Source organism: Salmo trutta, chromosome 21 (assembly GCF_901001165.1).
Source record: "Salmo trutta chromosome 21, fSalTru1.1, whole genome shotgun sequence".
In the NCBI taxonomy this organism is placed as follows: domain Eukaryota; kingdom Metazoa; phylum Chordata; class Actinopteri; order Salmoniformes; family Salmonidae; genus Salmo; species Salmo trutta.
Window position 1 is genome coordinate 31644871 of NC_042977.1, and position 72089 is coordinate 31716959.

At 42.7% G+C, this 72089-nt stretch overlaps 4 protein-coding genes across 7 annotated transcripts; 3 read left to right on the plus strand and 1 right to left on the minus strand.

Moving 5' to 3' along the window:
• Nucleotides 1-13766: 13766 nt before the first annotated feature.
• Nucleotides 13767-15311, minus strand: LOC115157169 (CCAAT/enhancer-binding protein delta-like). Its single transcript, XM_029705185.1, has one exon. It carries the CDS (start codon nucleotides 15044-15046, stop codon nucleotides 14123-14125), a length of 924 nt encoding a protein of 307 aa, XP_029561045.1. The 5' UTR covers nucleotides 15047-15311; the 3' UTR covers nucleotides 13767-14122.
• A 791-nt stretch (nucleotides 15312-16102) lies between these two features.
• On the plus strand, nucleotides 16103-28593 carry LOC115157171 (DNA replication licensing factor mcm4). Of its 2 annotated transcripts, none has more exons than XM_029705186.1 (17): nucleotides 16103-16758; nucleotides 17327-17433; nucleotides 17521-17676; nucleotides 18044-18207; nucleotides 18330-18431; nucleotides 18571-18666; nucleotides 18816-18911; nucleotides 19172-19310; nucleotides 21078-21298; nucleotides 23939-24059; nucleotides 25101-25360; nucleotides 25741-26106; nucleotides 26352-26479; nucleotides 26872-27079; nucleotides 27418-27646; nucleotides 27955-28088; nucleotides 28235-28593. In XM_029705186.1, exons 2-17 carry the CDS (start codon nucleotides 17370-17372, stop codon nucleotides 28325-28327), a joined length of 2577 nt encoding a protein of 858 aa, XP_029561046.1. In that variant the 5' UTR covers nucleotides 16103-16758; nucleotides 17327-17369; the 3' UTR covers nucleotides 28328-28593. The 2 variants fall into 2 exon arrangements, with proteins under 2 accessions (XP_029561046.1, XP_029561048.1); XM_029705188.1 differs by having other exon boundaries at nucleotides 17352-17433.
• Nucleotides 28594-28877: 284 nt separating this feature from the next.
• On the plus strand, nucleotides 28878-32170 carry LOC115157172 (ubiquitin-conjugating enzyme E2 variant 2-like). Of its 3 annotated transcripts, none has more exons than XM_029705189.1 (4): nucleotides 28878-29137; nucleotides 30539-30708; nucleotides 31029-31154; nucleotides 31307-32170. In XM_029705189.1, the coding sequence occupies exons 1-4, from the start codon at nucleotides 29083-29085 to the stop codon at nucleotides 31451-31453; spliced, it is 498 nt and encodes a 165-aa protein (XP_029561049.1). In that variant the 5' UTR covers nucleotides 28878-29082; the 3' UTR covers nucleotides 31454-32170. The 3 variants fall into 3 exon arrangements, with proteins under 3 accessions (XP_029561049.1, XP_029561050.1, XP_029561051.1); XM_029705190.1 differs by having other exon boundaries at nucleotides 28883-29137; nucleotides 30539-30687; XM_029705191.1 differs by having other exon boundaries at nucleotides 29111-29164.
• Nucleotides 32171-68243: 36073 nt separating this feature from the next.
• Nucleotides 68244-69116, plus strand: LOC115156432 (early nodulin-75-like). The gene has a single exon (XM_029703863.1). The coding sequence runs from the start codon at nucleotides 68244-68246 to the stop codon at nucleotides 69114-69116; it is 873 nt and encodes a 290-aa protein (XP_029559723.1).
• The last annotated feature ends 2973 nt before the right edge of the window (nucleotides 69117-72089 follow it).

Consider the following 72089-nt stretch of genomic DNA (forward strand, 5'->3'; position numbering starts at 1 on the left):
CAATTGTTTACAGACAGATTATTTCACTTATAATTCACTGTATCACTATTCCAGTGGGTCAGAAGTTTACATACACTAAGATGACTGTGCCTTTAAACAGCTTGGAAAATTCCAGAAAATTATGTCATGGCTTTAGAAGCTTCTGATAGGCTAATTTACATCATTTGAGTCAATTGGAGGTGTACCTGTGGATGTATTACAAGGCCTACCTTCAAACTCAGTGCCTCTGTGCTTGACATCATGGGAAAATCAAAAGAAATCAGCCAAGACCTCAGAATTTTTTTTTAGACCTCCACAAGTCTGGTTCATCCTTGGGAGCAATTTCCAAACACCTGAAGGTACCACGTTCATCTGTACAAACAATAGTACCCAAGTATAAACACCATGGGACCACGCAGCTGTCATACCACTCAGGAGGGAGACGCGTTCTGTCTCCTAGAGATGAATGTACTTTGGTGCGAAAAGTGCAAATCAATCCCAGAACAACAGCAAAGGACGTTGTGAAGATGCTGAAGGAAACAGGTACAAAAGTATCTATATCCACAGCAAAACGAGTCCTATATCAACATAACCTGAAAGACCGCTCAGCAAGAAAGAAGTCACTGCTCCAAAACCGCTATAAAAGAGCCAGACTACGGTTTGCAACTGCACATGGGGACAAAGATCGTACTTTTTGGAGAAATGTTCTCTGGTCTGATGAAACAAAAATAGAACTGTTTGGCCATAATGACCATCAATATGTTTGGAGGAAAAAGGGGGAGGCTTGCAAGCCGAAGAACACCATCCCAACCGTGAAGCACGGGGGTAGCAGCATCATGTGGTGGGGGTGCTTTGCTGCAGGAGGGCCTGGTGCACTTCACAAAATAGATGGCACCATGAGGTAGGAACATTATGTGGACATATTGAAGCAACATCTCAAGACATCAGTCAGGAAGTCAAGGCTTGGTCGCAAATGGGTCTTCCAAATGGACAATGACCCCAAGCATACTTCCAAAGTTGTAGCAAAATGGCTTAAGGACAGCAAAGTCAAGGTACTGGAGTGGCCATCACAAAGCCCTGACCTCAATCCTATAGAACATTTGTGGGCAGAACTGAAAAAGTGTGTGCGAGCAAGGAGGCCTACAAACCTGACTCAGTTACACCAACTCTGTCAGGAGGAATGGGCCAACATTCACTCAACTTATTGTGGGAAGCTTGTGGAAGGCTACCCGAAACGTTTGGCCCAATTAAACAATTTAAAGGCAATGCTACCAAATACTAATTGAGTGTATGTAAACTTCTGACCCACTGGGAATATGATGAAAGAAATAAAAGCTGAAATAAATCACTCTCTACTATTATTCTGACATTTCACATTCTTAAAATAAAGTGGTGATCCTAACTGACCTAAGACAGGGAATTTTTACTTGGATTAAATGTCAGGAATTGTTAAAAACTGAGTTTAAATGTATTTGGCTAAGGAGTATGTAAACTTCCGACTTCAACTGTAGCATGGGTGACCAAGGAAAAACAAATTGATACAATGTTAGGCCAAGTGGCAAACAATAATGCAGGCACTACGGATGGGAGTGTGAGCATGTGGGTCTGGGCAGATAAGATGTAGTCATTGTTTGTGTGTGTCTTTAAATGGTTGTTCGTATGTGTAAGTTTGCATATGCAGTGGATTTTTATTTAATTTTTTTAAATTAAAAAATATTATTAAAATAAAATTGTCACATAACTATTCTCTGATAGGTATATACTCTTATCAATAATGACAGTATACGCATGGATGATGATTACCTTATTTGCCTTATTGAGTAATTGAAACTTTGCCAAAGAGTGTAGTAGACTGATATATCTTCTTTGTTTATTGGACTCATCCATTGTCTCCTATACTTGAGTAGGATTTAGATTGGTAATTGTCAACTACCAAATAAGTTAAGACAACACCTTAATTAAACACTATACCGTTCCCTAGGAAAGTAATGTGATGTGAAGAATGTAGTGAGATATTTTCAGGTCCCTTGAAATGAACACAGACAGACCAATGTTTACCAACACCGTTTATATATCCAATCAGGTGATTAGAATGGAAACCAACACACTCAAAACGTTCCTAGTGTCTGGAAAACAAAAATTGAACATTTGTCTGTTACGAGCCTATCCCTTCTCCTCCTCCTCCTCCCCCTGTTTTTCCTCCCTCTCTCCTAATGGAGGGCATAGAGCACTAAGAGAAGCAGTCCCCTCCCTGTTGTCTTTAACCTGTCTTTCACCTCCCTCTTAGGACTGGTAAGTACAGGGGCTGTGTCTGGACTTGAAGGGCTGACTCCTATCTCCTTCTGCCATCTCATTCTGCAAAACTTACTGCTAACTCCTCATATTAACTCCTCCTACTAACTCCTCCTGCTAATTCCCTCTGATATCCCTCTGTGAGTCCTAGTAACTCATCCTGCTGACGCCCTCTGATATCCCTCTGTGAGTCCTAGTAACTCATCCTGCTGACTCCCTCTGATTTCCCTCTGTGAGTCCTAGTAACTCATCCTGCTGACTCCCTCTGATATCCCTCTGTGAGTCCTAGTAACTCATCCTGCTGACTCCCTCTGATATCCCTCTGTGAGTCCTAGTAACTTCTCCTGCTAACTCCCTCTGTGAGTCCTAGTAACTCATCCTGCTGACTCCCTCTGATATCCCTCTGTGAGTCCTAGTAACTCATCCTGCTGACTCCCTCTGATATCCCTCTGTGAGTCCTAGTAACTCATCCTGCTGACTCCCTCTGATATCCCTCTGTGAGTCCTAGTAACTTATCCTGCTAACTCCCTCTGTGAGTCCTAGTAACTCATCCTGCTGACTCCCTCTGATATCCCTCTGTGAGTCCTAGTAACTCATCCTGCTGACTCCCTCTGATATCCCTCTGTGAGTCCTAGTAACTCCTCCTGCTGACTCCCTCTGATATCCCTCTGTGAGTCCTAGTAACTTCTCCTGCTAACTCCCTCTGTGAGTCCTAGTAACTCATCCTGCTGACTCCCTCTGATATCCCTCTGTGAGTCCTAGTAACTCATCCTGCTTACTCCCTCTGATTTCCCTCTGTGAGTCCTAGTAACTCATCCTGCTGACTCCCTCTGATATCCCTCTGTGAGTCCTAGTAACTCCTCCTGCTGACTCCCTCTAATATCCCTCTGTGAGTCCTAGTAACTTCTCCTGCTAACTCCCTCTGTGAGTCCTAGTAACTGATCCTGCTGACTCCCTCTGATATCCCTCTGTGAGTCCTAGTAACTCATCCTGCTGACTCCCTCTGATATCCCTCTGTGAGTCCTAGTAACTCATCCTGCTGACTCCCTCTGATATCCCTCTGTGAGTCCTAGTAACTCATCCTGCTGACTCTCTGATATCCCTCTGTGAGTCCTAGTAACTCATCCTGCTGACTCCCTCTGATATCCCTCTGTGAGTCCTAGTAACTCCTCCTGCTAACTCTCTTTGATATCCATCTGTTAGTCCTAGTATCTCCTCCTGCTATGTCCTTCTACTCCTTGGTCACTGGGAGCAGCAGTATGCAGTAGCAGAGCAGCACATCTTGTTTACTAGGCCAAAGGTCCTCTCTCTCAGCAGCCAGCCTGACAAACCAGCCACCAACCTCACACAATTCAACATAAACCCTATTCACAAAGCAGAGGGTTTGGGTTTGGTTCAAAGCAGTGGTTTTGGGTTTGGTTCAAAGCAATGGGTTTGGTTAAGAATGTTTGTTCAATTAATATTATATTATTACGCCATCACCAACATAAATTATTATATGAATACAGATTATAGATGATAGTCAATGGACTGGCAAACGACAACCTTTTCTTGCAACCCTCAATTTATTTCACTCCATTCTCCCTGTTCCTATGTGGATTGGTCCCAGGCTGTGTGCGCTGGTCCAGGACGGCTAGGGGATGTTCAGTGTCCAGCTCCACACCCTGCCAGGACCTCCTTCACCTCTACACCAGGAGGTCGAAGAGAGTCGCACACACACCTACGGACACAGATTCTCACACACACACACAGACACACACATACACACCATCTAATGTAGGCCGTTTCACCTGAACTTCAACTTAGGGCTACAGACTATTGTTAGCCCAAGGTTTGTATTTTCCTGTACACATGTATTTATTAAGATTTTGGTGATTATTTGCGAGTCTCCCTAGCAGGGCCAACACAGCTCTGGACTAAGGCCTGTGATATCTGAAATCCGAGCCTGAAGCTAAAGCTACAAAAACAGGTGTGAACTGTGAATGATCAATAGCTGCCAAATGTGTCGCCAATATGAAAGCCATGGACAGTTTCCACTGCACTCATTTAACCTATGTACCTCTCATAAGAACTTTCCATCCTGAGTTCAAGATGGCCGCCCACTGATCATCCTGCCATGTCACTGTCCCATGTTTACATGTAAAGTGATACATCATCGGTGCACACACTGGACCTATGAGTTACTTTCCACAGTCAGGAGCTCAGATTAGTAACAGCTTAGGAACTGGTGTTGGGACATTTAGAGGAGGGGTTAGAGTGCATCCCATAATGCCGCAGGGTGTTGTCTACAGTCAGCCATGATGGATATATCACCTTCAGGAGCAAAAACAAAGGCCCAATCCCAAATCGACCCCTAAGCCCTGTGCACATGTGGAGATCTGAGAGGATTGGACAGGTGAAAGCAATACGGTGAAACTTCCAACTAGCCTATCAGAGGTCAAGGTGGTGTGATAACCATATTGCATACACCTGTTAAATCCTCTCAGATCTCCAGAAGTGCGTAGGGTTTGGTGGTCAATTTGGGATTGCGCCAAACACATGTAGCCACCATCTTATACTCTGTGCCAAAGAAAACATCCATGTCATATACAATAGCTGGTGTTCAATCTTTTAAAAAGCCTGTCTATCAAGGCTTAAACAAGTGTTATTAATAATTTGTTGGCACTTAAAAACCTCCACATTTTAACCATCACTGAATCAACAATTACATAACGCTGATATGATGTTCAGTCAGTTTATGATAAATGTTAGTGTTGTCCTTGACTCCCCCTTTTCAGTACTCACATACTCCCACATGTAGAAAGCTACAATAACGCTACAATCAGATCTCAGTAACAAAATAATGTGTGAGGTGAGCTCAGTCTTTACCCTGACCTGTTGGACCAGCCTGGGCTGCAGAGCCAGTTATGTACACAGATACCCTGTGATTAGGACCTGGGGAACTGGTTCCTAACAACAGACTGAGTGACAGCATGAGGAGGACTAGCAACACCAACTCCACCTTTCCCACACTGACTAACTGGTGGTCCTGAACTCAACAAGAACAAGTTTCATTTATTTTGGTTTTGGGGTGGGGATGCTATCGCTTTTTTTCCAGGTTTTGCAACATCCAGACCCTCAGCCATCAAAACTGTCCATTGAAACCAATAGAAGCCATACTTGTTTTTGTGTGTGATTTACATAGGGTGTTTGTTCTATGTTCCACTTTTCAGTGTGTGTGAGATTGATAGTGATAAAGGAAGGTGTGTGTGTATCGCACCAGTCTCAGCATGCTTTCTGTTGATTCTGTGAAACTATAAAGTACCCTGCCTTAACAGATCTGTGATTCCATAGAAGTGAAACGAACTGTGATGTTGTTACACCTCCCTCTCTGTATAGCTTGTACCTCACGGTCTTCTTCGTCTTCTTTCTCACAGGTATAACAGACTCTTTAACCTGATAGACAGTCTCTGGTCACCTGTGACACCCCTGTAATTTATATTGAGAACCCATGGTATTATGGTTCATTTATGTGAGCATAAGAAGCTGCCTATGCAAACTCTCTGTACTGACTGAATTAAAGCTCAGACACACCGGTAGGATTGTCAAACGTTTGCCTGCCGACAGTACTTAGCACCTCTGAACAGAGTGTCAGAAGTCAATCTCTTTTATGTTCACACAGCAAAGACCTTGGAAGTCGACAGCTTTTATCCCCTCTATACCTGCCTCCTACACAACAAACCCTGAGACATACTGCAGGTAACTAGTGACACACACACACACACACACACAAACACACACACACACAAAACTGAAGTCTAACCCAACTCAACAGTTTGAGATGCTTTCATCTCTCCTCCTTGTTTTTACCTCCCCAACTATTCCTCCAAACATGTATTGTTTTGTTAACACCAGATTACACATTTTTCCTTTACTCTGACTCTTTGTTGAACCTGTAGAAATCAAATATGAATTGTAGTAAGTAACTACCTGTTTAATGTTTCAGTGTGAGCTCAGCAGCCATCGCTGTAGCTGTCATCCACAAAGAATGCAGGTACTTTCAAATGCATCTTGGAATTCAATAAGAATGTATAGACATCACTGAGAAACTGTCATCTGTGATATGTATCTTATTAGAGACGTTAGATGTAAATCAACTGAAGAGTTGACAGGAACATGATCACGTCCTGTTGTGGTGGACAGACGCTGGTGATTTCAACTGACTGTTGATAAGACAAGAGGCAACAACTGACGTAGAGAGCAGCCTTCACTATCTGTATGCATACTAATATATCTACCAGGCATTCTTTTCCATTGATCTGTGAAACCTTTGACCTCTGGGAGGGAGAAACAGTAATAGCCCAGAACAAAGTGAGTGGCAAAGTCCAATGCTTTCTGTCTATACCACTCTTTTTCATGTCAGTCATCAAATAAATGAATCAGAGCAACCACACTGATCCAGCAGAGCCTTGTGCTTTTTATTTGATGCACAAACAGTTAGACAGAAATGTGTTTATTCACTAAGACACTTGATAAGTGTCTTACACTGCCTAAGGGACTGGAGTCAGCAGTATGTGTGTGTGTGTGTGTGTGTGTGTGTGTGTGTGTCTATTGAGGCAGCACATAAGGAATTGTACTTGAGACAGCACACTTAGAATTGTACTTTCCAAGTAAGCTCATAGTCTCTCACACCCATTTCTTTCTCTCCCTCTCTGTCTCTGTCTCTCTCTCCCTCCCTGTCTCTCTCTGTCTCTCTGTGTCTCTCTCTCTCTCTCTCTCTCTCTCTCTCTCTCTCTCTCTCTCTATTAATCTGCAGTAATGACTGATCCCCTCTCCCTTTCTCTCTTGTTCTCTTTATTATGATATTGGCTAATATGTGAATGATACCTCCTATCCCCGTCCCCCACTATATCTCTCCCTCTCCACCCATCCCTCTCCCCTCCAGTCTCAAAGTAGTGATGTGGGTCAGAGCCCAGGGGAGGTTTAGCTGGTGGTAACTGAGCCCAGTCTGACGCAGCAGCCCGGGGGGGTGCTTTCATCTTAAGACAGGTAGGTGAGACAAGCACATTTCACAGTCGTAGTCAGTACACTATCTCAATAACGAAAATATCAGCACAGTCAGTGCTAGTAGGAAAAGACAAGTGCCAGGTTGTTGTCTTTTATCACCTCCAATGTCAGGTTCAAACTACTTTTTTATGATGCTATGGCATTATTTCTCTCTATGTTCAGGTGTGTGTGTGGATCCTGTGCGTGGAGCAGTCATTTGTGCAGCCTTTGGTATCTGTGTGATGCCCAGATACTGAGAGCACAGTGGGCCAATGGTCACTAGCATTGTCCCAGGCCCAGTACTTACCTCAGCCTCTACCTCAGGCCCAGCCCCAGGCTTTACCATAGCATGTGAGGCTGGATCCCCTGAGCCCAGAAACACCACCTAACTCTCTTTGCATGTTCTCGGGTCAGTATATATACTGTACACGTCATTCACCTTTGTGGCTTGAAAGTCACGTTGTCCTCCTTAATCAATTATTTTGGCCCAGATGTTGTTTTGTTACAGAAAGACAAACAGTTGTTATTTTGAGTGTTTTGTGGCTGTAGCCTATCTGTATGTCTAGCTTTGTGAGAAACAAAGAGGTGTTCTTGTGGTTAGTCGAATGCATTGTGTTCTTCCGCTGTTATTCACATTTTCCCTCAAGCAGTTGAGCCACAGATTCTGACAACCTTTTAAGGCCCACCAATGTAGCTAGCTGTGGACTGAAGAACGAATCATTCAAGGAATGTACTTTATAGCACTCACACCTTGTTGGTATACATGCAAAGTCATTTGTGAGTAAAATTTACTTGGTTTGTGTTCTTTTTTTGGGGTTAATCCAATATGTTTTGGTATGTGTTTATTGAATGACTTATCAATCAGGACAAGCTGCTCTTTCTCTATTTACTAATGGTAATTAAGAGATAATAGACAACCTTCCAAGATATGTAACTTTCAAAACACAGAAATCTGGCCATCATGCATTTTACGGGCCAGATTTCTGTTTTTTGAAAGTTACATATCTTGAAAACTTGATTGCTGACATGCAAAACATTTTGGGACTATATCAACAATGTACTATTGAAACAAATGCCAAAAGATATAGTTTTTGGGTGGAGTTGTCCTTTAAGTGATCAAGTCAAACTTAAGAGTAATGTAAAGCCCTTAAGGTAGTGGAAACAAATCCATTCACTGTCTGTCTACACTACAGCCTATTTTATGTGCAAATGTAGGGAAAGTTGAGTAAATCACGATAAGCTGCATCTGTTAACATCCTGTGTCACAGCAGAGATCAAAGGTGAAACTGTTAACCCTTTGGATTAGTTCAGGTCTCCTTCCCTTGTCTTCCATGTTGGATCAAACTGTTAACCCTCTGGATTAGTTCAGGTCTCCCTCCCTGGTCTTCCATGTTGGATCAAACTGTTAACCCTTTGGATTAGTTCAGGTCTCCTTCCCTTGTCTTCCATGTTGGATCAAACTGTTAACCCTCTGGATTAGTTCAGGTCTCCCTCCCTGGTCTTCCATGTTGAATCAAACTGTCAACCCTTTGGATTAGTTCAGGTCCCCTTCCCTTGTCTTCCATGTTGGATCAAACTGTTAACCCTCTGGATTAGTTCAGGTCTCCCTCCCTGGTCTTCCATGTTGGATCAAACTGTTAACCCTCTGGATTAGTTCAGGTCTCCCTCCCTGGTCTTCCATGTTGGATCAAACTGTTAACCCTCTGGATTAGTTCAGGACTCTCTCACTGGTCTTCCATGTTTGATCAGCTGGCAGAATAATACAACAAACACCAATGCCTGAATCGCAATATTTACACGAACCTGAACCATGCTGTCCTGGCTCAGATAGTTTTTTTCTTCAAATTGTCCTTTCCAGCAGGGTTCCAGCAACTATGGTAACCAGGCCAGCTTGGCTCTGTAGTATAGAAAAGGGTATAATATGTCTTTATCTACACTCATAAGTACCTTCTAACTTCTGGCAGCTTGCCTGGCTCTGTGTGAAGGCTCAGAGTTTTTTTTATCAAGTTGGAAATGATCTACGGTGCCTTCAGAAAGTATTCATATCCCTTGACTTATTCCACATTTTGTTGTGTTGAATTCTGAATTCAAAATGTATTAAATGTATTTGTTTTTCACCCATCTACACACAATACCCATAATGACAAAATGAAAACATGTTTTTAGAAATGTTAGCACATTTATTGAAAATGAAAAACAGGAATATCTCATTTACATAAATATTTACACCCACAAGTCAATACATGTTAGAATCCCCTTTGGCAGCTATTACTGCTCTGAGTGTTTCTGGGTAAGCTGGTCTTGTCCTTTCCAGCACGTAACCAGGTCAGCACGGTACAGCTCTGCTTGGCTCTGTAGTATAGAAAAGGGTTTAATATATCTTTATCTACACTCATACACTCGGGCGGCAGGTACCCTAGTGGTTCGAGCATTGGGCCTGTAACCTGAAAGGTTGCTGGATCAAATCCCCGGGCTGACAAGGTAAAAATCTGTTGGTCTGCCCATGAACAAGGCAGTTAACTCTCTGTTCCCTGGTTGGCCGTCGTAAATAAGAATTTGTTCTTAACTGACTTGCCTAGTTAAATAAAATACAAATTTTAAAGCGGTGTACAATATTAGCACATAATTCTTCAAGATCTGTCAAGTTGCTTGTTGATCATTGCTGGACAGCCAAGTCTTGCCATAGATTTTCAAGCAGATTTAAGTCAAAACAGTAACTAGGCCACTCATGTCGTCTTGGTAACCAACACCAGTGTATATTATGTTTTATTCTGTACAGGCTTCCTTCTTTTCACTCTGTCATTTAGATTAGTATTGTGGAGTAAATACAATGTTGATCCATCCTCAGTTTTCTCCTATCACAGCCATTAAACTCTAACTGTTTTAAAGTCACCATTGGCCTCATGGTGAAATCCCTGAGCGGTTTCCTTCTTCTCCGGTAACTGAGTTAGGAAGGACGCCTGTATCTTTGTAATGACTGGGTGTATTGATACACTATCCAAAGTGTAATTAATAACTTCACCATGCTTAAAGGGATATTCAATGTCTGCTTTTTTTTTACCCATCTACCAATAGGTGCCCTTCTTTGTGAAGCATTGGAAAACATCCCTGGTTTTTGTGGTTGAATCTGTTTGAAATTCACTGCTCGACTGGTGACCTTACAGATAATTGTATGTGTGGGGTACAGAGATGAGGTAGTCATTCAAAAAAATTATGTTAAACACTATTATTGCACACAGAGTGAGTCCATGAAACTTATTATGTGACTTGTAAAGCACACTTTTACTCCTGAACATATTTAGGCTTGCTATAACAAAGTGGTTGAATACTTATTGACTCAAAACATTTCAGCTTCTACTTTTTAATTAATTTGTAAAATGTTCTAAAAACATAAGTTTCTAAAAACACACTGACATTATGGGGTATTGTGTGTAGGCCAGTGATACAAAATCTCAGTTTCTTACATTTTTAATTGAGGCTCTAAGAACAAAAATTGGGGGGAAAAAGTCAAGGGGTGTGAATACTTTCTGAAGGCACTTTATCTTACATAAGTTGGTGTGCACGTGTGTGTGGGGCTGCATCTCAGGTCATTAACTGAAAATGTGTCAGTTTGGTTAAGGGAGTAAAGGCTTGCTGTCCTTATCATCTCACAGATAAGAATTACATTTTTATTTTCTTACAGAGCTAGTTATATCTTTCGTTTTTAAGCCAAACCACAGTGGAATATTGATAAGATGGTTAAACCGCTAAGTCCCAGTTTCCGCCCTTGTTGCTTGCCTATGTGAGCCAGGTTGGTCAGTGTTTTGTCCTGTAGTGGTTTGTTTCTCTGGCTGGTGCTGATGGTTGTGTTGGTGTTTGCAGGGTGTGATAGTTGGTGTGGATGAGGACATGGCCTACTCCTGGCCAGTCTGCAGCTTATGTGGGAGTAACTGCTTGGAGATGGCACCCCAAAAGCTGTAAGTCTTCAATGCACTTGCTGATAAGCTATACTGGATAAGCCTAATAAACTGATTGAATTATTGGTTTACCAATACAATAGAATATAATAACTGAATTTTTCCCAGAGGGGTCTTCGGTATTATGGTTGAAATGTGAAGTCATCATCTGCATTATAACACCTTATGTCTGTGTTGTCTCTAGTCAATCATTCGATTGTGTGGCTTGTGATTCCCTGGCGAGAGTCTGTGATTTTGAGTTCTAGTTATGTGAATGTGTATTGGCAAATGGCTGTATTTTCAATGTGTGATAGCAGTGTATACGCATATATTAGCAGAAATTGAAGTATGATCAAATCTAATCTTAATCAAGGTGTGAGCTCAAAACATCTTATCACTTTAAGGGTATCCTCATACTTCTGTATTTTCTTACAGTGTCGCTGTCAAATAAAGTCTTTGATTGTATCATTATGGGAACGTGAAACAGTCGAAAAATGCTCTGAAATAAAGTCCATGCTTATAATATCTTATAACATTCTTATAATGCATGTGCTGCAATATATGAAGAACTGTAGTTTGATGGACCAGTACAGACCATTCAAACACCTAGTATGGTGACTATTCTCTCTCTCTGCTGTTTTCTAGCTCCAGCAGAGCACCACCATGTCTGTGTTGTACTCTGCAGCCTCTGGCCATGAGGTGAGTTCTCTCTCGCTCACCTGTTATGTAATATACGGTACATTACCTTCCTTTATTTATGTAGACAGTGCTTATCTCTCAGTTAAGTGTGGTTAAGTGCACCTGTACAGCATCTGGATCCTCCCATGTGTCAGAACAAACTCAGTATATTTGCTGACACAGTGACATCATTGTCATCTGTCCAATGTCCCATAGTTAGACTGTGATAAGAGATCTGTGTCACGTTGGTAACAATGATTTGGGAGACAGGCGCAGGAATGTGTAACAGTTTTTTAAATTATAACCCAAATTACGACGTGCCGTGTAAAGGCACGGGGACGAACGCCAAACAAACACGTACACAAAACACAGGGTTGAAACCCAAGAAAAAGAGCGAGGAGTACCTCGAATAAATACACACACGCACAATGATTAACACACGGGACGAGACCCGTAATCATCTGCGCAATCCACAATGGCACGAAAGCCCAAAACACACAGCACAGGTACTCACACGCACCAACGGACATTGTAACAATAATCCACAGCACCATGGTGAACAAAGGCCACATATATACAAATACAATCAGTGGGAATAGGGGCCAGGTGTGTGCAATGAAAGTTCCGGAGGGATCCGTGACAATCTGTTTAGAACAATGGCCTCACACACTCACACAGATCAATAGTGTAAGAGAAGCCACACGATACTAGTGTCGCTGAAGTTGGATCTATATTGCCTTCTAAGATACAACCACTAGTTTCACCACATACCACCATCAGAGCCATATATCTAAATGTATGCCTCTGACCATCATATACCATCGAGCATTCTTGGTATATTCTTGGCTTACATCCATTATTGAGAATCCGGGCAACCCAGGTTAACTGAAGTGGATCAGCATCACATACCGTACCCAGTACATATATTGTCTATTGAATTTTTGCATTAGGTGTTTTCCCCCCGCCAATCTAATAATAACAATATTGTGTTTTGTCGTCAGAAACTATATGATAAGAGTAACATTGACATTTGATGGTTAGCTTAGCTCCAACTTTTGTTCTCATTGAGCATGTCTAACTTGTATGTAAGACCATAGCCTAGGACTATTGATCCATGGTTAGGTTTTGATTGCCCATGTGCTGGAGTTTCCAGGTTACACGGCGGAGAATGTGTTGGGGAGGGAGGTGGGCCCCATCAGCGCTTACGTCCGTGTGGTCACCAGGAAACCTGCCCTGTGCATCGGCCTGGAAGACATCTGCCTCTGAGGCTGTCAAAGTGGGGAGTGGGACCCCATGAAATAAATCTGAAAGACTGAGGCCTCCTCAGCCCAGTCCCACAAGCTCTCTCTGTACAGAATGTGAATAATTGGTGAAAAAATAGAACTGTTTGTGTGTTACTGAGGACGCGTTAGGACCCAGGAGCTGACAGCCCAAGGTTAGAACTGACAGACCAGAGAGGAGTAACATATGTCAAACTTGGCCCACGTGGGTCCAACTGGTGACTGTAAAATATGCCTGTTTGCTGTAACTAGCCACACGTTTCTCTGTGTTTCCTTGAATATATACCTCCTAATATATCTCTGAAGATGAATGGTGCTTATACTCAGTCAATAAACCTTGTATTATGCTAGTGTATGTATAGTTGGTTTTTTTATTTTTTATTATTTGACCTTTTTCTGGTCTTTATTTAAATAGCTGTGAAAATGTCATTCTACAGAGGTGGCCCAATTCCAACAGAGGTAGATTCTTGGCACCACCAGATCCAAATAAAACCCACTTTAACCATTCCAAGTCATTTATAATCACTGATGTGTACTAATAATCTATGCATCCCAAACACACACATAGACCAGATGATTTGTATGACTTTTCAGCACTTTTATTAGAGATTCCATATAGACAAATATTTCAAGTTTTTTATACAAACTATATAAAAATGTGAGCATGCTCTTGCTCGTATACAAAGTCTGGAATGATAAAACATGTATCATATCTGGTATAACAATATGGAAATGAAGTGGTAAAATAATTTAATATACAAAAACATTTTTCCCTAAAACGATTATGGCAGCAATATGGGAGTAGGCCTCCGGTTTCCAGTACATTTCCAGTGCCATAAATGTACGCTTGTTTGTAATGCATCTGTTACACAGATGGTAATAAAAGTCTGTTGAGGTATGTTTTTCAAAAGTTCATTAGAAAGTGACAATTTATCACCGGATGTCCCCACCCGTGGCCCCCACAAACGAGGAATTGTGATTGGGAAGCTGCTTGAAAAAATCCCTCAGCCCAGTGAGCTCACGGTTTAGCTGATCGATGGTTTTGTGTAATCTGTCATTCTCTGAACCCAGTTCAAGCATATTTTGCTGCATTTCCACGTTGCGTTGCTTTGCCTTGTCCCTGCTTTTCCTCACCGCAACGTTATTCCTCTCGCGTCTCTGGCGGTACTCATGACTGTACCTGTCAACATTCTTTTTCACTCTGTCCTTGCCGACCTTCCGAGGAGAGGACTGGGTTGAGCTGACACCGGAGTGGCTTGAGATGGGCTCTGGGGTTGTTGGCGGAGTTGGTTGTCCCATGAGACGGCTCACGGAGGTCTTTTCGCAGGTTTCTATCTGGGAAGGTAACGACGAGGACATGTCACTGTCGCTCCAGTCCGATTCCTGCTTGATCGGTGCGCTGAAGGCCCCCTTGTCAAATCCCCCCTTCAGCTTCCTCTCGGACTCTTTTTGGCTTCCAAATGCGTATGCGTTGGTTGAACAACTTGACATATGTTGCATGTTGCTGGACGATGTAGTCGAGGCTGACATGCAGAAGTCGGTCTTTTCTTGCTTCACAGTGTTGAATAAGTCAAGGAAAAGTTCATCGTTGCAGAGTTCCAGGTGTGGCACTGCTGTCATCGACTCGATGTAGGAGCTGAAGTCGATGGCGCTCTCGTCGTCGTACATTGCAGGGGCTGTACTTAGCTCGGCCATGGTGCTTTCCTCGCCCGTGCCATGATCACCTCTACCGGGTTTACAGACCCCCTGGAGACCGCTGCTCAGTTTATTGTCGTAGAAGTTGATAGGCTCCACCGCCCAACTCATGTTGCATTGTGAAGACACGCACTGAGGATCCAGGCTGTATATGTCGCACATGAACTCTGCTTTCTGCCCTCGTGGGATCGGACGTCAATATATTTCGTTAGTAGTCAAGTAGTTGGAACAAGCTTGATACAATGCAACAATGTATCACGCTCACTCTGTATTAATATAGCTTCTTTTTATTTTCCACACCGTTGCTTCTTTCAAGTGGTGTTTAGGTTTATCCTAAAATAGTGGCTGTATAGACACTGTAGGTTATGACCTGTTTCTAACTTCTCTGAAGCGTCTGTATTTCGCGGAGTGTATTTTGTACTTTCCCCTGCTTACGTCAAAGGTTTAACTCCCCCTTTGACAAGCCAGTAGAGTTGAGTTTGAATCACGTGGTCGCCTCTTTACTACGCCACCCTCTTTACTACGAGTGTATTGATTTACAAGTGCATAATTTCATGCTGCGTATACCAAGCCAGAGTTTATAGACCCCTTTGTATTTGCAAACATTGCCGCAAGAGGGCGATGCGGGTATCTATTTACATGTTGTTTATGAGTGCATTTCACACTACTTTTGGATTATAATTGGATGTTAAGGCTCGTATGAATGTCCTGCTTAATATAATGTGTGTGTCATAATCGCAAATCAACTGCATTAATGCTTAAAAAACACTTAAACTTCAACCAGTAAAATGGCGCTTTGGCTAACTTTTGCTTCAGTTTATGCCAATGAGCATAAGCATTCTAGATAATAACTGCTGCATCCAAAATAATTATTTTACAAAAAAAGATTGGAGATTGCTTTCCTACTGCAGCCAAGAGTCGCGCGTGACGTCAGTGTGTAGCGTACTGAAAGGGTCTACTGGCTTCAATCACCTGTAAACAGGCAAATGAGGTCTGAGGTCACGCTGAGGACGACTTCTGTCTGTAATATAGGGAAAAAAATGGGTCGACCTTGTTTCCAAGTGGGTGGACCTATGCTCTCCCAAACCCACCCATGGCTGCACCCCTGCCCAGTCATTTGAAATCCATAGATTATGGCCTAATTATTTTATTTCAATTGATTGATTTCCTTATATGAACTGTAACTCAGCAAAATCATTGGAATTGTTGCATGTTACGTTTATATTTTTGTTCAGTATATTTGTAATCACACATTTTGGTGTTAAACAATTGCTGTTCAAAATACGCAGTTATCTACGTGAATGAAATTCAATGTCCATGATGACCCTGGAAATTCTTATTGTTATTTATTTTATATGTTACTATATTGCAGGGAATGCAGTCATTAGTTATAAGAGCAATTCTGCATGTTTGATGTGTTCCCACGGATATGCATTCGGTATTTTTCCATTGATGATATTCAGAACACATAGACATTTCTCGTGGCACATATGCAACTTTCTGGCAAACATTGACACTATGGCCCCTGAGTGGAATATATGTAGGGCTAAACGAAATCAGAAGGGGTGGTTACCCAGCCATTTTAGGTACACACACAGTTATTGCAGTGAAAATAATGGGTCTAGTACTGAAAATAAGAATGAAAGGCTAGAACAAATACAATTATTAATGTACTTCGTGAAAAATGTTAACAACCGTATTTACTGATCTAAGACATTGACACCGGAACCCCCTCGATGTGCAAGTGCTAATGGTTAGAGCTCAAGTCGTTTTGCTTTGCTATTGGTGCAAAGTTTCCCGGGAATATTACGTGACAACCACAATTTCGCGCCAAATTCATTGCAGCCGCACGACATAACTACATCCTACAGAAGGTAAGATATTTCTATAGTATCAGAAGATAAATTAACGATATGGGTCATTTCGTATTGAATCTTTTATGTTATTAAAGCGAATTCAGATGACCTATATGTGTTTGGGAGTTAAAGTAATGTCACTCATTAATGTACTGGGTTTCCTCGGCTAAGTTAGTGTCTTGCACGCTATAACGTTAGCTAGCTACTGTTTACACTTGTCTTGAACATGCCAGCCATTATGTTATTTAATTCAACATGATTAGGATGATGATGCTTAATTTAGAGGAAGTAGCTAGTTTAGGATTTATAAAAAATATTTTCTTTCTAGTTTACAAGTTTTTCGGACGTATCTAGTCAACTACCCAGATAGCTAGCTAGCTAATGTTGTTAGTTAGCTGGCTAGTATGCATTGTTTCACTTTCATTGCACGTGTCAAAAGGATGCAAGTAGCAACAACTAGCCTGGCGTTGTTATTATTATCTAACTGTAGCTCAACTCAGCTATTTTACATGCTGGTTGCATAATGTTTTTGTAAAAGTCAATTACGCATGCATGTATTTAACTTTTTTGTTTTTGACTGTTTTAGCTAATCAACCAGATTGTATTTCCAGGACCTGTGATCATTCAGGATGTCTTCACCAACATCAACTCCCGGTGGAAGCAAGCGCAGTAGGGATGACATTCCAGTCACTCGTAAGTTGTACAGAAACAGGTTTTCTGAGTCATATTTACAGAGTTATGTTGATTGTTGACTTGTATATGTATTTTTTCTGTCTGTAGCCAGCAGTGATGGCCTGGTCTCTCCTCCTTCCCAGCGGCGACGAGGTCAGGACTCATCCAATGGGGATCTGCCAGCCATGCCCACATCTCCAGCCACAGATATTGCCAGCCCTGCAGTCCATGACACCTCTCTGTTCTCCAGCCCACGCCGTTCAGGTAACTGCCTTACCATCATTGACACACAGAATGCTGCTTGATGCTATTTGAGAGTCCTTTTTGCAGTTATAAAAATGTTTAATTCTGCAGTATTGCCATTTCTGGTACGGAAACACTTCTCCAGGCTTTGTGACATCAGGGCCCTTATCCACAAAGCATCTCAGAATAGGAGTGCTGATCTAGGATCAGTTTTATATGGACAGATCCTAGATCAGCACACCTACTCTGATATGCTTTGTGGATACGGGCCCAGATCATTTGTGCAACAACTGCAAAAAATAAACTGGAACTGTACTTGAAAGAACTGAGATGCTGACCCTATGATATCACTCAATGTCATGTCAATGTCCTATCCTCTTCTCCCCAGTTCTCCCCAGTGAGGTGGACATGAGCTCCCCTCTGATGTACGGGACTCCTAGCTCCAGGGTGGAGGGGACCCCCCGCAGTGGCGTGCGCGGCACCCCAGTCAGACAGCGCCCTGACCTGGGCTCTGTCAGGAAGGCCCCCCAGGTGGACCTCCACACCGAGCCGGTCAGTAGGGAAACTCCTATATGGAGAATGATAGTCAGGAATTTTATAACTGCTAATGCTACATAGATATAGAATGATACCATTAAATCTCTAACAGTTTAGGACATTTTCTACTCCACCAGCCAAGTGCAGATGGTGCAGTAGCCAGTGAGCAGGCAGCGGGACAGAAGCTGGTTATCTGGGGCACTGATGTCAACGTGGGAACGTGCAAGGAGAAGTTTCAGGTATGGAAGTTAAGTGTGCCTTCATTGGTGTAGAAAAATAAATAATGAAAATGTAATTGATAAAGAAAAGTTTAGTTAAATCTATTTAGATCGATAGAAGCTAGTTATCTGAATGCTTTTATTGTTAATTTTCCTACAGAGATTCCTGCAGAGGTTCATTGACCCCACATCTAAGGAGGATGAGAATGCTGGTTTGGACCTGAATGAGCCTCTCTACATGCAGAAGCTGGAGGAGGTAGGGTCTCCCATCTGTGTGACACCAAAACAGTGATCAACCATTTACCTCTAGTTCATCTTGGATTTGGTTTTCTTGAGAAAAGTAATGCGACATTTTGCTTGTCATTTTGCAGTGATGTTAATTTTCTTTTTCTGTTGTCCCTCTAGATCAGTGTGATTGGTGAGCCTGTGCTGAATGTCAACTGCAGCCATGTGCAGTCCTTTGATGCAGACCTGTACAGGCAGCTCATCTCCTATCCCCAGGTAAATACACATGTATACATGTGCCAGATGGTCTTGCACATTAATATTAATGGAGGATAGTGAGCTATGAATGCAAAGTAAAAACGAAAATCCCTTATGACCGTATTAAATCCAATTGTGACAGCAAGCACAGGCGGTTTTCTTTCTTTATCTGCCATTTATTACCATGGGCCTGCCCATAGAGATACAATATGTTTAATGATGTGGGCATACCAATATAAATGGTGATTCATAACGTTTCTCCTAAATCTATATCACAGGAAGTCATCCCTACATTTGACATGGCCGTCAACGAGCTGTTCTTCGAGCGTTTCCCAGACTCCATCTTGGAACACCAGATCCAGGTGCGGCCATACAACGCCCTGAAGACCAGGAACATGAGGAGCCTAAACCCTGAAGGTAATAGTCTAGACTAGGGTTCGCCAACCTTTTTTTAGCATGAGAGCTACAATAACAAAAAATAAACGTTGCGAGCTATGAGACTCGATATTGAGCTCAGGTGCATCCTGTTTCCATTGATCATCCTTGATGTTTCTACAACTTGATTGGACATGATTTGGAAAGGCACACACACCTGTCTATGTAAGGTCCCACAGTTGACAGTGCATGTCAGAGCAAAAACCAAGCCATGAGGTCAGAGGAATTGTCTGTTGAGCTCCGAGACATGATTGTGTCGAGGCACATATCTGGGGAAGGGTACCAAAAAATGTCTGCAGCATTGAAGACCCCAAGAACACAGTGGCCTCCATCATTCTTAAATGGAAGAAGTTTAGGACCACCAAGACTGTTTTTAGAGCTGGCCGCCCAGCCAAACTGAGCAATCGGGGAAGAAGGGCCTTGGTCAGGGAGGTGACCAAGAACCCGATGGTCACTCTGACAGAGTTCCTCTGTGGAAATGGGAGAACCTTTCAGAAGGACAACCATCTCTGCAGCACTCCACCAATTAGGCCTTTATGGTAGAGTGGTCAGATGGAAGCCACTCCTAAGTAAAAGGCACATGACAGCCCGCTTGAGTTTGCCAAAAGGCACCTAAAGAACTCTCAGACCATGAGAAACAAGGTTTTCTGGTTTGATGAAACCAAGATTGAACTCTTTGTTCTGAATGCCAAGCGTCTGGAGGAAAAGTGGCACCATTCCTATGGGGAAGCGTGGTGGCAGCAGCATGCTGTGGGGATCTTTTTCAGGGACTGGGAGACTAGTCAGGATCGAGGGAAAGATGAACGGTGCAAAGTACCGAGAGATTCTTGATGAAAACTTGCGCCAGAGCGCTCAGACTGGGGCAAAGGTTCACCTTCCAACAGGACAACGACCCTTAGCACACAGCCAAGACAACGCAGGAGTGGCTTCGGGACAAGTCTCTGAATGTTCTTGAGTGACCCAGCCAGAGCCTGAACTTGAACCTGATCGAACACCTCTGGAGATATCTGAAAGTAGCTGTGCATCGACGCTCCCCATCCAACCTGGCCGAGCTTGAGATTATCTGTAGGGAAGAATGGGAGAAACTCCCCAAATACAGGTGTGCCAAGCTTGTAGCGTCATACCCAAGAAGACCCGAGGCTGTAACCTCTGCCAAAGGTGCTTCAACAAAGTACTGAGTTAAGGGTCTGAAATACTTATGTAAATGTGATTATTTCAGTTATATATTTTTATAAATTTGCCAAAATGTATAAATACCTGGTTTTGCTTTGTCATTATAGGGTATTGTGTATAGATTGATGAGGGAAAAAAAACGATTTATTAATTTTTAGATTAAGGCTGTAACGTAACAATGTGGGAAAAATATCTAGCTGGTCTGGGCCATGTCATATTATGGATGTCTAGCTTCCCTGAACAACCCATGCAGATCTGTTGGAGACCCCTGGTCTGGGCCATGTCATATTATGGATGTCTAGCTTCCCTGAACAACCCATGCAGATCTGTTGGAGACCCCTGGTCTGGGCCATGTCATATTATGGATGTCTAGCTTCCCTGAACAACCCTTGCAGATCTGTTGCACAATCATATGAAGAGTTAATCATGTTTTCTTTCAATTTCAAGCATTTGATCATGCGGCCTAGAGTGCCAAATGGTTTGCACTTTTGGGACTAAAGATCTATTTGAACCCAGGTCTGGTGCTTAATGATTTGTTTTTAATACAATCTTGCCTCGCTGTCCCTCTCCTCCCAGACATTGATCAGATGATCACCATCGGTGGCATGGTGATCAGGACCTCCCAGCTGATCCCAGAAATGCAGGAGGCCTTCTTCCAGTGCCAGGTGTGTGCCTTCTCTACCCGTGTGGAGGTGGACCGTGGCCGCATCGCAGAACCTGCAGTGTGCCGCAACTGCAACACCACCCACAGCCTGGCCCTCATCCATAACCGCTCTGCCTTCTCCGACAAACAGATGGTGAGCTATGGGGAGAGGAAGAAGGCACCAGTAGTTGTTTTTTTATAGTAGGACAAGACACCAATACATGAACTACTGAACCATCTGCAACTAGAGGCGTTCCGTATAGACCTGGTCGATCCAGGGGCCGCGCTGTGTGTGTTGGCTACTGTGAGTGTGAGCAAGTGACACGTGGGAGAGACGACAACCAACCAAGCCGACTCGTGCTACAGTAGACTAATATCTGCCCATAGCTAGGTTATATATCATCCAATATGATTACTCAGTACCTGTCTTGACTGCATCAAACCAGGAGAAACTAGTTAAGCTAGCTTAGCCAATCAAGACATGCGTTTTCTCGTCCTACACAATAACAAACAACTCCATTGAAAATATTAAGTAGCAGCCTGCCTGTTAGCCTGTACTTCCTTTTCACTTTGAATTCTGTCATTTTAATTCCATCTTCCATTTATTAGATATCTCATAACTTTTGCCACACACGGAGGTAAAATGTACCCCCGCACATTGACTCAGTACCAGCACCCCCTGTATATAGCCTTGTTATTTTATTTTTTACTTTAGTTTATTTAGTAAATATTTTCTTAACTCTATTTCTTGAACTGCATTGTTGGTTAACCTCTCTAGTACATGTGGGACGAACTCGTCCCACCTACGTAACAGCCACTGAAATCCAGTGGCGCGATTTTTGAATCGTTAGAAATGCTATAACTTCAATTTCTCAAACATATGACTATTTCACAGCTATTTAAAGACAAGAATCTCGTTAATCTAACCCCACTGTCCGATTTCAAAAAGGCTTTACAACAAAAGCAAAACATTAGATTATGTCAGCAGAGTACCCAGCCAGAAATAATCACACAGCCATTTTTCAAGCTAGCATATCATGTCACATAAACCCAAACCACAGCTAAATGCAGCACTAACCTTTTATAATCTTCATCAGATGACACACCTAGGACATTGTGTTATACAATACATGCATGTCTGTTCAATCAAGTTCATATTTATATCAAAAACCAGCTTTTTACATTAGCATGTGACGTTCAGAAAAAGCATAACCACCGCAAACTTCCGGTGAATTTACTAACAGTTTGCTAAATTACTCACGATAAACGTTCACAAAAAGCATAACAATTATTTTAAGAATTATAGATACATTACCCCTCTATGCACTCGATATGTCCGATTTTAAAATAGCTTTTCGGATGAAGCACATTTTGCAATAATCTAAGTACATAGCCCGGCATTACAGGGCTAGCTATTTAGACACCCACCCAGGTCAGCCTCCACCAAAATCACATTTCCTATAAGAAAGATGTTCTTACCTTGCTTGTTCTTCATCAGAATACACTGCCAGGACTTCTACTTCAATAACAAATGTTGGTTTGGTCCCAAATAATCCATCGTTATGTTCCAACAGCGACGTTTTGTTCGTGAGTTCTAGAATGCTTTTTCGCGGTGTCGCGCATGGCGCATTGGCGTGTCAAAAATGTCTAAATATTCCATTACCGTACTTCGAAGCATGTCAACCGCTGTTTAAAACCAATTTTTATGCCATTTATGTCATAGAGAAGTGTTAATATTCCGACCGGGAGTATGCATTGAGCCTAAACAGCCGAATAAAATTTCTCCTCAGAAGCGACTCATGCACGCGCATCATTGAAAGGTCCTCCGAGCATCCACTTACAAAAGGCGATAATATATTTCAACCTGAGGTTCCCTCGTAAACCTTCAGTTATTTCGCGGGCTCTGAGAGCCTATTGGAGCCCTGGGAATTGTCACGTTACAGCTAAGATCCTTACTTTTCAATAAAAAGAGGTAAGACGCACGACTCCTTGTCAGACAGGGTACTTCCTGCTTGAAACCTTGTCAGGTTTTTGCCTGCCATAGGAGTTCTGTTATACTCACAGACACCATTCAAACAGTTTTAGAAAATTCAGAGTGTTTTCTATCCAAACCTGAACAATAATATGCATATTCTAGCTTCTGAGTTGGTGTAGGAGGCCGTTAAAAATGGGAACATATTTTTTCCAAAATTCTCAATACTGCCCCCTATACCAAACAGGTTAAGGGCTTGTAAGTAAGCATTTCACAGTAAGATCTACACCTGTTGTATTTGGCACGTCACATGATTTGTAGCCTATTGCCGCTTTGACTTACGATTGTCCAACAACAAGGTACACGCGCCACTATTGTGAAAAGAGCAGCAGCATAAATGCATACAATTTCTCTCTACTGCAGCAGTCTTGTTCAGCTGTGTACGGGTCCTTCCAGACAAGTCAGTTAAAGTTACACATACCCGTGACAATCAGATCCAACCCAGAACTTTGACATTATTTAGAATTCTGGATCCGGACCCGCTCGGGTCTCAGGTATTCGGGTACAGGTGGATCCTTGAATACCTCTACCAAGGAGAGGGGATGTCTTTATACTGTACGACAGTCTGCTTACCTTCAATGGAAGATATACTTTTCTTTGATGGTGTTGGAACAGAGCTGATGGGATAATGGTTTAGTTACCCATTAGAGCTTATCTTCCTGGGTTAGTTCACAAATACAATACTAGTGTATTCCCAGCCACAACTAAAGAAGCAGAGTTCCTTTTTTCTCACTGATGAATTTTCTCCTCTCTGTTTTTCAGATCAAAGTGCAGGAGTCTCCTGATGACATGCCTGCTGGGCAGACCCCTCACACCACCATAGTGTACGCTCACAACGACCTGGTCGACAAAGTACAGCCAGGAGACCGCATCAACATCACTGGTGAGCTGTTTGACCCGCAAAAGAAATAGCTGTGAACCGATGGCTGTATAGCTTTGCTGTTGGTGATATGGTCACACAGGCTATGAAGGGCTAAGAGTTTTAACTTTCCATGTGATCTGACCAAGAAAGACTCTGCTCTAGTTAAAGAGGCAATCCGCAGTTGCTACACCAATTTTTTTACTTATATATGAATTAGATATACTCATTGACTTTTGAGGAATATAATTTAAACTAAGCTCACGAGGCACTTAACTGCCAGAAACCAAAATATAAGCTTGTTTTACTTCAATCTTTGTATACACTGTAAAACCTCAAAATATGCTTAAAGCTATCATTTCGATGTCTTTGATGGTCAGTCCTTGCGACAATAATTGTCTATGAATGGTGGTTACATTTCTCTAGGCCCATCCCTCTGCTTTTTTTACCAAAACAAAGGCGGGGTGCCCACTTTATTGATTCAACTGCGGATTGACCCTTTAAAGCCTATAACCATGGGCCTAGTTTTCCTGGTCCAGTCACATCAGGTAAAGCTATTGGCCCTAGTCATGCATACTGCTGCTGTGCCTTACTGCAGTTTGGTCCTATAGACCCATTTTCTGTCCACGTCATGAAAAGTTGCCCGCGCAGTTCATCAGAAAAATCTTTGTTTACAAAGCAGTGGATATGATCACATGCAACATAAAATGCAGCTTGTGCAAGTTAAACAAACACGTAATCAAATGGTTATCATCCACAATATCGCAGATGTCATCAGAGGATTGATTACCTAGCAAGCCAGCGAGGCAGGGTAATATATGCCAAATAGAGCTAGATAAAGCCAGAAGAATAATGTACTTGTTGAACATGGCTATAGCCATCAGCCTTGTGTGTTTTTATGGTGATCACTCACTCAGTTTGTGAAGGTTATGAGACTCCCAACAACAGTGTTAGCTATCCTTCTGCAGAGCTTTTTGATGTCAGGATGCACGTACATTACTAACGTGACATTTGATGGTAAACAGAAAATGACTATCGTCATTACTAAACTCATCTCCACAACAGGTATCTACAGAGCGGTTCCTATGCGTGAGAACCCTCGCCAGAGCACCGTGAAATCGGTGTACAAGACCCACATCGACGTCATCCACTTCCGTAAGACGGACGAGAAGCGCCTTCACGGGCTGGATGAGGATTCAGACCAGAAGCTTTTCACTGAGGAGCGCGTCCAGACACTGAAGGAGCTGGCCGCCAAACCGGACGTGTACGAGCGTCTTTCCTCCGCCCTGGCCCCCAGCATCTACGAACAAGAGGATATCAAGAAGGTCAGTGGGGATGGTTATCAACTATCAGTCAAGGATGAGTTTCCCAGAAGCAACATTGCAGCTCTAAGATCATATTTTCTACATTGCTTGCTGTGGTTATAAGATGTTTGTACGACAATGCTTTTGGGAAACTCGCCACAGGACAATTGTCCCATCGATCCCTTCAGATGACCATAGTGTGGCGTCCTCTGCTGCCAGGGATGTGTAACTGCAGTCTTTCATATTAGTGGATTTTGCTTTTATTCAACATCCATGAACAGTACTATAAAGTTTGTCATTCTTTTCCCAGGGCATTTTACTGCAGCAATTGTTTGATTTTGCCTACATTTAGATTTTATTTTAATTTAAGTCATGACCAGGACGAACTTTCTCTTCCACAGGGTATTCTTCTCCAGCTGTTCGGGGGCACCCGTAAAGACTTCAGCCAGACAGGCCGCGGTAACTTCCGTGCCGAGGTTAACATCCTGCTCTGTGGAGACCCCGGTACCTCCAAGTCCCAGCTGCTGCAGTACGTGTTCAACCTGGTGCCCCGCGGTCAGTACACGTCTGGGAAGGGCTCCAGCGCCGTGGGCCTCACAGCCTACGTGATGAAGGACCCAGAGACCAAGCAGCTTGTACTGCAGACCGGAGCCCTGGTGCTCAGTGATAACGGGATATGCTGTATTGATGAGTTTGACAAGATGAGCGACAGCACGCGCTCTGTGCTGCATGAGGTCATGGAGCAGCAGACTCTCTCCATTGCCAAGGTGGGTTTAGAAAAGGACAAAACAAGTTGAGACTGAAGTTTCAGCGCAATGCTCAGGACTAGTCCTAATGACCAGTGCACTTCTGGAAAAACGTTACATTTTTACGTGTTGAATTTGGTGTTGCTAACAGAATGATGAAATAGTTTTACTACTGTAGAAGCATTCTGATTTGTTTATGTTTTGATAGATGGTTAGTAATGGTGAACGACAGGGTAGTTTCTCACAAAGCACTTCTCTTTGTGCAGGCTGGAATTATTTGCCAGCTCAATGCTCGCACCTCCGTCCTGGCAGCAGCCAATCCCGTGGAGTCTCAGTGGAACCCCAAGAAGACAACCATCGAGAACATCCAGCTCCCTCACACACTGCTGTCAAGGTAAATATTACCTGATAGCTTAACAGCCCTGAACACTGTTGGTATATGGTGTTGATTGTCAATAATATCCTATTTGGGTCGCTTCACTGACGGCCACTGAACCGCAAACAACTGAGACTTGTTGGCATAGATAAATGTTGCACTCACAACATGCATATAATTGACATTTTAGTAATTTAGCAGATGCTCTTATCCACAGCGACTTACAGGAGCAATTAGGGTTAAGTGCCTTGCTCAAGGGCCCATCAACATACTTTTCACTTAGTCGGCTCAGGGATTCAAACTGGCGACCTTTCGGTTACTGGCTCAACGCTCTTATGAGCTGTTGTAAATCAATAAGGTTTATGTATGTTAGGTATTATATAATCAAAATGCCATTTTGTTCCCTACAGATTTGATCTGATCTTCCTGATGCTGGATCCTCAAGACGAGGCATACGACCGTCGCCTGGCTCACCACCTGGTGGCGCTCTACTACCAGAGCGAGGAGCAGATCGAGGAAGAGTTCCTGGACATGGCAGTGCTGAAGGACTACATTGCATACGCTCGCACTTACATCAACCCCAGACTGAACGAAGAAGCCAGCCAGGCACTCATTGAAGTACGATATCATTTAAATAAAATGCTCCAAGTTAAAAGTGGTTGTGATGTAGATGTAACTTCAGGGCCTGACATTAGCACTATGCCACCAGATAAATACTGGGGGGAAAAAAGTATTGAGTGACTGGCTAGTAAACAAATGTCATCCATCCACTGGCTTCTGGAGGAAAATATTTGATTCTGGCCCCGAGTTGTGTGAAAGTGCTAGTTCCAGGTTTAGGCCAGACAAAGACCTTCTGGTCAAAACATTGCACTTAAATATAATGCGAGAGCATTCAAAAGTGTAAAAGGGCTTTATAAAGAAATTGGATTGACTGTATGGGTATCTTTCTCTCCCAGGCCTATGTGGACATGAGGAAGATCGGCAGCGGGCGGGGGATGGTGTCTGCCTACCCCAGGCAGCTGGAGTCTCTGATCCGACTGGCCGAGGCCCATGCCAAGGTGCGCTTCTCTGACAAGGTGGAGACAGTCGACGTGGAGGAGGCCAAGAGACTGCACCGTGAGGCCCTCAAGCAGTCTGCTACAGACCCCAGGACTGGCTTCGTAGACATCTCCATTCTCACAACTGGTATGGAAGCCTTTGTCTAAAACAACACTTTTTCCACTAGCACTGACTGCTGATAAATACTTAAAGGGAAAATTGACTTGATACGATTTGTGATGTCTCACCTAGCTATCTTAAGATGAAAGCACTAATTGTTATGTCGCTCTGCTAAATTACTAAAATGTCTGTGTAGTTCCTGGTCACATACTATGACAGCTCTTCAAATTCCTGTCTGCCATGCCATGTTTAATGTTTAGAATTGGTTGACTATGCAAACCCAACCTTAGTCAGTATCTTAAAGTATTAACCTGTCTTGTTTTTACTCAATCCAGGAATGAGTGCCACAGCCCGTAAGCGTAAGGAGGAAGTGGCCCAGGCTCTGAAAAAAATGATCCAGTCCAGGGGAAAGACCCCTGCCATGAAATACCAGCAGCTGTTTGATGACCTCAGAGGACAGTCTGAAGCCGTAAGTAGTACCTATCAGCTCTGCTTTTCCTATTGAAGAGAACTAACTATATAGGACATGTATTTTAATTGGATGGCAGGCATATCTTCTGAATATGGTGTATATCTGACCCTTGTGTTTTCCCCCCAATTATTTCTTTTTTTCAGGCAATAACGAAGGACATGTTTGAAGAGGCTCTGCGTGCCCTGGCAGACGAAGACTATCTGACCGTCACTGGAAAGACTGTTCGCCTGCTGTAAAACACACGCATCTCCCTTCTTTCCTTGTACAGTCATTGAATTCACATGTATTTCCCTGTAGCAACAGCTTTCTCGCTGTACTGAATACTGGTGTGTAAAGAATGTTTGACCATGTTGGCTAGCATTGTATGCTTTGTGATTCCTGGTAGTGCTTGGTGTCTCAGATGTTATTATGGGGCGCAATAAATAAATGCTTTTGTATGTCATTTGTAATGTTGAGGGTTGCTTTTATTATCTTTTTTTTAAATAAATTGATTTGTCTATAATATTTAAATGAACATTGGACTAACAGAGAAGGGTGACTCAGTTTAACTCATGCTAATCATGGACGAATGCTGATGACAAACATGCCAGTGCTACAATGCACAACTATAACAAGGTGTGCCATGGTGACCGGTAGTTTGCACTTTGGAATACTGTATATAGTATATAATTTTATTGTATAAAGACCTTTCTCAGCAGTCGGGTGTTAGTTACCCGGAATAGACCAAAAAGAGGAAGCACAAACTCCCTAAATGTAGTCTATGGGTGGTCCATCCTCTTCTGGCTGTACCAGCTGAGGTCCTGTATATATTCAAAGCAGTATTCTTAAGCATATTTCGTAGCTGTGTAATGCGCACCTCCTGCGATTGACCACCTTGTCAGCCACATGCATCTCCAAATATTGTCCAGAATCTAGTGTATAGTCGAATACGAGGAAGGAACCGGTGGGAGCGTTTTCTGCAGATATACCTAACCTGACACACCCCTCGTTTATGGCACTTTTTGTGTGCTTCTGGATTTGGCTGAAGAAGATGGCGACCTCCTCAGGTTTGTCTGCTTCACGATGGGAAATATGTAAAGATTTAAGTATTTATATAATTGGAGTCATAGAATATAATAATACTATGTGCTGTTTACGTGAGAACAATGTTTAGAAGATAAACCAGGGGTCTGAAATGCTTGCAGCATGCTAGCCAGCAATCGAGTGGTGGCTAACGTTAGCTAGCTAGGCTAGTTAGCAAAATTCAGTGGTGTATTCACTACTCTGTAACTTAGCCAAAACCAGAATGTTATATGGGATATGTATATTTTCATTATCTATACAAAGTTGGTCACAAACTGGCATAATAATTTACTGGGATTAGGATAATTTAGCTAGCCTACCACCCAGTAGCATATATTTGATACGTTTCGCTAGTACAGTAGTTAGGTAACGTTAGCTAGGTAGCTAGCTTGGGTGCTTTGCTAACTTTGGTTATAAAGTTGCAGATTTTTACAATTAGTTCGCTAGTTAGTAGCAAACAGACCTTGCGTAATTTTACAAGAGACCACTGGTTTTCATAATAGTTCGCTAGCTACTCACATGCAGCAAGGAGAGGAAGCTAGTTTAGCGCTCTAGCAACTGTTGTACTAGCTAGCTAACTAGATTTGTATATACTAGCCGTGGGGACGTGAAGTTGCTGCAGTTTATTATGCATGCCAGACCAAAGTTTCGTATTAATTGAAGGAAACGTCATATCACACATTTACTATGCAACCCTTTTTATTAACACATGACCTTTCTCAGTTCGTTGTTTGTATTGCGCCTGTAGGAATAAAGGAAGTTGGCCCATGTCAGGTCTGATATTGCACTGGTTCATTTTGAGGAATCATGACGGTTGCATCCCATAAGTTTCATAGCCAAGCACGGGGGTTCCATATCTCTGGTTCCACCCTGGCATACAGAATGATCCAGAACACAACACCCACTCAAAATCGCACATAGGCATCTTTGTATCTCATCATTCCCTCTCTGGATTCATGTAGGATGAGGTTAGCCCAGGCCATCATCACTAATTATCCAGTGTTCAATAGGCTACATATAGATAAGGTTCATGACTGTTAGGATGATCTCTTAATTATGAACTTTCATGGGGTCAGATTGGGAAGATCATGCCAGGTCAGACTGATGTTTTACCATCAGTGTACAGTTGAAATGGTACCCTGCATTGACATCACCCATTAGAAGGAAGTATTCATTCCAGTGACATACAGCACAAGGGATAGTGACAGTTGGTTGCCTGTTTTCAGCCGCAAGCAAACAGCAAGTTCTAAGAATTTGTTGCATTTAACTTGAGTGAGCAGTTTGATATTGTATTGTGTGGCCTGAACAGTTGAGGGTAGCATGGACAAACCCTCCCCAGGATCGCCTCTTCTAGTTTTTAAACTCTTGTCTTGTTTTTATTTCAGGAGTTAAAGTTCCACGTAATTTTTGCTTGTTGGAGGAGCTTGAAGAGGGTCAGAAAGGTGTTGGAGATGGAACAGTCAGCTGGGGCCTTGAAGATGATGAAGATATGACGCTAACACGGTGGACAGGCATGATCATCGGACCGGCACGAGTAAGTGTGACCGCAGCAGGAGTAAGTAAGAGACATCTGCACGCCACATGACTGTGTTAGCCAGCTGAGCTAAAGTCACAAAAGTCTCAGGCAAGGTTACACCGCACTCAAGGTTTGATTACCAAACTACCTCTGTAACATAAGCACCTCACTGTGCCATTTCCTCCAGGAAGTGGAAATGTAATAGTTGTGTGTTCTAAGACCACGCTTTGGCAAAATGTTGTTGTTGAAAATGGTTTTAAAAAATAAAAACCAGTAAGTCAAGACAGGCACAGTAATGAGCATAGCTCATCACCATAACCCAGACCAAGCAATGTTTGTTTCTGTGTTTTGTTTTCCAGACTAATTATGAGAACAGGATATACAGTCTGAAAGTGGAATGTGGTCCTAAATATCCTGAATCACCTCCAATTGTTAGATTTGTAACAAAAATTAGCATGAATGGCATAAATAATTCCAATGGGATGGTAAGTAACATCACATTTACATTTTTTGCCCTTACAAATGATACAGGTCTAAATATGTTGTTGAATTATTAATGTACATATGTTTTTGGTAAACCCAGTGCCTAGTGCTCATCAAAGGATGATCACTAATTTGCCTCTCCTCTCTCTCTCAGGTGGATACACGTAGCATACCAATTCTATCTAAATGGCAAACCTCTTATAGCATTAAAGTTGTTCTTCAAGAGTTAAGGCGTCTAATGATGTCCAAAGAGAATATGAAGCTTCCACAACCACCAGAAGGACAAACCTACAGTAATTAATTGTTCATGGATTGTTTACTTTTGACCCCTATTGTCTTAAATCTTATTCTCCTAGAAATGATTGTGTTGGCCATCACAATCATGTGATGATTCTCACTCCACTATTTTAAGAATTTAGACTGAGCAAGATTGGACATTCCTTTTAGTTAGCCTATGGTCATTCCAGAACGTCCCCACTGCGAGTAAAATTATGTTTTTGCAGACCACAAGTGCACACAGTTATTCCTCTTCTATTGAAGTTAGTGTGACCATTCACTTTATGATCGTGAGATGTATCAAGTTGGCTTTACAAGTGAAGCATGGCACCAAGTGTATACCCAAGTCAAACAATTTATGTTTCGAATGACAGGTCACTAAAATAAAGAATTGAAATGTGTGTATGATGGCATGCTTTAACTAATAAATAGTTGACCAAAAGCCACATTTAAGTTGGAATTTAGTCAAATGTAGGAGGTATGTTGACATATCATGCAGATGAAGATTAAAATATGGCTTTAGGCCAGAAGTAGTGTTACAAGGTTTGAAGGATTTAAAAAAGTATATCTGTATTTGACACGATTCCAATAATGTTTCTGTTCTGCAGCTCTTTGACTTGTAACGTATGTTCAAGCCTGTTCTGTTCTGAAAGAATACACCTTGTATTTAACTTCTAGAGAAAATGACAAGTTTATGACATTGTGATTTCTCTGACATTAAAATCACTGTCTTGAGAAATACTGTATGTTGCAAACTGGATTAATTTTTACTCGATCTATAATGAAATATCTGTGGAAGATGAAGATTATACGGCAGCAGTTATATTGAATACATTCTGAATAATGCCTTGGACTATCAACGATTCTCATAGATCAGCAATATATTTTCTAGCTTTTTTATCTCCATCTGTGATGCTGTATAGAATGCTTTATAGAATGGTTTGGCACTTGTTAGCCTTAAGACATTTGCTTTCATGCTTTAAATGGGGTTTGGGGATTAACCACTAAGAATTGGCACCTAAACAATTACAAGGGGGATGTCAGGCCATTTGGACAGTGTATAATAGCCATTTGCCAAGCCATAGTCAAGTTATTGTATTAGCAGATAGTTTTATAATTATCTGTTAGCTTGAGTTTTTATGAGACCCTTCTTCTTCATACAGTTATGAGCTGTATGTGTTAAAGGCAATACATTCTGATTAACAATACTGATTAATTCATGATTTTGGACAGTTATTTTACACCTTTTTCCTATACTGTCTGTCAGAACTCTGGTTTGCAGGAGAGGGTCAGTATCAGTACAGTACAGCTTTCATGTTACAGAGGATTGTGTGACGTTAGACCCGGGGGTGACCGTAATGGTTAGTGACTGCAAGTCCACCGTGCCAGTCCTCCACATGACCTGACCACATAAATCTCCCCCAATGCAGTGGCCTGACTGAGAGCAGCTTGACTGTCTTGTGGCTGAGCATCACATTCACTGCAGGGTAGACCGCCCATATCGTTGTGGACTGGACATCACACACACATAGTGTACACACACACACACACACACACACACACCACATAACCTCAGTATGGGAGAGCTCAATGTCAGCATAACCACAAACATTTCCTTTGTTAAATGTATTCATGCATTCTCTCTGCTCTATTTGTTTATAGATCTCAACTCAAGCTGATAGGTTTACATAAACAATGGATATATATTCTCAGCAGAAAAAAAGGATAAATGGTATCCCAAAAGACGAGGAAGAAAACAAAGAAATATCCCATTTCTGAATATTTCCTTTACTGTAAATAACACTGGTGTTGAACTATACACCAGCATGGTCATCTCAGTAACAGCATAATAACTCATTAAAGCAACCTAAATATACAAAGGAAATATCTACTGGAGTAAGTACACAGGAAAAATGTCAGCAATGTCTTGAGTCCATATTTTGGTATGATTTACACATCATGAAGTCACTACTGTGTAACTTATCATTTGTCTGTTCATTTGTACTGATGCTGGGAAGAAACCAGCTTTGAAAAGGTGCTATGGGAAGACCTGGTGGAGGATCTCTTTTCCCTGATGGACTGCATCTCAATGATCTTTCCTTGATTCCTTGCGTCCTCTCCATCCGGGACCTTCCCCTCTGGTGTGATTTGAGAAGGAGCTAAAGTGGGAATCAAGAAAAAATATTGAAATTCTTGACGAATCAAGGAAATACGATTAAAGATTCACCCCGTCTTGTTACATACTGTAGCTTCAGCCCTTCTATAATAAATCAGCTGTGACATCATCATCCCCTAGAGGGCGCTATATACCTGTGAGATAATACTACTTACTGGATGATCCAGCTGTGGTTTCTGTTCTAGGGGCCATGACGTTCTAAAAGGCAGGGGCAGCAGTGTGATGCTGCTTAGGTTTGTCTCCAGGGTCTTCATTGCTGAATATTTATATTACTCTCAAGAAAGAGATGCTTTAGACTGAGCTGCTTCCCAAAGGGAAGTATGATTGCACTAGCTACTCGTGCTGTGCATCCGGCCTGTTAGCCAGCAGTAGCAGTCACCATGTGTCCTCATTGTGTCTTTGAATTGGTGTCCAAAGCACAAGCTATAAATTATTAATTGATGTGATTAAGTCATCATTCTGGACACCCGCAAGTGATTATTTGGTAACACTTTATTTGGATAGTCCATCTGTAGATGCTCTACAGACTGTCAGTAACATTTCAACTAACTATTTACTAGATCTAACCTTAACCCTTACCCTGACCTTTATTCTAAACCTAACTGTAACCTTAGCAAGTAGTTGCTTATCCACAGATAGTTTGATGAAAGTATGGCCATCTAGAGCATCTAAAGATGGCAAAATACGGACTATCCAAATAAAGTGTGACTGATTATTTCTCTCAAAAGATGTCCTCGGTGGAGACTGAAATGCAACCAGATAGAGAACACAATAACACAATAATTGTGGCTTTGAATGTACAGTACCAGTCAAAAGTTTGGACACACCTACTCATTCAAGGGTTTTTGTTTATTTTTACTATTTTCTACATTGTAGAATAATAGTGAAGACATCAAAACTATGAAATAACACATGGAATCATGTAGTATCCAAAAAACTGTTAAGAAATCTAAATATATTATTGACATTCTCTCAACCAGCTTCATGAGGTGGTCACTTGGAATGCATTTCAATTAACAGGTGTCCCTTGTTAAAAGTTAATTTGTGGAATTTCTTTCCTTAATGCGTTTGAGCCAATCAGTTGTGTTGTGACAAGGTAGGGGTGGTAAACAGAAGATAGCACTGTTTGGTAAAATACCAAGTCCATGTTATGGCAAGAACACCCCAAATAACCAAAGCGAAAAGACAATCCATCATTCTTTTTTGACATGAAGGTCAGTCAATCTGGAAAATCTCAAGAACTTTGAAAGTGTCTTCAAGTGCAGTCCCAAAATCCAACAAGCACTATGATGAAACTGGCTCTCATGAGGACAGTCACAGGAAAGGAAGACCCAGAGTTACCTCTGCTGCAGATAAGTTCATTAGAGTTACCAGCCTCAGTAATTGCAGCCCAAATAAATGCTTCAGAGTTCAACTAATAGACACAGCTCAACATCAACTGTTCAGAAGAGACTTTGTGAATCAGGCCTTCATGGTCGAATTGCTGCAAAGAAAACACTACTAAAGGACACCAATAATAAGAAGAGACTTGCTTGGGCCAAGATGGAACATTTATGGAAATCTGTCCTTTTGTCTGATGAGTCCAAATTTGAGATTTTTGGTTCAAACCGCTGTGTCTTTGTGAGGGATAATCTTCGCATGTGTGGTTCCCAGCATGAAGCATAGAGGAAGAGGTGTGATAGTGCGGGGGTGCTTTGCTGATGACACTGTCTGATTTATTTAGAATTCAAGGTATACTTAACCAGCATGGCTACCACAACATTCTGCAGCGATACGCCATCCCATCTGGTTTGCGCATAGTGGGACTATCATTTGTTTTTCAACAGGACAATGACCCAAAACATACCTCCAGGCTGTGTAAAGGCTATTTAACCAAGGAGAGTGATGGAGTGCTTCATCAGATGACCTGACCTCCACAATCACCCGACCTCAACCGAATTGATATGGTTTGGGATGTGTTGGACCGCAGAGGGAAGGAAAAGCAGCCAACAAGTGCTCAGCATATGTGGGAACTCCTTCAAGACTTTTGGAAAAGCATTCCTCATGAAGCTGATTGACAGAATGCCAAGAGTCTGCAAAGCTGTCATCAAGGCAAAGGGTGGCTACTTTGAAGAATCCAAAATATGTCCGGTATATTTACCAGGTTTTGTGTCCATAGAGGGTGTGATGGTTGCATGGGGAAACGAGGGAAGTATGGTACAATAGTATTAAAGGGATGGTAACCTACTGAAAGTATTGCTAGTATAATGTCTGACCTGATGTGACCTGCTGGTTGTGGAGTGGTTGACAGTACTCTAAGGGAAGTCCCAGGCCAGTAGCACTATGGGTAATTTGAAACACAACCAAAACACACTGCAAATGCATCCAACTAGTTTGCCGCTTCATGTAGTCATTGAATGCAAGAAATATGGGATCAAATATGAAATGTTTGACTACTCTAATACACTAAAGGTGAATTTTTCCAAATACTTATGACTTCTTCAAATGGGGGGGACTAGACACAAAGTGCTTTAATTTCTAAACGATAAAACAGATATGTATGAAAGTACACTAAAATTAAAGGTGACATTCTGTACTGTCACACCTCATATGAAACATTTGATCTCAACTCCAAAATGCTATAGATTATAGAGCCACATTTTAAAATGTTTGCTTCACTGTCCAAATACATATGGAGGCGAGTGTATATGCTGTTGGTTGGTATATGGATTAGCAATCACTGGAACAGAGTAAGGTCAACATGTATTTTTACTAGTTTTCCATTACAATACAATGCTATTTATACTTTATTCAAACATGCAATAAATCATTTTCTGTCTGGACAAGTACAGTATGTGCTGCTGAGGCTGGATGACTAGACGCTTCTTTTTCAAATAAACTAGTGGGAGGTAGGGACAACCAGCATACTGTTATTATAAATCATTAATCTTAAATCTTTTTACTGTAACTCTGATTTACTCAACTCAAATCTGAAGAGCTCTCCACCAGTTCCCAGTAACACACACAGGAATATATTTATGCATACTATTCACCATACAAATCATGTTTTATTTTCACATACACAGGATAGGTGCAGTGAAATGTGTTGATTTACAGAGGTGTTATTCAAAGTCGAGTTCGCCAATATACAATAAAAAAAATATACACTTTTTTTGGAACAAAAAAATGAAGAGTACAGATTATTGTATGGGACAATATACAATTGTTTTTGAGAAAGATTATTTGAAAAATACAATTTTATTGGTGTAAATGCATTTATTGGTTTCATTTTGATAAGAGATGAAATGCAATGAATTGAAGGTTATTTGTTGATGCAGAAATCGGTGAATTTAGATTTTAAGGTTGTGCCCTTAGATTTGGGCTGGGGTGGTGTCGAGAGAAACTTTTGGGGTAAAAATGGGGTCCCCAGAAATTCTGGGGTAAAAAATGGCGTCCCGCTGAGATAGCTGTGGCACAGGCAGCAGTTTGAAGATAATCAGCACTGTATTTACCATTTAACCTGTCGTACAACGAGCTTTCCATATAATAAAGTATTTAACCTAAGAGAGATTCATCTTAATAATAGGAGCCGCAAATCCACACTTGACTCTTTAACCATTCTAATCTGAATTTCAGCTCTGAACAGCTGAACAAAGACATCAATTTTCTTATTTTCTCAAGGCTCTTTCTCTCTGCAGGAATCTGAAATGGAGGCTTATACTGAGATTATTTCACTTTTTACACCCACAGTGTCTCTGTCCTCTCAGTCTCAGCTCTCCAGCCATGCAGTCAGGCAACCAGTATCTCACCGTTCAAAAGCGTATGAAATTAGTAAATGTTGGTTTGGGTTTGAGTGACTGAATTGAATCCAGCCTGAGAGTGTTTCAGTGATCTAAGTTGGGAAGGAATGTGGTGAGGAGGACATGAGGCTAGTCTACAGACTGGCTGCTGGAGCCAGCCCTCCTTAGTGGGTTCCCAGAGATCTCACCTTCTGCCCCCCGGGGCCAAAAGGTCACGTCTTCCGTCTGTCAGTACTGTAAAAACCTTTGGCTCTTTTACAGCCCACAGGACAGGAGGAATGAATGGAAATGGAGAATGTCTGTCTATCAGAAGCACATTTTTGTATACATTTCACAGGATTTAACCATGATTGTCTGAGGCTGAGTTTGTGCAAATTGAGTCTGAACATATAATAGGCCTAGTTGAAGTGAATAAACAAACAAAAAGATAAATTGAAAAAAAAATAACGATATTTTACTTGTTCTGAGCTTGAAGCAATTTGAGGCCCATTTTCAAAGAATGGATGCACAGACTGTATTTGTTACAACAATGGCAACGTGGAACAACAGAGAACATGATATTTCCCAGTATTAGGGTAATTGTTTATCTATTTTTTTAGATGTGAAAAAATGCTGTTGATGATAACAAAAAATGGCATTGTTTACTCCCAATGGGGGAATTGCTCACATATAAAATGTGTGGTGCTGTGAAAACAAGGAAGGTCTGTTGTGTGTTTTAAGTGCTGTATTTACAGTGAGCTAGTACATGAATTGCCTCTTCTCACTGTGAGAAAAGGGACAGATTGGAACCACATGTCTGCTTGCACTCTTGGCTCCCTGGGCAATTGACATGCACTTCACAGACAGAGTGCAATAATCATGCAGATAGCTAGGCTTCAGTCAGCTTGTGTATACTCTGACCCATTGTGCTTACCGCTCACGGCTATTGGAATCCATAGAACGACATATCAGCTAGTCAAAGGGAAGTTCTCTATCTCATGGCCAATGTTGTATTATGATAATAAACATACTGTCTGAAACATCAATTGAAATTGGTCACCTATTATGTGGCAATAAATAGGCAATGTGATATTAAAGTGGGCCTCACATCAACTGACAGAATTTTGAAAAAGGGGTAAGATAAAAATACATATTAGCAAATGAGCTGTGTTCTTATTGCATTCCAAGCTATTTATACAGACGAAAGAAAAGTCACTAGACTTCATGTCTCTACTCTGCGGGAACTATTAAATTACAGCTGGATGTTTCTAATTACCTCACTATAAATGTTGGAACACAACACTTCTCTAGTGTTAGAGGGCCCTTATATTGTCTCCTCACATGTTTAGGGAAACACTGGCTCATGGTGCTCCCTGTATGTGTGTTTCTGGCATTGGAATTGTGGCTTAGTGAGAGAAAAGTGAGCATTCCTGCTGCTGGCGCAAGGGGAAAGGAAATGGGTAATAAAACCCAGAAAAAGAAAAACTCCCTCGCTCCGCTGCACGCTGGAGCCAGTGATTCTGACTGGTATCCACTTAATTGCTTTTAAATGAAAAATATGTTTGACTTCCCATTTTGCTGTGTTTAAGAAAGTCAAGTCAAATCCCATATGTATAGCAGCCAAAGCAGGGAGCGCCGCGGCCGGCGACTCTCATCCAGCAGTATAAAGACTAATCCTGCTCTCTCAGCGCGGTGCCATCAGTAATATTATTATTAATATTGAGAGGAGGACTGTGTGCAACGGTAACCAAAGTCTGGAGGAGTCAGACTGACTGTCCAGCCTGCTTTTCTCTTAGCCCTACCGCCACATGGAATGTGCAACATGTTGAGATGGTTCAGTCCATCATGTCATTTTCCTCAGTGTTTTATATAATGTAGCTTATGTTTAAAATGTTTGTTATTCTATATCCGCATGGATCTGTGCCATAATTATTTTAAAGGACATAAGGGGAGCACAGTTTGTTAATATTCAGCACCAAAATATGTAATAGTATGTGGCCACTTTTACATACTGCGTGATTAACAGTTTGTCTTCATAGTACTGTAGACCTGTCAGCCTGAGTCCATCATGACTATAATGTCATGTTGGACTTTCATGTCGTGTCAGGCGTTTTGCTTTGTAGTGTAGTTAATTGTTGAGGAAAAGAAGTGTGTCACATCCCCAACAGTCATTGGTTACATCCCGTCAAGCTGAGCTGACTGCTGCTGCCTGTCCCCGTGGTCACCCCTCCATGCCCAGGGCCTACTGGTTGGTTGGTTGGTGCTATTGTGGCATGCAGGGCCCGCAGGGCCACAGAGAGGGAACCTGGCCCTACAGGATGTCAGACAATGCTGGGAAGGAAGAGGAGGGAATCCTGGGCTTTGTGTTGGATGGAGGCTGGTGGTCATCATCAGTCCTGTTTGTCTTGAAGAGAAGAGCCTCCCCCCCTATGACTCCTTACTCACTGTCCCCCTGGGCTTGTCTTGAAGAGAAGAGTGAAGAAAGGATACGAGGAGAAGAGCTTTCCACCATGAATGACTCCTCACTGTCCCTCGGGGCTTGGCTTGAGTTAGCTTGGTCATCATTCTGCCTGTCTCGTTGCGTGCTCTGTGAATGATAATAAAGGCTTCTCTGTCTCTGGTACCTCCCAATGTCTTTGATTTAATGTTTCATGATTTGTTGTTCCTTTATTCTTTTCAAGAGACTTTTCCAAAGCATTGACACAGAGCTGACATCACAACATTAAGCTGTCGTTGTTCTCTTCAATGAAATTCACCTGTCATTTAGTAACAGGCCCATATCTGTCATATCAAATAACATTTTATTTGTCACATACACCTGTTTATCAGATGTTATTGCGGGTGTAGCAAAATGCTTGTGTTTCTAGCTCCAACAGTGCAGTAATATCTAACAATCTCACAACAATACACACAATCTAAAGTAAAGGAATTTAATTAAGAATATTTTAATATTTGGACAGGCAATGTCAGACTAAGATACAGTAGAATAGGATAGAATACAGTATATCCATATTTTTTTTATTTCACATTTATTTAACCAAGTAGGCCAGTTGAGAACAAGTTGTCATTTACAACTGCGACCTGGCCAAGATAAAGCAAAGCAGTGTGACAAAAACAACAACACAGAGTTACACATGGAATAAACAAACATACAGTCAATAATACAATAGAAAAATCTGTATACAGTGTGTGCAAATGAAGTAAGGAGGTAAGGCAATAAATAGGCCAATAGTGGCGAAGTAATTACAATTTAGCAATTTACACTGGAGTGATACATGTACAGATGAGGATGTGCAAGTAGAAATATGGGTGTGCAAAAGAGCAGAAAAACAAAAACAAATATGGGGATGAGGTAGGTAGTTGGTGTGATGGGCTATTTACAGATGGGCTGTGTACAGCTGCAGCGATCGGTAAGCTGCTCTGACAGCTGACGCTTAAAGTGTGTGAGGGAGCTATAAGTCTCCAACTTCAGTGATTTTTGCAATTCGTTCCAGTCATTGGCAGCAGAGAACTGGAAGGAAAGGCAGCCAAAGAGATGTTGTCTTTGGGGGTGACCAGTGAAATATACTTGCTGGAGCGCGTGCTACGGGTGGGTGTTGCTATGGTGACCAGTGAGCTGAGATAAGGCGGAGCTATTTCTAGCAAAGACTTATAAATGACCTGGAACCAGTGGGTTTGGCGACGAATATGTAGCGAGGACCAGCCAACGAGAGCATACAGGTCGCAGTGGTGGGTAGTATATGGGGCTTTGGTGACATAACGGATGGCACTGTGATAGACTGCATCCAATTTGCTGAGTAAAGTATTGGAGGCTAATTTGTAAATGACATCGTCGAAGTCAAGGATCGGTAGGATAGTCAGTTTTACGAGGGTAAGTTTGGCAGCATGAGTGAAGGAGGCCTTGTTGCGAAGTAGGAAGCTGATTCTAGATTTAATTTTGGATTGGAGATGCTTAATGTGAGTCTGGAAGGAGAGTTTACAGTCTAGCCAGACACTTAGGTATTTATAGTTGTCCACATATTCTAAGTCAGAACCGTCCAGAGTAGTGATGCTACTCTGGCGGCCTGTGCGGGCAGTGATCGGTTGAAGAGCATGCATTTAGTTTTACTAGCATTTAAGAGCAGTTGGAGGCCACTGAAGGAGTGTTGCATGGCGTTGAAGCTCGTTTGGAGGTTTGTTAACACAGTGTCCAAATAAGGGCCAGATGTATACAGAATGGTGTCGTCTGAGTAGAGGTGGATCAAAGAATCACCCGCAGCAAGAGCGACATCATTGATATATACAGAGAAAAGAGTCGTCCCGAGAATTGAACCCTGTGGCACCCCCATAGAGACTGCAAGAGGTCCAGACAACAGGCCATCCGATTTGACACACTGAACTTTATCTGAGAAGTAGTTAGTGAACCAGGCGAGGCAGTCATTAGAGAAACCAAGGCTGTTGAGTCTGCCGATAAGACTGTGGTGATTGACAGAGTCGAAAGCCTTGGTCAGGTCGATGAAGACGGCTGCACAGTACTGTCTTTTATCGATGGTGGTTATGATATTGTTTAGGACCTTGAGCATGGCTGAGGTGCACCGGTGACCAGCTCGGAAACCAGATTGCATAGCGGAGTAGGTACGGTGGGATTCGAAATGGTCGGTGATTTGTTTGTTCACTTGGCTTTCGAAGACTTTAGAAAGGCAGGGCAGGATGGATACAAGTCTGTATCAGTTGGCCACTTTAAGAGTGAGATGAGATGAGTAATGCAAATATGTAAAGTGCTAGTGTTCCATTATTAAAGTGGCCAGTGATTTAAAGTCTATGTATATAGGGTAGCAGCCTCTAATGTGCTAGTGATGGCTATTTTACAGTCTGATTGCCTTGAGATAGAAGCTGTCTCTCGGTCCCAGCTTTGATGCACCTGTACTGACCTCGACTTCTGGATGATAGTGGAGTGAACTGGCAGTGGCTTGGGTGGTTGTTGTCCTCGATGATCTTTTTGGCCTTCTTGTAACATCGGGTGCTGTAGGTGTCCTGTAGGACAGGTAGCTTTCCCCCGGTGATGCGTTGGGCAGACAGCACCACCCTCTGGAGAGCCCTGCGGTTGCGGGCGGTGCTGTTGCCGTACCAGGCGGTGATACAACCCAACAGGATGCTCTCAATTGTGCATCTGTAAAAGTTTGTGAGGGTTATAGGTGCCAAGACAAATTTCTTCAGCTTCCTGAGGTTTAAGAGGTGCTGTTGCGCCTTCTTCACCACACTGTCTGTGTGGGTGGATAATTTCAGTTTGTCAGTAATGTGTGCTCTGAGGAACTTTAAACTTTCTACCTTCTCCACTGCGGTCCTGTCGATGTGGATACGGTGATGCTCCCTCTGCTTTTTCCTGAAGTCCACGATCAGCTCCTTAGTTTTGTTGACGTTGGGTGAGAGGCTATTTTCCTGGCAACACACTCCCAGGGCCCTCATCTCCTCCCTGTAGGCTGTCTCGTCATTGTTGGTAATCAGACCTACTACTTTTGTGTCATCTGCAAACTTGATGATTGAGTTGGAGGCGTGCATGGCCACGCAGTCATGGGTGAACAGGGAGTACAGGAGGGGGCTGAGCACGCATCCTTGTGGGGCCTCAGTGTTGAGGATCAGCAAAGTGGAGGTTGTTTCCTACCTTCACCACCTGGGGGTGGCCCGTCAGGAAGTCCAGGACCCAGTTGCACAGGGCGGGGTTCAGACCCAGGGCCTTGAGCTTATTAATGATGAACTTGGATGGTACTATGGTGTTGAATGATGAGCTATTGTCAATGTACAGTATTCTTACATAGGTATTCCACTTGTCCAGATGGGATAGGGCAGTGTGCAGTGCGATGACGATTGCATCATATATGGATCTAGTTGGGCGGTAAGCAAATTGAAGTGGGTCTAGTGTGTCAGGTAAGATAGAGGTGATATGATCCTTGACTAGTCTGTCAAAGCACTTCATGATGACAGAAGTGAGTGCTATGGGGCGATAGTCCTTTAGTTCAGTTATCTTTGCTTTCTTGGGTACAGGAACAATGGTGGGCATATTGAAGCATGTGGACTGGAGCACTGAAGCACAACAGACTGGGATAGGGAGAGATTGAATATGTCAGTAAACACTCCAGCCAGCTGGTCTGCACATGCTCTGAAGATGTGGCTAGGGATGCCGTCTGAGCCGGCAGCCTTGCAAGGGTTAACACACTTAAATGTCTTACTCACGTCGGCCACGGAGAAGGACAGCCCACAGACCTTGATAGCGGGCCGTGTCGGTGGCACTGTGTTATCCTCAAAGCGGGGGAAGAAGGTGTTTAGCTTGTCCGGAGACAAGACATCGGTGTCTGCGACGTGGCTGGTTTTCCCTTTGTAGTCCATGATTGTCTGTAGATCCTGCCACGTACGTCTCGTGTCTGAGCCGTTGAATTGCGACTCCACATTGTCTCTATACTGACGTTTTGCCTGTTTGATTGCCTTACGTAGGGAATAACTACACTGATTGTATTTGGCCATATTCCCAGTCACCCTGACATAGTTAAATGAGATGGTTCACGCTTTCAGTTTTGCGCGAATGCTGCCATCTATCCACAGTTTCTGGTTAGGGTAGGTTTTAATAGTCACCGTAGGTACAACATCTCCTATACACTTCCTGATAAACTCAGTCACTGTATCAGTGTATTCGTCTATGTTGTTCTCAGAGGCTACCTGGAACATATCCCAGACTGCGTGATCAAAACAATCTTGAAGCGTGAATTCCAATTGGTCAGACCAGCGTTGGAGAGTCCTTAGCACAGGTTCTTCCTGTTTGAGTTTCTGCCTATAGGGGGGGGGGGATCTAAATGGAGTCGTGATCAGATTTTCCTAAGGGAGGGCGGGGGAGTGCCTTGTAGGCATCCTGGAAGTTGGAGTAGCAGTGGCCGAGTGTTTTAGCAGCGCGAGTACTACAGTCAATGTGTTGATAGAACTTCGGTAACATTTTCCTCAAATTTGCTTTGTTAAAATCCTCAGCTACAATCAATGAGGCCTCAGGATATGTGGTTTACAGTTTGCATAAAGTCCAGTTAAGTTCTTTGAGGAATGTCGCGGTATCGGCTTGAAGGGGAATATACACAGCTGTGACTATAACCGTAGAGAATTCTCTTGGGAGGTAATACGGTCGGCATGTGATTGTAAGGTATTCTAGGTCGGGTGAATAAAAGGACTTGAGTTCCTGTATGTTATCACAATCACACCATGAGTAGTTAATGATGAAACATATACCCCCGACCTTCTTCTTCCCGGAGAGATATTTATTCCTGTCTGCTCGATGAACTGAGAACCCAACTGAGTGTACGGACTCAGACAGTATATCCCGAGAGAGCCATGTTTCCGTGAAACAGAGTATGTTACAATCGCTGATGTCTCTCTGGAAGGAAATCCTCGCCCTGAGCTCGTCAACTTTATTATCCAGAGACTGAACATTAGCGAGTAATATACTCGGAAGTGGTGGGTGGTGTGCACGCCACCTGAGTCAGACTAAAAGTCCAAAGAGTACCTCTTGTCTGCCTGCGGTGTTTTGGAACATGCTCTGGAATCAGTTAAATTGCCCAGGAGGGTACAAACAAAGGATCCGATTCGGGAAAGGTGTATTCCTGGTCGTAATGCTGGTGAGTTACCGCCGCTCTGATATCCAAAAGTTCATCCCGGCTGTATGTAATAACACAAAACAATTTCTGGGCTAATAATATAAGAAATAAGACAACAAAAAAATACTGCAAAGTTTCGTAAGAGCTAGAAGCATGGCAGCAATGTCCGTCGGCACCATTTTCCAGTTTATTTCTATCTGCAGCATTACGGGTTAGTCACATTGCTAAGGAAATGAAACCTACATGGAGCACTGATTTTCATGGTACCTCTCATGTGCTCAGAGGAGTGGTGCGCCCGGCCAGACTAGACCCCATCTGCCACAGAAGGTGGCAAAGTGGATTATGTCAATGTAATTCTCATGTTTTCATAACCATTTCTAGCGGGAGTCTCTACACACTAGAAAACACCAAACAAGGTCAAACGGTGACCTTTTACAATTAGCTGCCAAACAAATGCTATGTTTACAGTTTGTAGCTCTTTACTGTTGTTTCATTGTACAACATTATGGTATATACTGAATCAATGTTCATTATTGACAGTTATGAAAGGACATGGTATCATGGTTGATTGGAGAGTTTGTAATCAAACAGACATATGGGTCGACCTTATGGGATGATGGGTCAAATTTTTCTCATTTTGAGCGGTTCAAATGCAATGTCATAAGACAAAAACACGAGACCAAACTTCTGAACGCTCTGCTTCCCTCGAGCCACATGAAAACGCCTCTTAACCATAAAAGATGATGCAGTTGGTATCATCGCAGACGAGCCGAGGGAGCGAAAAAATATGTCCAAATATTTCCATGGCTCCTGTGGCCTTCTGCTAGCATATTTCTGGCATGAGCTCATGTGTGCTGTGGCTAGTTTGAGCTCTCTCAGCACTGTTCCCTTCCCAGTCTCTTGAAGTACTAGTGTCTGAGCTCAACTAGGCATTTACATTGTCATTCAAGATGCTTTTCTCCCCTACACCCTTAGGAGTGTTGTTCCACTGAGACCCGAGGGTGGGGATTTTTAGTGAGAGGGCCTACATACAGTAGTTGTTCCGTTACACTGAAACTGAACATGTGCAGCTTGAGTATCAGCTTTATCTCGATATTCATTCAAAATTAGGTTTCTAAACTTTGGTTCTCAGAGTACACTGGTCCTCAAGGGTTCAGTAGTCCTTATGGTTATTATAATATAAAACTCGGAGTCAACTATTTCAATAAACTGTCTGCACTTTTACTGCCTGTAATTGACAATAAGTAGGCTATGAAACACTTATTCTTTTAATTCTTTCAGCAGTTATTTTCGTGAGCCCTGCATGATCCAAATGGGGGGAAAGTTGTTTGAAAATGTGACCGAAGCTTTTTATTTCTCAGGGGCAGGGGCTTAAGGTTTTTCTTCTTAACTGGATCGAGAGAAAATCTCAATAAAAAAGTATGTGGTATTAACCGACCATAAATTGACATGAAATGTATTCCTGATAATGCAAACATTGGGAACAGAGGAGCCAGAAATAACTCTCATACAAGATGTGTAAGACATTGGGACTGAACCAAGCAGCAAGCAAGTGGAGGCGGGGGGTTAGAGAGAGAGGTGGAAGGAGTTAGGGGTAGAGGGGTGTCTGTGGAGGGTTAGAGAGAGAGTGAGTCGGCGAGAGGAGCGAAGGGGGTGGCCCTGTGTAAAGGAACTCATAAAAGTCACATTTGTTGGTGATGCATGAGGAAGTGAAGCCAGCTTTGGCACATGTGTCTGTGGTGCTACATTAACTGTTAACACAAATAATCAAAGTGCAGGGCCCATTGAGCGCTGGCGCCAGTGAAATGAGGGGGAGAGGCTGGCTTTGCAGGCGCCTCCCTCCCTCTCTCTCTCCTTCCCTCTCTCCCTGGGCCTAGCTAGCAGGTGGAGGTCTACCAGGGGCTTTCACAGGATGGAAGTGCTTACAAAACAGGCGGGCCAGCCCACTGACGGAGGAAAGCATCGCCACACTCCTGCTTTCCAGCTATTGTGTAGAAGTGTGCTTCTCTTTTTAGAACCTCGCCTTTGTACTGTTAAGCACCGACACAGCTCTGAGAGCCGGAAGAGAAATGGCACCGGCAGTAACTACGTCACCTACTGTAGCGACATGCTTGCCTCAAGCTAATTAACATGTCACTGTTGTGACCTTGACTTTATTTTATTTTTTACCATTTTAGCTGTAGATGGTACAGTAAAATCACTGCCCTAATTCACTGGAACAGAAAGCTTTGCTGTATTATCAGTAATAATTTAAAGGGTGCCTAGGGCTTCATAACACATTCATAACCTATACATAACACATTCATAGGATGTATATAATTTACGCTTATGTCAACAACTGCAATGTGTATAATATGGGGAGGACTGTTGTCTGATAGAGGAATTTTGGGGGCAAACTGTGACCACAGAGCTGTTTCCTGTGTTGAAACCCCCCAACTCTTGTTGCCAATGGGCTGTAAAGAGAGGCTCCACAAACACATTGATTTTGGAAAGTCAGACTTTATAAAAATTCATTCTGCAGTCCTCAGGGTCTGATAAAATGTAAGTTTGTTACCCGTAATCATAGAAAATAAATAGCTATTATCAAATGTATTTACTTTCTATTTTTATTCCTATTGTTTTAAAGACAAAACACAACATTAGTATTCAAATAGATGATGAAATGTTGGGAATAAAGGGGGTTTAAACTATTAAAAAAACGAATGTTTTATGGTTTTATATATATTTATTACCCTATGACACTGTTTCCATTGTTCACATACTGTCTGGATTTAGGTTGGAAAATAAACAAAGAGAAGATGTATCATCAGAGAAGCTGTTGTACTTATGCTTTCCATTACAAATTTAGAAAGCTTTTCTATCAGATTGAATTAGCAAAAGTATAATGCTGCTGCTACTCTTTCTTTTTACAAGACCCTTTCATTTGAGCTGAGTTCTGTTCTCTTCCAAAAACAGTCAGTCCAAGTCATGCGGGGGAAATAAATATCACAGTTTGGAAAAAGTAATACCCTGCAGCCTTGTAGCCTCTATGCTATGTGACATCGGCACAAAGGAAGCATGGCCTGGGCCCCCGATGCTCCCCACTTCCCATGCAGCCCAGGCAGCAGCCCACAACTGGGCCCTAGACCGAGGTTCCCTGGCGCCACAGTCATCATGTGTGTCAGTCACTTGCAAAACTCTCTTTTTTCCTTAGAGGATGAGCTAAGATCCTTCTTTAGCACTAACGATTTATTTTAGACTCAGAGTCCAGAGACCCCCTTTCTTGAAAATCTTTCGTTTATCTTTGCCATGTTGTTTCAATACGAACCAATCAGCTTAGCCTTCACTGGAATGTCCCCTGAGACCCAGCTTTCGTTTCCCAATAGGCCCATTCATTTTGAGGACACAAGTTTAACATCTGGTTCGTATTAGCAGCTCTTACAATAGCTCTCATCTAGGGGCTCCCTCCGCTGGCAATGCTCACTGGGACGAGAGGGCAATCATTCCCTCCAGAAACATTATTTGATACTAAATCTTAAAGCAGAAATGATTGACTATTCCCTATTTATGCTCACATAACAGTCTGTGTTTTTGTTTTACTTGTTAACTGTTCCAGCTTACTAGATGTCAAATTAGTGGACTAATTTGACATCTAGATATTTGCCATTTGCTACAATATGTGCTGAAATACTTAGACAAGTCAGACAGACGATAGATCATACCAATTTTGTGATGAAGCTGTCACATGGGGGAAATAAACCAATGAATATACACACAAGCAGTAAATGATGTTCATGTTCAAATAGTATAGAACCACAGTGAGAGCATTTGAGTCAATATCTTTGAGGAGTCCCATAACATGAGCATTCGGAAGTACGCTCTTAGAAAAAAGGGTTCCAAAAGGGTTCTACATTTGTCCCTATAGGCGAACCACTTTTGGTCCCACGTAGAACCCTTTTTGGTTCCAGGTAGAACTATTTTTGTGTTCCATGTAGAACCCTCTGGAACTCAAAAGGTTTCTACCTGGAACCAAAAAGGGTTCTTCAAAGGGTTATCCTTTTGGGACAGCTGAAGAACCCTTTTTGTTTCTAGACAGCACCTTTTTTTCTTAGTGTGTACCTGAACGATAGGTGACTCGCCATTGAAGATAGGGGAATCAAATCCCTAGTATGATGTGAACTAAATCCAACTTCTCTGTGTATTTATTATGTATTTACATGGTGAGTGCTTTGTAATCACTCTTTTCAATCTTAGTGTTATTGTCATTCAAGGTGCCTGGATGGGCAGCCGTTCAGTTCAGTGAGAACTCGCTGATCCAGCAGGTGTGTGTTTCAGGTCATCTCTGCTCCCAGCCATGCACTGATAAGATGCTCTCATCCTCTCTCTCTCCCCTCTTTCTCTCGCTCTCTCTCCACTCTTTCTCTCGCTCTCTCTCCCCTCTTTCTCTCGCTCTCTCTCCTCTCTTTCTCTCGCTCTCTCTCCCCTCTTTCTCTCGCTCTCTCTCCTCTCTTTCTCTCGCTCTCTCTCCCCTCTTTCTCTCGCTCTCTCTCCCCTCTTTCTCTCGCTCTCTCTCCTCTCTTTCTCTCGCTCTCTCTCCTCTCTTTCTCTCGCTCTCTCTCCCCTCTTTCTCTCGCTCTCTCTCCCCTCTTTCTCTCACTCCCTCTCCCCTCTTTCTCTTTCTCTCCCCTCATTCTCTCACTCTCTCGCTCTCTCTCCCCTCTCTCATGTCACTCTAGCAGTCAAGGTCTGGGCCTAATGTTCTTTTACTTTGCTGCTAGATCATCATCATCCCTCTCTTATCCTGCGGACCACACTGGAGAGAGAGGCACACTGAGATGCTTGCCAGAGTCTGCTGCTTGCCAAATGATTAAAAAGGAAGTTGAGAGGGAAAGCTTGTTAAGTTTCTTATCTATGTGTCTGTCTGTGGAATTTCATATACAAAACGTTATAGGGAACGTCAGATTAATGTATTGCTTCATTTGGGCATTGATCAGTGCAGCCTTTCTGTTGAAAAAGTCTGTAGAGCTTTATTATAAGGGTATTTAACACATTTTCTCATAAAGCATATCTCTTATCAAGTCTGCATCTCACACACACACTGTGGCTATTGTGCTTCCCATTATTTGAAATTCCCCTGTCGGCCGTAGTTCCCGTTGAAGTCATTCTGGCTTTTCTATTTTGGATAACATGGACGGAATCATTCACCATCTATCTTTTTTTTGTTTTTGTTTTTTAACCTTTATTTAACTAGGCAAGTCAGTTAAGAACTAATTCTATTTTACAATGACGGCCTACTGCTGTCTCAGACTAAATGATTGTGGTTTCTAATTCATACACTTGGACTGGCATGTTGTTGATGTCCATTTATTTTCTATTTTTTCAGTTTCTGGCAATTGTTACTGGTCTAATTTTAGAACAGATTGAGACTTTGATCACTACAGTACAGTAGGCCTACAGGCTCTTTATGCTATACCATTCCATCAACACTTACCATGGCTGGGCCCACAGAACAGGAATGAGATTCTATTTCTATGGCAGCTGCACTTGTCTTGTCTGGCTTTACATGTGACTACCTGAGTTAACCTCTACCTATCTCCCTTTGCCACGCTCTGTAATCTAGCATTTGCCCAGAGGATTACTGCCTCCCTTATTTTGAGGCAAAACTATTGATACAATTTCATTTACTATTTTCTTACAGTAATTTCACAAATTCTAGACTTGTATGGTCCCAACCAAGAAAGCATAGGACTAAATGAACAACCATTCAGTAAGTTGAGTTCACATTCCAGTATGTGAAACACAACACAGCTCGATAAGAGTAGGACCAAAAAAACAGATGAAATGAAATCCATAAACTAACCCAGGTCAGATATGTAGAATGTCAACATAAACATCACAGATGGCGTACATTCAAACATCGTCTCTGTTAGATGAAATGTAATCACATAACTAAGAATCCTAACTGACAACTGTAACTCACCAACAGCATTACATCATTGGGTGTCATTATGAAGTCGGGGCACTAGTATTCCTTCCAGCGCTCTCAGTGGTCATGGTTTTAAATTTCATGACCAAATGAGTTTGTTATTATCATTCCATACTGTAAATTTGAGTTAGTCTGACAACAACAATCCACATCAGTCTTTAGATTATTCCTTATCATCTCTGTGCTTTCTCCGCTTTCTGTTACGTCGTGTGTGTGTCTGTTTGTTATGTGTGCGCGCGTGTTTTTGCCTTCGTGTGTGTGTGTTTCCTGAGAATGGAACTCCCTGATGGCCGAGGTTGGGGCTTTGGAGAGGTCATTGGCGGTAACTATGTGTCAGGCTTCATTGTAAATCCTCGCCATGCTTCACCCATTGGCGTCTCTCTGAAGCCCGAACATTTCAACCTTTGACCCCCGGGGAGGTTTGGTTTACAGCCAGCGTTAACAACCTTGATAGCCTGCTGAGAACCTGCCCATTTGATCCAAGGGACAGAGACCCTACTTACAATGATTCTCATTGGACACGGGGACCATTTTGTTGACCTGGTTAGAGAATGTATTTTTTTTCTTCACATGATTGACTTTGTTAATGTTGTTAGATGTATTTGTATTTATTGGCTCTTAACCAAACGTGCTATTTTGTTCGTTTTTTCGCGTTGTTCGTAACTTGTTTTGTACATAATGTTGCTGCTACCGTCTTTAATGACCAAAAAGAGCTTCTGGACATCAGAACAGCGATATCTCACCTCGAATTGGATGAAGAGTGTTTCTTTAATGAGTCAAATGGGAAGGATATACTCCAAACACCCGAACAGGCCCTCATCACCGTCATTCGCTGGAGAAGGAAACTGAAATTTACGGGAAAGAGATCAGGGTGCCTTGTGAGGATCAGGCGACGAGTGGCTAATCTGCCTTTGCCCTCCGTACTGATAGCTAACGTTAAATCGCTAGAAAATAAATGGGACGAACTGAAGGAACAAATATCCTACCAAAGGGACATTAAAAACTGTAATATCTTATGTTTCACCGAGTAGTGGCTGAACGACGACATTAATAACGTACAGCTGGCAGGTTATACACTCCATCGGCAGGACAGAACAGCAGCCTCTGGTAAGACACAGGGCGGGGGCCTATGCATATTTGTAAACAACAGCTGGTGCACGATATCTAAGGAAGTCTCAAGGTTTTGCTTGCCTGAGGTAGAGTATTTCATGATAACATGCTGACCAGACCGGACATGTCGCGTGCGCGAGCATCACAAAATAAATTTAGAAATCCATGTTATTCAATTATTGCACCCACACTGCTCGCGCGCGCCAACGAGCGTCTGCAATGCCAAGGGCTAAAATAGAACTCCTTTCTATTTCTGACGCAGATCGCGCTGAATGTCCTGCCTCTCCCATCTCCTCATTGGTTTATAGAAGCAGGTACCCACGTGCCATCTCCTCATTGGTTATACCCACGAGGGTGATTGAAAGACGAACTGTTTTGCCGGTCGTCGTGGTAATACTATGAAAGTTTAGATGCCGATCACCATATAAGTTCAAAGATGAAAAAGCCTGGAAGGAGGAGAGATGACTAGAAACGATTCGGTTGGCCGTTTTATGTGTGGATTAATTGTCAACCTTGTGCATTTCAGGTAAAATAACAACTCAATGTTTATATCCCAGGACAAATTAGCTAGCAACAGCAAGCTAGCTAAATAGGACAAATTAGCTAGCAAGTGTACGCTTACTAGCTAAATTGCCATACATGTTTAATGCTTTTCGACCTGTCCCCAAATTAATGTCATTGGTTCAGAGTTTGTTTTGATATTTTAACCTGCGTGTCGTGATCACGTTTGGTGTAGGGGGACAAAATCAATTTATGCACGATAGCGCACGATGGCGCACGCACGCAGCCGGTTTGGGTTCCGTGTAAGCTGTAGACCACACTATCTACCTAGAGAGTTTTCATCTGTATTTTTCGTAGTTGTCTACATACCACCACAGACCTTTGCTGGCACTAAAACCGCACTCAATGAGCTGTATATCCCGTCAAAAGCAAACAGGAAAACACTCATCCAGAGGCGGCACTCCTAGTAGCCCGGGACTTTAATACAGGGAAACTTAAATCAGTTTTACCTCATTTCTATCAGCATGTTAAATGTGCAACCAGAGGGAAAAAATACTCTAGACCACCTTTACTCCACACACAGAGACGAGTACAAAGCTCTCCCTCACCCTCCATTTGGCAAATCTGACCATAATTCTATCCTCCTGATTTCTGCTTACAAGCAAAAATTAAAGCAGGAAGCACCAAGTGACCTGGTCTGTAAAAAAGTGGTCAGATGAAGCAGATGCTAAACTACAGGACTGTTTTGCTAGCACAGACTGGAATATATTCCAGGATTCTTCCTATGGCATTGAGGAGTACACCACATCAGTCACTGGCTTCATCAATAAGTGCATCGATGACGTCGTCCCCACAGTGACTGTATGTACAGTACATACCCCAACCAGAAGCCATGGATTACAGGCAACATTCGCACTGATCTAAAGGGTAGAGCTGCCTCTTCACGGAGCGAGACTCTAACACGGAAACTTAGAAGAAATCCTGCTATGCCCTCCGACAAACCATCAAACAGGCAAAGCATCAATACAGGACTAAGATCGAATCGCACAACACCGGCTCCGACGCTCGTCAGATGTGGCAGGGCTTGCAAACTATTACAGACTACAAAGGGAAGCACAGCCGAAAGCTGCCCAGTGACACGAGCCTACCAGACGAGCTAAATAACTTCTATGCTCGCTTCGAGGCAAGGAACACTGAAGCATGCATGAGAGCATCAGCTGTTCCGGACGACTGTGTGATCACGCTCTCCGCAGCCGATGTGAGTAAGACCTTTAAACAGGTCAACATTCACAAGGCCGCAGGGCCAGACGGATTACCAGGACGTGTACTCTGAGCATGCACTGACCAACTGGAAAGTGTCTTCACTGACATTTTCAACCTCTCCCTGTCTGAGTCTGTAATACCAACGTGTTTCAAGCAGACCACCATAGTCCCTGTGCCCAAGCACAAAAAGGTAACCTGCCTAAATGACTACCGACACGTAGCACTCACGTCTGTAGCCATGAAATGCTTTGAAAGGCTGGTCATGGTTCACATCAACACCATTATCCCAGAAACCCGAAACCCACTCAAATTTGCATACCGCACCAACAGATCCACAGATGATGCAATCTCTATTGCGCTCCACACTGCCCTTTCACACCTGGACAAAAGGAACACCTATGTGAAAATGCTATTCATTGACTAGAGCTCAGCGTTCAACACCATAGTGCCCTCAAAGCTCATCACTAAGCTAAGGACCATGGGACTAAACACATCCCTCTGCAACTGGATCCTGAACTTCCTGACGGGTCGTCCCCAGGTGGTAAGGGTTGGTAACAACACATCCGCCACGCTGATCCTCAACACGGGGGCCCCTCAGGGGTGCGTGTTCAGTCCCCTCCTGTACTCCCTGTTCACTCATGACTGCACGGCCAGGCACGACTCTAACACCATCATTAAGTTTGCCGATGACACAACAGTTGTAGGCCTGATCACCGACAACAATGAGACAGCCTATAGGGAGGAGGTCAGAGACCTGACCATGTGGTGCAAGGACAACAACTTCTTCCTCAACGTGATCAAGACAAAGGAGATGAATGTGGACTGCAGGAAAAGGAGGACCGAGCACGCTGCCATTCTCATCGACGGGGCTGCAGTGAAGCAGGTTGAGAGCTTCAAGTTCCTTGGTGTCCACATCACCAACAAACTAACATGGTCCAAGCACACCAAGACAGTTGTGAAGAGGTCACAACAAAACATATTCCCCCTCAGGAGACTGAAAAGATTTGGCATAGGTCCTCAGATCCTCAAAAGGTTTTATAGCTGCACCATCGAGAGCATCCTGACGGGTTTCATCACTGACTGGTATGGCAACTACAGAGGGTAGTGCGTATGGCCCAGTACATCCCTGGGGCCAAGCTTCTTGCCGTTCAGGAACTCTATACCAGGCGGTGTCAGAGGAAAGCCCTATAAATTGTCAAAGACTCCAGCCACCCTAGTCATAGACTGTACTCTCTGCTATCGCACGGAAAGTGGTACCAAGAGGCTTCTAAAGTGGTACCAAGAGGCTTCGCCAAGTCTAGGTCCAAGAGGCTTCAAAACAGCTTCTACCCCCATGCCATAAGACTCCTGAACAGCTAATCAAATGGATACCCAGACTATTTGCATTGCCCCCCCCCCCCCCCCCCCCATGCTGCTTCTACTTTCTGTTATTATCTTGGCATATTCACTTTAACTCTACCTACAAATACATATTACCTCGACTAACCAGTGCCCCCGCACATTGACTCTGTACCGGCACCCCCCTGCATATAGCCCCGCTATTGTTATTTTACTGCTGCTCTTTACTTATTTGTTACTTTTATTTCTTATATATTATCTATTTTTTTACATAACACGTATTTTTATTAAAACTTCATTGTTGGTTAAGGGCTTGTAAGTAAGCATTTCACTGTAAGGTCTACACCTTATGTATTTGGCGCATGTGACAAATAAAATGTAATTTAATTTGTGCTGTATTGGTAAAGGCACCTTTTGGCAGTCGAACAGAACACATCGAAACATAATTACCAACTTTACTATAGTGTCAAGTCACAATTATACACAATAATGGTGTTGAACAACCTATGCGTAGTGTTTAATCTGTAATATTTCAAAAAAGGGCCAAAACTTTTTATTTTTCTACCAAACAATGTCTGTGTGAGAAACATGAACATTAAGTCAACATTTAAGGCCCCACATTAAAACCACCTATTTATTACACACCTTTATTACCCAATTAGCAGTACCTAGTCCTCTGAATGGCTAGCGGAGAGAGCGGGGAAAGAGGGGGGGGACTAAAGTGCTAGCTGGCCACTTGGAGTTCGAGCTACAATTAGATTAGCATCGTGAAGTCTTTAGGGCCTGGCCTACTCCTGTGGGGGATAGTGTTTTATTTGTCACCTGGGAGCCCTGCTCAGAGGGCCAGGTCACAGTTCCACACAGCAGGGACCTTGTAAATTGCCTGTTGCTGCCGCCTAGGCTGACATTCAACAGGGCTGCCATTCAACCATCCTGCTGTAGGAATCTCTCCCACACCGGGAGTGGGGGGGGGGGGGGGATGGGGGGGGGGGGGGGTTGGACGGAAGTCAGATCTGGTTTAAAGAGAACAGACAGAAGGAAGGGATGAGCCTCGTGTGCAGACAGTGGTTTCTTTGAAAAGAGCACTCAAAGAATCCTTTGACAGACAGGGTCCTCCCTGTGTCTTTTTAGTAATGCTTTTATCTGTTGGTTAACTGAAATGCGTTTAACTGTAAACGCCCCCAGCGCCCACCATGCAAGATCATCTGTCTTGTAAATTAGGTCAACCCTACCCTATTGTGGATTATCTGCAAAAGTAGACAAATGCTGAATACATAAATAGGCAACTGATACATTTCTGCTTTGATTTCTTGCTATTGAAATCAGACCTGGGTTCAAATACTATTTCTAATATCTAAATTACTTTCACCTACATTTCAAAGTAAGCATTCAGATATGTTTTATTTCAGACAAGTAGTTGAATGTTGTAATGTATTTGGGAAAAAACTTGGAAAGTATTGGCATGTATTTGAAAACACTCAAATACATTGACTCAAATACACTATCATGCATTTAACCTAGGTATTTGAAGATAGTATTTCAAATAAATATTTGAAAATACTTTCAAATTGTAGGCTATTTATAGGAAATTATTTGAAAATACTTATACTTATATATAATATTTATACTGAACAAAAATATAAACACAACATGTAAAGTGTTGGTCCCATCTTTCATGAGCTGAAACAAAAGATCCCAGAAATGTTCCATACGTACAAAAAACATATTTCTCTCAAATGTTGTGCACAAATTAGTTTATAGCCCTGTTAGTGAGCATTTCTCCTTTGACAAGATAATCCATCCACCTGACACGTGTGGCATATCAAGAAGCTGATTAACCAGCATCATCATTACACAGGTGCACCTTGTGCTAGGGACAATAGAAGGCCACTCTAAAATGTGCAGTTTTGTCACACAACACAATGCCACAGATGTCTCAAGTTTTGAGGGAGTGTGCAATTGACATGCTGACTGCAGGAATGTCCACCAGAGCTGTTGCCAGAGAATTGAATGTTCATTTCTCTACCATAAGCCTTCTCCTACGTCGTTTTAGAGAATTTGGCAGTACGTCCAACCGGCCTCACAACCGCAGACAACGTGTAACCACGCCAGCCCACATCCAGCTTCTTCACCTGTGGGATCGTCTGAGACCAGCCGCACCGACAGCTGATGAAACTTTGGGTTTGCACAAGCAAAGAATTTCTGCACAAACTGTCCGAAACCGTCTCAGGGAAGCTCATCTGCGTGCTCGTCCTCCTCACCAGGCATTTGACCTGACTGCAGTTCGGCGTTGTAAACGACTTCAGTGGGCAAATGCTCATCTTCAATGGCCACTGGCACTCTGGAGGTGTGCTCTTCACGGATAAATCCTGGTTCCTACTGTACCGGGCAGATGGCAGACGTGTACAGCGTTGTGTAGGCGAGCGGTTTGCCGATGTCAATGTTATGAACACAATGCCCCATAGTGGCGGTGGGGTTTATGGTATGGGCAGGCATAAGCTACAGACAACGAACACAATTGCATTTTATCGATGTCAATTTAAATGCACAGAGAAACCGTGAGGAGATCCTGAGGCCCATTGTCGTGCCATTCATCCGCCGCCATCACCATGTTTCACCATGATAATGCACAGCCTCATGTCGCAAGGATCTGTACACAATTCCTGGAAGCTGAAAATGTCGCAGTTCTTCCATGGCCTGCATACTGACCAGACATGTCACCCATTGAACATGTTTGGGATTCTCCGGATTGATGTGTACGACAGCATGTTTCAGTTCCCATCAATATCCAGCAACTTCGTACAGCCATTGAAGAGGAGTGGAACAACATTCTACAGGCCACAATCAACAGCCTGATCAACTCTATGTGAAGGAGATGTGTCACTCTTCATTAGGGAAATGGTGGTCTCACCAGATATTGACTTGTTTTCTGATCCACGGCCCTACCTTTATTTAAGGTATCTGTGACCAACCGATGCATATCTGTATTCCCAGTCATGTGAAATCCATAGATTAGGGCCTAATGAATATATTAAAATTTACTGATTTCCTTATATGAACTATAACTCAGTAAAATCTTTGAAATGGTTGCACGTTGCGTTTATTTTTGTTCAGTGATTTGAACCCATGTCTGATTGAACTGGTACACAATCAATAGTAGAAAAACTAGCCCCAACAATATACATGTGTATATATAGTTACCTAACGTACAATATCCTATTTTTGTACTGAAGGAAAGTCTCAGAGAGTGAGAGGCTGTGGGTCACTCCAGGGTAGACTCCTGGCTGAACATGTCCATGGAAAAGGGATGTGAGACACACAGTCCAACTTCTGCCAAGAGCACCAAGATTTGTGCGTCATCAAATTACCAAAAAAAGTGTTGCCAATCGCAATTGCTGGGTAACGTAATGACTGTGCTTTCGCTCTAATAGGGAATGATTACATTTTTAACGGGGTGGTGTGTTTTTCTCAACTGTACTACATATTGTTCATTTATCTTTCGTTTCACCACTGACACACAAGACTGTCTAGTTTGGTTTATTATTGGGGTGGAGTTTTTATAAGTCTTGTAGAAGTACGAAGATAGTATTGCCATGCGACATCGATGCTGAGTAAAATTGTTACCTTATAGGGGCAATCAGCAATTGCTAAATCCATATTTAATGATATGTACCCATTGATTCTTGAAGAATATAACTTAGAAATGCCTCATGAGCTTAATTCAACTGTCTTACAGCATGAATGTGAACAATTAGCTGTAACAGCAGAGGGCAAACCTTAACCATTTTGCTTGCCATATAGGGTGTTTTATAACCATCATAATGCTATAACTTGGTTCCCTGTACATGGCAATAAGTAGCACCTCTATTTTGCATCTAAAATCTAAGACTGTAAGGTGTTAGTCCATTCCCAGCAATTTTGTTTGTTTTTCAAAAAACTATTTCCTGGCTCCAAGGAGGACCTTGGTTGGCTGATACTGAGAGCAGCAAATGGTTTGCAAGTCCCCTATGTAGGCTATGTATTGGCAGAGGCAGAGGTGGAAACATTGGTGTTGAGGAACAGATAAATTGTGACTTCAAGAAGTTAAACTTGTACCAGACAATCTACCCTGGGTAGCTAGCACTCTGGGAAAATGAAATCTTTAGCAATAGGAAAAAGTTAAATGGAAAGGTTTCATTCTGGGGCTTAATTCTTGTGCAAGGCTACAGCTTAGCTTTCCCAATCTTTCCTGTTTGACATCACTTTCTTAGCACTTTGTCGTCATCAATTTTACTTTTTTTGTAGTCAGATGCAAAGTGTGATCTCTCTGCCATATAGCCCACTGATACACTGTTTACTTTTGGAGGACGTTGTTATCTCCTCATCGATATTCTGGAGACATCTCCGGTCTTCGTGATATATACATTTCACTCATATCTCAGAATCTGCCAATATGATGTGTCAGGTGTAGGATGGATTTCTCTTGTAAACATTTAGCTGGAGAACATTAGGATCATAGCAACCTGCCAATAACATCTTGGATACAAACTGAGTGTCCTGTTTTCCTGTCCAGTATGTCAGTTTGTGGTGGACTTAGCCTAGCCAGTGTGTGTGTGTCCATTTTGCCAGTTTGTGGTGGGCTTAGCACTTAGCCTAGCCAGTGTGTGTTGCCTGGGTAAAATCAGGCCAGTCAGGCCGTGAAAGGGTTGAAAGGGTGAGGGAGGTGGAGATGGACAAAGCAGTGGTATGGAGGATAGACCCTCAGTGTTTATGGAAAGAGGCCGGCCAGCCAGCTCTGCTTCGGGGGGCTGAGGCCGGGGGCTGAGGGGGCTCGACGGGGCTCGGGGAGGGAGGGAGAGAGGGCTGTAGCCCAGAGACTGTAACTCATTGTAGCCTGACTCTGCTGGCTTGGGTGGCAAAGATCGGGAAGTCCTGGACATTCATCAACCTGCCGAGGAGGGCCGCCTGACTGGAGCCAGGGCCTGTTTTCTTCCCCCCTTCCTCTCCTCTCTCACTCTCCCTTCACCCTTCCTTCTCTCGCTCTCTCTCTCTCTCTCTCCTTCTCTTTCCCTTGCTCCATGTCAATGTGATCCAATGCAACTGTGTCCTGGCCGAGGCTAGCTGGCTGGCCCTGAGGAGACAGACCTGGGTCAGTGCAAATAATCAGGTCTCAGACGCCTTGGCTTGTTACTGGCAGGGAGGGGGGAGGAGAGGGATGCCCAGTAGGCTGCAGAGCAGAGGGGATCCCACAGGAAACCTACTCTCCCGGTGATAGCCTGTCAGCCAGGGGAGGAGAAGGTTAAGGCGTGGCCGGGCCGACTGGCTTTCCTCGCTGGGCAAAACATGCACACATGGGGAGTGCTAGAGAGCAGGAATCCTTTCTAACCCTAAATGATCATTAAAGTAAGAATATAGTTAAACCCTACATTAACAGCTGACTCTGAGATGACTAGTGTGATAGTTTACTGAATGACACATCTAAGATTTAAAAAATAATGATTTATTAATTCACTACATGGATATCATCATCTTTATCATTCTTTGGAATTCTATATGGGAGCCACAATATCATCATGGTTGACCTTTTGATTTAAAGAATGCCTCTGGTGGGAAGATCCAATGAAAATATAAAAACATGTAGACTAGTATTGGCTTCATACTGTAAGTCATCAATGGCTTGTTTCCTATGACATGGTCTCAGTGATAGCTTAACCATGCTGAGTCAGGCCCTTTGCAGTAAGCATGGGAAAATCCGTAGGCTTGGAATGTGTGGGGGAAAGTCTGTCTGAACTGAAGAGACTCCACAGTCTGCTCAGCATCCTTTTTTAAATCAGAGCTCATCTCTCTTTTTTTTCACAACATTTTGGGCTTTCACAACAATGTTCATCATTATCATCGGGCCTGGCTTCTTGCCACCTCCCTTTACATTTTTTGTTGACATTGGCACCAATTGTCAGTCAGAAATATTGCAGTGGATTGAGAGCCATGTATTTGATGATTTGTAAAATAACATTTAGATGAGTTTTATTTCAGTGTACATGGCAGCTAACAGCTTAATTACATATACAGGAAATTCAACATAGTAAATCAGGCTATTTGAATTGTTTGCAGACAATATTGTGTTACTGTTGTATTTGTATTGTATTTACTGCTTGTCTGATCATTGTGACAGTGAGCTAATTTTATCTGGCTTTCTTGGGAGGGAGGCCATTGAGATGGAGTATCATGTGTTTTATTGTGTTTGGAAGCTGGATTGATTTAAAACATGTTACAAAATGCTCCAACAAAGCTCCACTTCCGCAGCTTCACTTTCAAGTTAAAACATGAATACATTTTCCTGTGTAAGTCGTCATTGCATTGGCTTCTCCTTTGTTGGCCTAATTTTTCAAGTCTTTTAACACTATCTGATCGAGCCAACAGATCACTTCCCCCACCCCCTTGCAAAATAATATTTAGACCCCCCCACCACCTCCCCTAAGACTCATAGGACCTCGGCAGTACAAATTTCCATTTATGCCAGTGGCTGGGGCTGACGACATCGCAGCGCTCTGCCCCACAGATTGACAAGGCCTCAGATACTGATTTACTGTACATGACAGCCACTCTGGAGCCTCCACACATCTGGAGTGGAGTATGCTGACCGAAAAACAGGGGCCAGCCTTGGCCCAGCAAGTGTAGCAGAGCACAACCGATGAAAGGCGCCCTCTCCCCCCTCCTCCTCGGCTCCTAACCCCCCAAGCTCTCTCTCTCTCTCTCTCTCTCTCTCTCTCTCTCTCTCTCTCTCTCTCTCTCTCTCTCTCTCTCTCTCTCTCTCTCTCCTTTCTAGTCTCAAGCTATTACAAAGACCATGGGAGTACTCAGTTCTGTAAACAAAAACTTGAGAACTATACATTTTAGAAAGGAGGCTGCAGGCTAATGATGTGATTGTCCTGCTGCGAATGTCTTCAGAGGGCTTGCTACTGAAATCTTCATCTTGTGTGTGTGTATCATGGTAAATGCTTTCCAGGATTGCAACAGCAGACTTTTACTTATATTGAAATATTAATAGAGGTCGAATGCAGTCCACTGAATATATTTAAATCATATATTTAAAAAAAAAAAAATCTGTCCACATTTCATCTGGATTCAAATCTTATCAAATTTAGTTAATGTGCACAATTAAATGATTGAAGTATTCTAAAATCACGAGTTAATTGTATAATCTATCAGTTGATACTAGTCAGTTGGTTGCAATTTTATCAAGGAAATACACATTCATGCACTCTAATACATACTTCTTTAGAGTGAAAAATCTTCAATCAGAATGAGCTGAGTTGGTTTTAGAATATGAAATAAATGTCTGATCTATGCTTTCAAATTTATTAAAAGCTAACTGGACAGAATATCCTCTGAGCTGCTCTTCATTCCTCAATTTAAAGTTCACTCTAAACCTTTGCAGTGTTGGTGTTAGCCCTGCTTGATGCATAGGATAAGGGGGAAAAGAGGGAGAGACGGCATCAGAATTATTTGTGAGACAAAAGTGTGTGTAGGTTGGACAGAGAGAGCGTGAGAACGTACGCCCGTGTGTGTGTGTGTGTGTGTGTGTGTGTGTGTGTGTGTGTGTGTGTGTGTGTGTGTGTGTGTGTGTGTGTGTGTGTGTGTGTGTGTGTGTGTGTGTGTGTGTGTGTGTGTGTGTGTGAGGAGGTAAAGTGTCAAGGAATTCATTGTCTGTTCTCCACCTGTTATTATTCTGGTCCCAATCAACCTGCTAGCCAGTCTGGAGCCAGTGGCCATCTGGAAACACTGCTCTGTTTATAAACTTGGCAAGGATCAGCACTCCGGGGCCCTGACCTCCCACACAAATCTGGAAACAATTAGAGCAAGACAGTCTGGCTGATTACTGCAAACGGGCCCAGTGTGGATCCCACTGACGGTTGTGGGGACGCCATGGTCTTGTTAGAGAAAAACGCAAACTCTGTTTTTTTTTACATACACAGAATCACAGTATAGAGTACACACATAACTATTTGGTTACACGGTATATTCGTCTAGCTCTCTCTCTCTCTCTCTCTCACTATCTCTGCTGTGTTCCATTTCCATGTATTATTTTTACTAGTCTCTAACCAACCAATCATTATTCATGGTAGATTTTTCTGTTGTTGTTGATACTGTAAAACATACCCATGTTGTCTATTTAAGGAAGCAGAACCCAATAACCCTATCCACACAACGACTAACACTAGACTAACTGCCAACATACCACCCAACCACTCTAAATATAGGAACTTCTCAATTCTTTCTATACATTCAGCGCCTTGGGTGTGAGAAAAGAGCTTTACAAATGACATGAATTCCTGTTGTTATTACATTTGTTGGAATAATATTTTCCATACATTGGGTCTGCATATATACACATTATATGACCTACTTTGCTAGAACCCCTCGACCTTGTCACCATCTGTCTGTTTAATAGCAGTATGGATTTGGATCCAGTACTTGGGAGAGTTTCAGAGTACAGAACACACAGTCGAAAACTTTCATGGAGTGGAGTTCCATGGAATTTGGAGAAGGGTTTTCCCCTTGTGACTGAGCAGCCAGAGAGGCTTCCCAATCAGTAATTACAGTTACCCATTATCTTACTGTCCTGTCTAGCTGCCTGTCTGCCTGCTCTCTGGATGGTCTCTGAATGTTGACAATTCTCAAATATTCATTTGAGATGTAATGCTTTTTTTCCCAGTGTAATTTGAGGGTCTCAAATGCATTCATGGCTAACAGAAATAAAAACAAAGTCTTGAAAACTAATGTTCTCATAGCCAAATGATTCCCAAACAGTCATAATGAAATGGTCGTCTGACTGTGCTTTGATCCATTTACTAAATCAACACCCAAATCCTTAGGAATGAATAAACTAGACATCTTTCATAGCTGCTGCTGGTTTCTCATGCAGCAATGACACTGATCCTTACCCTTCAGAAAACCAATTTTAACTATCTGGATTGAGTAACAATATGACTAAGAATACACCCACACCCATTACTGCCAAATATGGACTGAGTCCACATATCTTGTCTCTTTGCAATATTACACACCAAATCTGTGAATGGAAAGTACAGTAACATGGTAACCAACATATTGGTTTGTGAATAGTGGTCTCCAATTCGTTGTCTATGTAACCTGTAAATCTACAAGAACTAAATCAAATATTAGTATTTTGCTAGTTACTTTTGTCATTACAACAAGGCTACTACTGAATAATCACTGCTACTGTACTGAAGCGACATTTTACAACACATACTTATCCCAATGCAAAACTGCATTTACATTGACATTTTAGTCATTTAGCACAGGGTTTCCCAAACTCGTTCCTGGGGCCCCCCTGGGTGCATGTTTTGGTTTTTGTCCTAGCACTACACCGCTACACACTAAGACAACTTTTCCTTTAACGAGTCGGACGAAAGAGATTTACTCCAGACAACCGACAAGGCCCGTATCCCCGTCATTCGCAGGAGAAAAGATGGAGATATCGAGGACGATGATCGGGGTGCCTTGTGAGGCGGCGAGTGGGTAATTTGCCTCGGTCCTATTAGCCAATGTAAAATCATTGGACAATAAAATAGATGAACTACAAGCATGTATATCCTATGAACGGGACATTAAAACGGTAATATCTTATATTTCACAGATTTGTGGCTGAACGATGACATGAATAACATACAGCTGGCGGATTATACACTGTATGGGCAGGATAGAACAGCAGCTTCTGGTAAAACAAGGGGTCGTGATCTATGTATATTTGTAAACAACAGCTGGAGCACAATATCTAAGGAGGTCTCGAGGTTTTGCTCGCCTGAGGGAGAGTATCTCATGATTAGCTGTAGATCACACTATTTACCTAGAGAGTTTTCATCTATATTCTTCGTAGCTGTCTATTTACCAACACAAACCGATGCTGGCACTAAGACCGCACTCAATGAGTTGCATACGGCCATAAGCAAACTGGAAAACGCTAATCCAGAGGCGGCGCTCCTAGTGGCCGGGGACTTTAATGCAGGGAAACTTAAATCTGTTTTACCTCATTTTAATCAGCATGTTAAATGTGCAACCAGAGGGAAAAATAACTCTAGACCACCTTTACTCCACACACAGAGACGCGTACAAAGCTCTCTCTCGCCCTCCATTTGGCAAATCTGACCATAATTCTATCCTTCTGATTTCTGCTTACAAGTAAAAACTAAAGCAGGAAGTACCAGTGACTCGGTCAATGAAAAAGTCAGATGAAGCACATGCTAAGCTATAGGACTGTTTTGCTAGCACAGACTGGAATATGTTCCGGGATTCTTCCGATGGCATTGAGGAGTATACCACATCAGCCACTGGCTTCATCAAAAAGTGCATCGAGACTCTAACACAGAAACATAAGAAATCCCGCTATGCCCTCCGAACCATCAAACAGGCAAAGTGTCAATACAGGACTAAGGTCGAATCGTACAACACCGGCTCCGATGCTCGTCGGACGTGGCAGGTCTTGCAAACTATTACAGACTACAAAGGGAAGCACAGCCGTCAGCTGCCCAGTGACACGAGCCTATCAGACGAGCTAAATTATATTCTCGTTTTGAGACAATTAACAATGAAACATGCACGAGAGCATCAGCTGTTTCGGACGACTGTGTGGTCACGCTCTCTGCAGCCGATGTGAGTAAGACCTTTAAACAGGTCAACATTCACAAGGCCGCAGGGCCAGACGGATTACCAGGACATGTACTCTGAGCATGTTTTGACCAACTGGCAAATGTCTTCACTGACATTTTCAACCTCACCCTGTCTGAGTCTGTAATACCAACATGTTTCAAGCAGACCATCATTGTCCCTGTGCCCAAGAACACTAAGGTAACCTGCCTAAATGACTATTGACCCGTAGCACTCACGTCTGTAGCCGTGAAGTGCTTTGAAAGGCTGATCATGGCCCACATCAACACCATTATTCCAGAAACCCTAAACCCACTCCAATTTGCGTACTGCCCCAACAGATCTACAGATGATGCAATCTCTATTGCACTCCACACTGCCCTTTCCCACCTGGACAAAAGGAACACCTATGTGAGAATGCTATTCATTGACTACAGTTCAGTGTTCAACACCATAGTGCCTTCAAAGCTCATCACTAAGCTAAGGACGCTGGGACTGAACACCTCCCTCTTCAACTGGATCATGGACTTCCTGACGGGCCGCCCCCAGGTGGTAAGGATCTGTAACAACACATCCGCAATGCTGATCCTCAACACGGGAGCCCCTCAGGGGTGCGTGCTCAGTCCCCTCCTGTACTCCCTGTTCACTCATGACTGCATGGCCAGGCATGACTCCAACACCATCATTAAGTTAGCTGATGACACAACCGTGGTAGGCCTGATCACCGACAATGATGTGACAGCCTATAGAGACCTGGCCGGGTGGTGCCAGGACAACAACCTCTCCCTCATGGTGAACAAGACAAAGGAGATGATTGTGGACTGCAGGAAAGGAGGACCGAGCACGCCCCCATTCTCATCGACGTTGGCTGTAGTGGAGCAGGTTGAGAGCTTCAAGTTCCTTGGTGTCCACATCAACAACAAACTATCATGGTCCATACACATGAAGGCAGTCGTGAAGAGGGCACGTCAAAAACAATTTCCCCTCAGGAGACTGAAAAGATTTGTCATGGGTCCTCAAAATGTTCTACAGCTACACCAATCAAGCTTTGATTATTTGAATCAGCTGTGTAGTGCTAGGGCAAAAACCAAAACGTTCACCCAGTTCAGGAAACCCTGATTTAGCAGACACTCTTATCCAGACCGATTTACAGAAGCAATTAGGGTTAAGCGCCTTGCGCAAGGGCACATCAACAGACTTTTCACCTAGTCAGCTCAGGGATTCGAACCAACAACCTTTAAGTTACTGACCCAATGCTCTTAACCACTAGGCTACCTGCCACCCTACTACTGCCATTAGAAAAACAAATGATAAGATATCAATCCAAACACTAATAATGATGATTTAGATTTTTGTACCCAGTATTATTTTCTCCCTTATATAAGGCCTTGCGGTGAGTTGTGCAATGCATGTGAATGACTGAGGAAGGGCTGTTTGTAATAAGCAAAGATTATAGGAAATGGGACCAAAGCCCAATAGAACATTTCCAGCTGGAAGTCCATCCTCTCAGCTCAAAGCAGAGCAGAACACCAGCTCATAGGGGCTCAGCCCAAGGGAAAGAGAGGGCTGCTGCATTTACTCCAAATGTACTGTATCAGACTGGGAACTTTCTTCAAGGCTGCATTACTACAGCAACATAAAGTGCTGCATAACATATGAATTCCTATAGAAAATGAGACCTTACAGATTCTTCTGCTTTTTCATAAAGTAATGTATAACTAGTAGACCTGTGTTCAAATAGTATTTATTGTCTTTAAAATACTTTGAGTGTGATTGAGCTTGACTGGAGTTCAAGATGGGCGGGGTTGTCACTTTTGGGACTATTCTATTTCTGTAATCACTGGGTACTCTCCCCAAAACTGTATTTCTATACCGTACAGTTATTACATGTATTGTATTACTGTGTGTTTTTCCTACATGCCTTGCTGTGGTCACACAAGATGTCCTTGCCTTAGTCGTGACCAGACAGCTATCACAAATCCCAGATTCCAATTACAGTTGAGAGACATTGCAAAATATACTGATCGTTGAGTCAAGTGACTTGATGACACATGACTCCTACTGTGACTTTGACGCAGCATGCCTACATACTGCAGCTATTGAAGTTTGAAATAAGACAAGGGTAAAGGGCAAAGTAATGAGTGTAATATGAATAACTTAGGAATATCAAATACCCGCACTGAAGTCACCGATAGGAGATGAAAGGTGAGTTGATAAGCTGTAAACAACATGAGTATTACTTTACACTCAGAAAACAACAATAAAACCCCATGTATTTGCTAATCATGCAAACAGGACAAGAAACATGAACACGACCAATTAAAATCACGTCGTTAGTCATTGACATTATCGTCCAGTAGTCATATCTGTTATGACATTTTTGAAACCGTTCCATTCCCTAACTTCCGTTTTACCCCAGTCTTTCAGAGTTGTGTAAACCACCCTACATGGAACAGCCAGTGACAGAGAGAAAACCACCCTACATGGAACAGCCAGTGACAGAGAGACAACCACCCTACATGGAACAGCCAGTGACAGAGAGACAACCACCCTACATGGAACAGCCAGTGACAGAGAGACAACCACCCTACATGGAACAGCCAGTGACAGAGAGACAACCACCCTACATGGAACAGCCAGTGACAGAGAGAAAACCACCCTACATGGAACAGCCAGTGACAGAGAGAAAACCACCCTACATGGAACAGCCAGTGACAGAGAGACAACCACCCTACATGGAACAGCCAGTGACAGAGAGACAACCACCCTACATGGAACAGCCAGTGACAGAGAGAAAACCACCCTACATGGAACAGCCAGTGACAGAGAGAAAACCACCCTACATGGAACAGCCAGTGACAGAGAGAAAACCACCCTACATGGAACAGCCAGTGACAGAGAGAAAACCACCCTACATGGAACAGCCAGTGACAGAGAGAAAACCACCCTACATGGAACAGCCAGTGACAGAGAGAAAACCACCCTACATGGAACAGCCAGTGACAGAGAGAAAACCACCCTACATGGAACAGCCAGTGACAGAGAGAAAACCACCCTACATGGAACAGCCAGTGACAGAGAGAAAACCACCCTACATGGAACAGCCAGTGACAGAGAGAAAACCACCCTACATGGAACAGCCAGTGACAGAGAGAAAACCACCCTACATGGAACAGCCAGTGACAGAGAGAAAACCACCCTACATGGAACAGCCAGTGACAGAGAGAAAACCACCCTACATGGAACAGCCAGTGACAGAGAGAAAACCACCCTACATGGAACAGCCAGTGACAGAGAGAAAACCACCCTACATGGAATAGCCAGTGACAGAGAAAAAACAGGATCCTGTGCAGAACAGAGTACTTTTTAAAGAGCTGCTGCCTGGTGGACAAGGTGAGGCAAGGCTGATGTATCTTTGAAGAGGCAGCAGAGGAAGAGCATAGGCCAGTGTCCTTCCTGGTTCCTGGCTCGCTACAGCTTCCTGTAGCGAGCAGAGCCAATTGTTACAATTCATACTCACCTTCTATGCCTCCTATGCCATTGTTTCAACTGCCCATTGGTCTTCTTCCTTTGACTTGACAACCCAACCCTGTTGACTAACTCAGTGGTTTATGTCCTCCCTAGAGATAGATATGTTACTAACAACCAAGTGAATCACTGGTGTCTACTGTAGCATGCCCCCCATTAAGGGCACTCCCAGTCACCCCACCCCACAGGCTGCCATGCCATGACCAATATCCTGTAGGCCCGAGTAAAAGGGAAACTCAGACAAGAAGTCAATATTCTGTGAGGTATTTTGACACCAGGCACATATGTTAGGGTCCACTATATGTAACTTTAGGTGTGTACTTTGTGAGCCAGCGTTTTTGCAGTATTACTGTTAGTGATCATTTCTACATACTGTAGGGTGACCTCTGAGAAACATCCCACATTTTCCCCTACAACCATCTAATAGAGTGAAAACAATAAGGGTCCCAAAATAAGAACCGTTCTGGAGTTCTCTTTTCTCTTTCAGAAAGTCATTCATGACTTATTCTCCTCAGGCGTTGTACTACAGCACAGCTCCAGGTGGTGGCAATAAGACCTTATCTATCCAGGTACAGAACACAGCATCACCTACTCTCAGGGGAGGTCTCCTGCTTATCTCCTAACTGACCCAATAGCTGTTGGTTTAACACTGTTTCGTCGGGGTTAAAAACATGCTAAATATCTTCTCTTAACTTCTGCATCTCAAACATCAGAAATGAATTATAGCCTAATTCCAATCTCTTTTATAGACAGCCATCCCTAGTGGCGCCAAGAAGTGTGTGTTAATTATTTGGCACATTATTGAAATATAAAGTGACACAAAGATAGCACATGACCAGATTGTGATATCAGTTGTCATCCTTATTATTCAAGTCAAGCCAAATAGGATTCGTATACAGATGCTGGGGTTGAAAGGTTAAATGTGTTGTGCAGTAGGTAGGCCACTTAACAACAATCTTGTCTCTGTCATCGCTACAGTAGTATAAACCTGTAGAGGGAATCAGTTAGTATTATGGACCGTTATTCACTGGAACTGGAAGACAATTTACTGACCGATCATATTTCAGCAATCTATCTCAATGATGCTCTCTCTGTCCTTCTCACTGTGAATATTACATGTTAAAAGTCTAGTCAGTCATTCAAATGATTGTCACAGAGATACGGCTAGAAGAGGAGTTGAGTAAATCGAAATGGACCCTGGAAGCAGGTGGAATTGGATACATTCTTACTATGATTATATTGGCTATGAGTTGAGGAAATCATTATGTGGGATTAATATTCAGTTGGGCCACAGCTCAACACAGCCTTGAACAGAGCAGCTGCGCTGAACATGAAAAAAAGGAGCACAGCTTGGCAAGGGATGAGGATTCCCGAATTTGGGAAATATTAGGAGGTATGTAAGATACTATAAACATTTATACTATTAGGTGTTTTGCGTCAGTTCAGTGGGGGAAGTGTCACGGTAGTTCTGGTTTGAGTTAGCTCAATATTTCTTTCATCAAATAAAAATATGAGGTTGGTTTTCTTCCTCAGCCTAGACAGCTGGCGATGGACACCCTTGAGGAAGCAGGTGTTTTGAATTTGAATGACAGGTGGTATCTACCGTGCTTCCTGTATCTTGGTTGGTGTAGCTGGACTGTCTGTAATGTCTCTGGATCCTCCAAGTCTCCATAAAAAAATGTGTTTACAGCCAATACTGTCATAGAAGATTTAGATAATAATCTAACCGACGAAGAAAAACAATCTGAGGATACATTTTTTATTTACACTATTCAAAGAACTGTTCATGTTTTGTGTATGTCATTAGTTAGAATTAACAATAGTATAATAATCTGTCAGAAAGCATAGTTTCCAAATTAAAATAGTATCAAACTGCAGACAAATTTGAATGTATCTAATAGACAGACTTTATTAACGATGCTATGCCAGATCTTCAGCAGGTGTACCACTTTTCCATTGAATTCAAAAACTTCTGGGAAACCAAACCCATCTTTGTGTCCTACAGCAATGCCTCTGTCCCAAACACCACTAACTATACAAATATTTACTAAAACAGTGATGGTGCTTAGTGCAGCGTGTTTTAACTTGCTGTGGGTGCTACTCAGAATCACAGCCTGGAATGTAGGGCTTTTCTTCTGGTTAGGGGTAGTGCTACCTGCCTCTCCTCTCCTCCTCTCCTGCCTTTCAGTCTATCATTATGATTACAGGAGTCACATAGTTATGTGGGTGTGAAGCACTTGGAAAAATGTCCTACTCAGGATGATATAGTTACAGTAGGCTACCTTACACCACATGCCTGTGCTTACAATAAACTCAGACCTTATGTCGTTTTATACTCTCAAAAGAGCTGATCAAATAATTACACTAATAAAAATGTGGGGGAATGTACTCTGAAGATTTTAACAATAACACTTTATTCTAGCAAGTCAAAAGCTGACCTCAAACCACTGTGAGTGCACGTGTGCGTTTGTGTGTGATCAAGTGTGTAAAGCCTTGACATGATCATTTTGACTGAAGAGGATCTAGGTTGTGGGTCGTCAGGTGAGGTGACAGGGGGCTAACACCATTCTCCCTCCAGGACAGGTAATCCCAGGTTCAGGTCATCACCTCTGGATTTAAACCACTTCTCAACAAGAGCTACCTGGCAGCTCAGACATCCTCCGGTCTCCCCTTTCCACATACCATCTAGGTAGCGCTTCACATTACTGCAGGGAATAAAGTGATAATAACATAGTAATAGTTTGTTGCTAATATAAAGATATAAA

Excerpts from the sequence above, each read along its gene's own strand:
- LOC115157172 (XM_029705189.1), top strand. The coding sequence starts at position 29,083 with ATGGCACTTTTTGTGTGCTTCTGGATTTGGCTGAAGAAGATGGCGACC. Across the intron at positions 29,138-30,538 it reads GAAGATGGCGACCTCCTCAG|GAGTTAAAGTTCCACGTAAT; the intron begins GTTTGTCTGCTT and ends TTTTTATTTCAG. Across the intron at positions 31,155-31,306 it reads TAAATAATTCCAATGGGATG|GTGGATACACGTAGCATACC; the intron begins GTAAGTAACATC and ends TCTCTCTCTCAG.
- LOC115157169 (XM_029705185.1), bottom strand. The coding sequence starts at position 15,046 with ATGTGCGACATATACAGCCTGGATCCTCAGTGCGTGTCTTCACAATGC.
- LOC115156432 (XM_029703863.1), top strand. The coding sequence starts at position 68,244 with ATGGAACAGCCAGTGACAGAGAGAAAACCACCCTACATGGAACAGCCA.
- LOC115157171 (XM_029705186.1), top strand. The coding sequence starts at position 17,370 with ATGTCTTCACCAACATCAACTCCCGGTGGAAGCAAGCGCAGTAGGGAT. Across the intron at positions 26,107-26,351 it reads AGACTCTCTCCATTGCCAAG|GCTGGAATTATTTGCCAGCT; the intron begins GTGGGTTTAGAA and ends CTCTTTGTGCAG. Across the intron at positions 27,647-27,954 it reads CATCTCCATTCTCACAACTG|GAATGAGTGCCACAGCCCGT; the intron begins GTATGGAAGCCT and ends TACTCAATCCAG.